The sequence below is a fragment of the Pristiophorus japonicus genome, unplaced genomic scaffold (assembly GCF_044704955.1).
Source record: "Pristiophorus japonicus isolate sPriJap1 unplaced genomic scaffold, sPriJap1.hap1 HAP1_SCAFFOLD_138, whole genome shotgun sequence".
NCBI lineage: Eukaryota > Metazoa > Chordata > Chondrichthyes > Pristiophoridae > Pristiophorus > Pristiophorus japonicus.
Window position 1 is genome coordinate 909,123 of NW_027251050.1, and position 72,089 is coordinate 981,211.

Sequence of the window (72,089 nt, forward strand, 5' to 3'; positions counted from 1 at the left end):
AAGGCAGGTAAGGTCTTGTGTTGGGATAATGGACTTCGGCTGGAACTTGGTGGTTTTTGAGGAGATCTATCCTCTGTCAAAATGGATCAACTTACAAATTGGAAAGTCAGTCACAACTTGGGCTGGGCAGTTCCAATTACACTTTCCAGAGGAACTTCAGGGTGTGGCTTATACTCCAAGGGGATCAATCATCAATAGGTTATGTGAAATTAGAGAAGCAGCTGCCTTTCAGTTAGTACAAATAGACACAGCCTTATTTTAATGAAGTGAATTTCAACTCCACAACTACCTTGGTGGGATTTGCACTCTGGTCCCTGGATCATTAATCCCGGCCTGGGAATCACTCGCCCAGCAGCATAATCATTGCACTATCCAGCCTGAGCAAGCCTGATGTTATGCTGGTGGATTGATTTGCTGTCCCAGCCTTTGCCCGCCTGAAGACTTTCACAGACCTCCTCACTGCTGATATTGCAAACTCGCTGAGGTAATGATATAATCAGGTCACATCACATCGCCTCAACTGTGCCAAAGAAAATGTTGTAGAGAAAGAGATGTTCTACTGCTGATGTCCACCTTTGGACAAGGAACGTACTCCTTGGTTCAACCTGAGCTGGTTCTCCTGTAATGCAAAGTATGGGCCATGGCCATGGGACTGGAATGACAAACTAGGAGATGCGGCCTTAACCCTGAAACCCACTGAGGCTGCAATGCTGCCGAGCATATCATGGATTATGCTGAAACACAATTAGTTAGTATGCCGGTAATGCAAGTAATCAGGAAGGCAAATGGAATGTTAGCCTTTATTGCAAGGGGGATGGAGTATAAAAGCAGAGAAGTCCTGCTACAACTTTACAGGGTATTGGTGATGTCATGCATGTAGACCATGTATACTAACTGTGTAGTCACATAAGGTGTGCCACCAGAGGGCATTACGGTGGGAGACCTGAGGGTCACCTGCATAGGTGTGCAGGGCGCAGTATACAAGGCTGCCCACCATGCTTGTGCCTCACTCTGGAGTTACAATAAATGGGACTAAGGTCACTGCAGCTCAAGTACAATACTAGACCTCGTGGAGTCATTCATAAGAGTATTACAGACACAACAACTGGCGATGAGATTACGAACTTTCACGCAAAAATGACTAACTTTGGTGCATTAGAAAAGTTTTCAGAGAGCGAAGATTGGGAAGCCTTTACGGAGCTTGACCAATATTTTGTAGCAAACCACCTGGTAGACGATGATCCGACCATGCTGGCAGATAATCGCAGAGCTATCCTGTTGACCAGTTGTGGGCCCGCGGTCTACGGCCTCGTCAGGGACTTGCTTGCACCAGAGAAAACAACAAGGAGCTGAAGGTGCTAATTTGGGACCAACTCAAACTGAAGGAGAGCATCCTCACGGCCAGACATCAATTTTATACACACCGCTGCCCGAGGACCAGGAAATCGCGAAGTACGCTGCCGACCTCAGGAGGCTGGCAGGACCGTTGAATTCAGCGCATCCCTCACCGATGCATTACGGGACGTCTTCGTAATTGGCATCAGTCATGAGGTCCTTCTTCACAAGCTACTATCCCCCGAAACCACCGTCACTCTGCAGAAGGCCTTCAGCATCAGCCAGGCGTTCATGAACTCAAGCTGCAGCTCCAAGCAGATAATGACTCGCTCTCAAGACACAAACCCAGCAAGTACTGTAAATAGAATGGCATCTTTCACAGGCAGAACTGTTGAACATGAATCTGCCCAGGGCAGAGTGTACAGGCCCCCGAGTCCTTTAACTCAGAGTCCGCCGAGGGGTGCAGATGTAAGTCGAGTAGCACCATGCTGGCGTCGTTGCGGAGGTAATCACAGGGCTCATCAGTGTCGGTTCAGAGACTATGTGCAAAGGCTGCAGCACAAAGGGCCACCTCCAGCGAATGTGCAAAAGAGCTGTGACTCACCACGTGGAAGAGGAGTCAGCAGATGGCTGTGAATCCAGCGCGGATTACGAGGAGATGGCTCGAGAGGCAGCTCAGTCCCAGGAGTATATACCTGCACCACAGATTGTCCTCCAGCGATAATGGAAGTCGAGATAAATGGCGTTCCAGTCTTCATGGAAGTGGACACAGGGGCGAGTCAGTCAGTAATGAGCCAGGAAGCCTTTGAGAGACTATGGAACGATCAAGCTGAACGACCCAAGCTGGTCCCGATTCAGGCAAAGCTGCACACCTACACCAAGGAACTGATATCAGTTGTTGGTAGTGCGGATGTAAGTGTATCCCATGATGACGCGGTGCACAATTTACCATTGTGGATTGTTTCAGGTGATGGACCAATGCTACTTGGAAGAAGATGGATGGGGAGGATTCATTGGAACTGGGAAGACTTCATCCGTCCAGCGATCGACGTCTCCCGTGCTCAGAGGCAGAGCAAGCCCCCACCTTCGGTTGGACCAGGCACCGGAGAGCAGATCCGCGCAGCCCCCGAGGCACAGACCACTCAGCACGACTGTGTGGCGATGATCTGGCCGAGACGACACAAACGCATCTTCCCGGTGTCAGTGGCAGGACTCCTGGGGAGGAAGATTGGATCCGAGGGCACCTTCCCAGCTTCAGTGGCAGAATCCCTGGGAAAGAAGATCGCGGCAGTCGACATCATGGACAGGGAAAAGATGGCGTCCAAACCACGAGGTGCAGCGCTAATGGAGCAACGACACATGGCTCCACGCAAGGAAGATGATTGCGGTAAAAATATTAAGGCCATTTTAAAGGAGGCCAGCAACCTGCCATTTGTGAATGAACTGCTTGAAATTGGTAACCAATGTAAAAGTCCAGCTGTAACGAGAAAAATGTCATTGAGTGATGTCGGGTGCAAATTGCAATCAGCCAATGTAGCGGGTGAACACCCAACGGTTGTATACAGGGCCAGCGGGCTACCTAATGCTATAGCCTGCGTCCCCGGGACCAGAACGATGTATCATAAAGTGTCCCCACGGCTGACAGAAGTAGACAAGCCACAGATTAAACGATCCCCGGAGAGCAGAGGCACCGGTCGCGATACCCTGCCTCAGATCGGTTTAACATTGTAGGCCCCCGATGGCATGAACCGTCATGGACCAGAAACAGTAAACTGCTTGCGGTCGGCTACCGTCGCCCAGCACCTAGGTGGAAACGGCATAGCCCACAAACCCACTCGCCACCACGGCAATGCCCAAGAGCAAAGGGTCACCCGCAACGGCTCCTCCGATCGGGACCTGGACCAGCCAGGATCCCAAACTAGAGAGTGCTCACAACGGTGCCCTCAAGGAAAGCGAGTCAGCAGTCCCCTGTGAACTGCTAGACAAGACGAGGCAGCCCCACCGTCGCCTAGACGAAACGCTCACTCGCTCAGACCGCTTCCCAGGGAGCAACAGCGACACTGTGCAAACAAAAAGGACTGGGAGGTCACAGACACATCAGCTGTCTTTGGGCCTGCAGACACAAGGAGTAACGGCAAGAGCCCTGAGCTCTGGCAACTCGAGCAAAATGAGCTCACCTCGCCCACAGACCCACTGGCATGGGGCACTGCGCTGCCACCAGACGACCCGGATCTCATCCGGCCGTGCTGGAACTAGACTCTCCTTGTGTACCCATACTGAGATACCTGTACTGATCATGTAAATGTACCACACAAAAAGAAACGCAACTGTAATCCACCCTACAAATGTACCAAAATGTAAATGTAAAACCCATGTGATGAACCTGAATGCAACTTGCATGTAACGGGCCATTAGCATGATCTCTGTGTGGGGCGGGGGGGAGAATGGAGTAGTCATGGACTCACAACAAGAAACCACTGGGACCTCCACTGGCAACAAATCTCACTACCAACCCACCCAAGCTAGAAGCGATCCTCCAATGGTCAACCAGGAAGAGCAAAGCCCAGGTCACCGTCAATGTACAAGTCAACTTGCACTAAAGACTTGGGGAGAAGTGATGTCATGTATGTAGACCATGTATACTAACTGTATAGTCACATAAGGTGTGCCACCAGAGGGCACTGCGATGGGAGACCTGAGGTTCACATGCATAGGTGTGCAGGGCCCAGTATAAAAGGCTGCTCACCATGCTTGTGCCTCACTCTGGAGTTACAATAAATGGGACTAAGGTCACAACAGCTCAAGTACAATACTAGATCTCGTGGAGTCACTCATAAGAGTATTACAGACACAACAGGTGAGACCACACCTGGAGTACTGCATACAGTTTTGGTCTCTGTATTTAAGGAAGGATTTATTTGCATTGGAAGCTGTTCAGAGAAAGTTCACTAGGCTGATTCTGGAGATGAGGGGGTTCACTCATGAAGATAGGTTGAGCAGGTTGGGCCAGTACACATTGGAGTTCAGAAGAATGAGAGGTGATCTTATTGAAACATATAAGATAATGAGGGGGCTTGACAAGGTGGATACAGAGAGGATATTTCTACTCATAGGGAAAATTAAAACGTAGTCCCAGAATAAGTGGCCACCCATTTAAAACTGAGATGAGGAGGAATTTCTTTTCTCCGAGGGTTGTAAATCTATGGAATTCTCTGCCCCAGAGAGCTGTGGAGGCTGGATCATTGAATATATTTAAGGCGGAGATAGACAGATTTTTGAACGATAAGGGAATAAAGGGTTATGGGGAGCGGGCAGGGAAGTGGAGCTGAGTCCATGATCTGATCAGCCGAATGAGTTGATTTGGGAGACTTGGATCTAAAGGTCGCTGGTTGTACCACGGGCATTGACAGGTTTGATGTTGTGAGGGGAGCCTTTCCGGTCCTGATGGAAGTGAAACCACATAGAAACATAAGAAACATAGAAAATAGCTGCAAGAGTAGGCCATTCGGCCCTTCGAGCCTGCACCACCATTCAATATGATCATGGCTGATCATGCAGCGTCAGTACCCCATTCCTGTTTCTCTCCATACCCCTTGATCCCTTTAGCCATAAGGGCCACATCTAACTCCCTTTTGAATATATCTAACAAACTGGCCTCAACAACTCTCTGTGGTAGAGAATTCCACAGGTTCACCACTCTCTGAGTGAAGAAGTTTCTCCTCATCTCGGTCCTAAATGGCTTATCCCTTATCCTTAGTCTGTGTCCCCTGGTTCTGGACTTCCCCAACATCGGGAACATTCTTCCTGCCTCTAACCTGTTCAATCCCTTCAGAATTTAATATGTTTCTATGAGATCCCCTCTCATTCTTCTAAATTCCAGTGAATACAGGCCCAGTCGATCCAATCTTTCTTCATATGTCAGTCCTGCCATCCCGGGAATCAGTCTGGTGAACCTTTGCTGCACTCCCTCAATAGCAAGAATGTCCTTCCTCAGATTAGGAGACCACAACTGCACACAATACTCAAGGTGAGGTCTCACCAAGGCCCTGTACAACTGCAGTAAGACCTCTCTGCTCCTATATTCAAATCCCCTAGCTCTGAAGGCCAACATGCCATTTGCTTTCTGTACTGCCTGCTGTACCTGCATGCCTACCTTCAATAACTGAAGTACCATGACACCCAGGTCTCGTTGCACCTCCCCTTTTCCTAATCTGTCACCATTCACATAATAATCTACCTTCCTGTTTTTGCCCCAAAGTGGATAACCTCACATTTATCCACATTATACTGCATCTGCCATGCATTTGCCCACTCACCTAACCTGTCCAAGTCACCCTGCAGCCTCCTAGGGTCCCCCTCACAGCTCACACTGCCACCCAGCTTAGTGTCATCTGCAAACTTGGAGATATTAAATTCAATTCCTTCATCTAAATCATTGATGTATATTGTAAATAGCTGGGGTCCCAGCACTGAACCCTGCGGCACCCCACTGGTCACTGCCTGCCATTCTGAAAAGGACCCCCACCTAGTCCCCCACTGCTTACAGTGAATGAATACTCTCAGAGCCTTGTCTTAATGTAACGTTCACTGACTGGAAATATCTGGTTGAGAATGTTTTTTTGTTGTATTAACGGAGCGGAGGTACTGCTCGAGTGAAAGGTTTGGATGGGTATAAAGGGGGAAGGGGCGGAGAGATGATGGGAGTGAAAGGGGCAGTGAGTCATTCTCAGTAAATAGAGAATAACGAAGAGAGCAGAATGGGCTGGAAACAAGGAGCAAGTGATGAACAGCCATGGTGATGTTAATAATGCAAAAGTTCAGAGTTCTATTCCATTTTGAGTCCGAGCGATTTATGCTAATTTTATGGTTGTGCCCAGACCACTCCAACCTCTGTCGTCGAGCTACAGTATGCGGACGACGCCTGCGTCTGTGCACACACAGAGGCTGAACTCCAGGACATAGTCGACGTATTTACCGAGGCGTATGAAAGCATGAGCCTTCTACTAAACATTAGTAAGACAAAGATCCTACACCAGCCTGTCCTCACCGCACAGCACTGCCCCCAAACATCAAGATCCACGGCGTGGCCCTGGACAACGTGGACCACTTCTCATATCTCGGGAGCCTCCTATCAACAAGAGCAGGCATTGACGACGAGATCCAACACCTCCTCCAGTGCGTTTGAGGAAGAGAGTGTTTAAAGATCAGTCCCTCAAAACTGTCATCAAGCTCATGGTCTAAGGGCCGTAGTAATACCCGACTTCCTGTATGGCTCAGAGACATGGACCATGTACAGTAGACACCTCAAGTCGCTGGAGAAATACCACCAGCGATGTCTCCGCAAGATCCTGCAAATCCCCTGGGAGGACAGACGCACAAACATCAGCGTCCTCATCCAGGCCAACATCCCCAGCATTGAAGCACTGACCACACTTGATCATCTCCGCTAGGCAGGCCACATAGTTCGCATGCCAGACACGAGACTCACAAAGCAAGCACTCTACTCAGAACTCGTCCACGGCAAATGAGCCAAAGGTGGGCAGAGGAAGCGTTACAAGGACACCCTCAAAGCCTCCCTGATAAAATGCAACATCTCCACTGACACCTGGGAGACCTTGGCCATATACCACCCTAAGTGGAGGAAGTGCATCTGAGAGGGTGCTGAGCTCCTCAAGTATCGTCACCGAGAGCATGCAGAAATCAAGCGCAGGCAGCGGATGGAGCGTGCGGCAAACCAGTCCCACCCACCCTTTTCCTCAACGACTATCTGTCCCACCTGTGATAGAATCTGTGGTTCTCTTATTGGACTGTTCAGCCACCTAAGAACTCATGCTTAGAGTGGAGGCAAGTCTTGCTCGATCCCGAGGGAATGCCTATGATGATACGATGATGTTCATACATCCGAGAATGTTATAACACAGGGGGCCATTTGGCCCATTATGCCGCACTGGCTCTTTTTAAAGCTATCCATATCGTTATATTTCTCGGCTCTTTCGAAAAGCTCTGTAAATGTTTCATTTTGAGTATTTAGCCAATTTCCTTTTAAAAGTTATTAGGTCAGAAATTACGGTAGGAGGCTTCCTGTGTGATCGGACACCTCCTCCTGAAATGTTTTTATCCAAAGTACCTGGTGGTTCCGGAGGAACGAACACTTGCGCTCCAAGGCTGAGATGCATAGCGCAGAGGCCCACGTATCCCGGGAGCACACGTGTATCCTGGGATCACATGGGCCTGGACCACCAATGAACATGGAGTATTCTCATTGATAGGAACGCTGAGTTCCATTTGGACCGAACTCCCAATGAGAATACTGCACAAAACACAGAAACACAACACATAAATACCTCACATGTTTAAAATTAATTGAAAATGTTTTAGAAAAAAATATATTTTTTTGAATTTTTTAATTATGTTTTAATAGGGTTGAAAATAAACTTACCTTAATGTACAGGGTTTTAAATATAAAGCGTAGTGATAACGTTTAATGGTTCTATCTTTTAAAACTCTTACACAGGTAAAAGCATTCCTTACACCTGCTTCTAGGGACATTCACTGGGCAGGAGTTGGCCAAATAGCCCAAGTCTCTACTCACGAAGGCCCTTCACCTGGGGAGGCTCGTGATCTGGTGAAATAAATTTTGATAGATCGCAAGTGCCGGGTGTAAGGGCATGCGCTTCATGCGCCTAAACCCCGAACTCACGGGGCATCTTTGGGCTCGTGCGCACATCGCACCCACCCGGAGAGTCCGCAAGTTATGGCCCAATATTGATTCTGCTTCTGCCGCCCATTCAGGATGGACGTTCCAGATCCCAAGTCGCTGTATGACACAATGGTCCCTTATGTCGCCTCTGGTTCTATTACCAATCAGCTTCAATCTGTGTGCTCTGGTTACTGACACTTATTTACCAAAGCAAAACCCTTCATGATTTTGATCACCTCTGTCAAATCTGCTCTGAACCTTCTCTGCTCGAAGGAGAACAACCCCAGCGTCTCCAGTTGTTCCACATAACTGAAGTTCCTCATCTACCTGCTACCATTTTAGTAAATCTCTTCTGTTCGTTTCTTCCCTCTCATATATAATTACAATGAAAGGAGAGGGAAATAAATACTGAGCAAACTGGATGTCAATGTTTGGAAGGTGCAAAGAACAGAAGATCTGAGTTTTATTATCGATCAGTGAGAGGAATCCCTCACTCGCTCGGGCTTTTGTGGGTCGGGTTACTGTTAAGCTTGGGGATTGAGAGGAAGCTGCGTCATGGTTTGTAGAACAAGATGAGACGCTGGAGCAGAGCCACCAGCTGCTGCTCTGCAGTAACAGATAGAAGAGGGCTTGCGATTGGACCAGCTCACTCAATTGGTAGAGTTTGAGACTTCGTTAGCCAACATTAGCGTCCTCGATCAGGCCAACATCCCCAGCATCGAAGCACTGACCACAATCAACCAGCTCCGTTGGGCAGGCCACATTGTTTGCATGCCCGACACAAGACTACCAAAGCAAGCGCTCTATTCGGAACTCCGACATGGCAAACGATGGGCAGAGGAAACGTTACAGGGACACCCTCAAAGCCTCCCTGATAAAGTGCAACATCCCCACTAACACCTGGGAGACCCTGGCCAAAGACCACCCTAAGTGGAGGAGGTGCATCCGGGAGGGCGCTGAATACCTCGAGTCTCGTCGCCAAGAGCGTGCAGAAACCAAATGCAGGCAGCGGAAGGAGCTTGTGGCAAACCAGTCCCACCCTCCCTTTCCTTCAACCACTGTCTGTCCCACATGTGACAGAGACTGTAATTCCCGTGTTGGACTGTTCAGTCACCTGAGAACTCACTTTTAGAGTGGAAGCAAGTCTTCCTCAATTTCGAGGATTGCCTATGATGATGAGAGTTTGAAACTCTTAATCTCAGGGTCGTGGATTCGAGCTCTATGTCGGGCGGTTGCTTTTGTAAAATATTTATTCTGATTTCACAGTCGATTCACAGCTCTGAATTCCCACAAAGTGTTCAAGGAGTGTTTGACATGAATGCAATTCATCAGCATCAGAAACTCTCTCCATGATTCGGGACTCTTATCTCTCCAGAATCTCATTCCTACACATTGAACTTCATCTCATTTCACTGGCAGCTCGGGGTCAGTGTGCTGTGTAAATGTTATACAAACACTCCAGTATATTTCACTCTGTTTCCAGCCCTGTGAGGTCTCCCCTTGTCTGTCAGCTTTCTGTGTTTATAGACACTAAATGGCCTCCTTCTGCGCTGTAAATTTCTGTGTTTCTATGAAAGGACGACTGATCCTTCAAGAACCAGCAGGATGTGCTCTAGTGGGGTACTGCAAGGTTCTGTACTGGGGCCCCAGCTGTTTACATTGTACATTAATGATTTAAATGAGGGGATTAAATGTAGTATCTCCAAATTTGCGGATGACACTAAGTTGGGTGGCAGTGTGAGCTGCGAGGAGGATGCTATGAGGCTGCAGAGTGACTTGGATAGGTTAGGTGAGTGGGCAAATGCATGGCAGATGAAGTATAATGTGGATAAATGTGAGGTTATCCACTTTGGTGGTAAAAACAGAGAGACAGACTATTATCTGAATGGTGACAGATTAGGAAAAGGGGAGGTGTAATGAGACCTGTGTGTCATGGTACATCAGTCATTAAAGGTTGGCATGCAGGTACAGCAGGCGGTTAAGAAAGCAAATGGCATGTTGGCCTTCATAGCAAGGGCATTTGAGTACAGGGGCAGGGAGGTGTTACTACAGTTGTACAGGGCCTTGGTGAGGCCACACGTGGAGTATTGTGTGAGTTTTGGTCTCCTAACTTGAGGAAGGACATTCTTGCTATTGAGGGAGTGCAGCAAAGGTTCACCAGAATGATTCCCAGGATGGCAGGACTGACATATCAAGAAAGACTGGATCAACTGGGCTTGTATTCACTGGAGTTCAGAAGAATGAGAGGGGATCTCATTGAAACGTTTAAAATTCTGATGGGTTTAGACAGGTTAGATGTAGGAAGAATGTTCCCAATGTTGGAGAAGTCCAGAACCAGGGGTCACAGTCTAAGGATAAGGAGTAAGCCATTTAGAACTGAGATGAGGAGAAACTTCTTCACCCAGAGAGTGGTGAACCTGTGGAATTCTCTACCACAGAAAGTTGTTGAGGCCAATTCACTAAATATATTCAAAAAGGAGTTAGATGTAGTCCTTACTACTAGGGGGATCAAGGGGTATGGCAAGAAAGCAGGAATGGGGTACTGAGGTTGCATGTTCAGCCATGAACTCATTGAATGGTGGTGCAGGCTCGAAGGGCCGAATGGCTACTCCTGCACCTATTTTCTGTGTTTCTATGTTTCTATGCTCTCCCTTTGCATTCCTGATATCTTTTTTAATTGCACCCCTCTCTGCATCTATCTTGTCGTGTCCCCTCATTATCTTACATGTTTCAATAAGATCACCTCTCCTTCTTCTGAACAGGCCCAACCTGTTCAACCTCTGCATCTCAGAAATCAAGTTAGTGAACCTTCTCTGAACTGTCTCCAATGCAAGTATATCCCTCCTGAAATACGGAGACCAAAACTGTACAAATGTAGCAATAATGCCATTTGCCTTCCTGATTAATTGCTGTACCTGCATATTATTTGTTTGTGTTTCATGCACAAGGACCCCCAAGTTCCTCTGTACTGCAGCACTTTGTAATTTTTCTCCATCTAAATAATAATTTCCTTTTCTATTTTTTCTGCCAAAAAGGATAACCTGACACGTTCCCACATTATATTCCATCTGCCAAATTTTTGCCCACTCACTGAGCCTGTCTATATCCCTTTTCAGATGTTTTGTGTCCTCCTCACAACTTGCTTTCCCACCCATCTGTGTAACATCAGCAAACTTGGTTACATTACACTCGGTCCCTTCATCCAAGTCATTAATATAGATTGTAAATATTTGAGTATCCAGCACCGATCCCTGCGGCACTCCACTAGTTACTGTTTGCCAATCGGAAAATGACCCATTTATCCCAACGCTCTGTTTTCTGTTAGTTAACCAGTCCTCTATCCATGCTAATATATTACCCCCAACCCCGTGACCTTTTATGTGGTATTTAGGGTTTTCCCTGATTTTACTTGCCAATATTCTTTCATGCTGTCTCTTTGCTTTCCTGATATCATTTTTATTTACAGCTCTGCACTTTTTATAATCCTTAGTTTAAATTGTACTTCCAATTCCTGATTCCAAATACTTAACATAAATTTCAACAGCAGTGGTCCCAGCACCGATCCGTGTGTAACGCCACTTCCCACCTTTTGCCAGTCGGAATAGCGAGATAGTGAGAAAGACACAGAAAATGGAACAACAAATAGAATTGGAGAAAACCCAAGCGAGAAAAGATTGTGTACATCCGACTATTTGTGCTTCAATCTCTCTGGCTTGGAAGAGTTTTAATATTTTCACTTTAAGCACGTTGAACAGGGCACGGAAAATCTATTTGAAGGTAAAAAATGTAAAAATGGATTAAAACTAAATAATGATTTTCACTAGTAAATCCCCCAAGCAGACTCGTCAGTTGCAGTCCAGCTGATATAGAGCAGGATCACTTTGCTCGGACATATCTGTTGTGTTCAGCAGCATCTGGTTTGGTTGCAAAGACCCCTGTAACAGTGTAACCATTAAGAGTCGCCACAATTAATGGCCGTGCAGGGTAACCAATATTACCGTTTGTGTAAAATCAAAACCAATAATATTAGTGTAGGTTCACTACCAGTAACGTTAGAGTAGACTGACCACCAGTAACATTAAATTAGTGTCACCACCAGAAAAAATAGAAAAGCAGATTATAATTTAAATGGAGAAAAATTGCAAAATGCTGCAGTACAGAGGGACCTGGGAGTCCTTGTGCATGAAACACAGAAAGTTAGTATGCAGGTACAGCAAGTAATCAGGAAGGCAAATAGAATGTTAGCCTTTATTGCAAGGGGGATAGAGTATAAAAGCAGAGAAGTCCTGCTACAGCTCTCCAGAGTATTGGTGAGACCACACCTACAGTTCTGTGCACAGTTTTGGTCTCCGTATTTCAGAAACGATATACTTGCATTGGAGGCTGTTCAGAGAAGGTTCATTAGGTTTATTCCGGAGATTAGGAGGTTTGACTTATGAAGATAGGTTGAGTAGCTTAGGCCCATTACTCATTGGCGTTCAGAAGAATGAGAAGTGATCTTATCGACACATATAAGATAATGATGGATGCAGAGAGTATATTTCCACATGAGGGAAACTAAAACTAGAGGACATAGTCTCAGAATAAGGGGCCACAGTTTAAAACTGAGATGAAGAGGAATTTCTTCTCTCAGAGGGTTGTAAATCTGTGGAATTCTCTGCCCCACAGAGCTATGGAGGCTGGGTCATTGAATATATTTCAGGTGGAGATAGACAGATTTTTGAGTGATAAGGGAGTGAAGGATTATGGGGAGCAGGCAGGGAAGTGAAGCTGAGACCATGATCTTAGTAAATGGAGAGCAGGCTCGAGGAGCCAAATGGCATAATCCTGCTCCTATTTCTTGTTTTCTTGTGTATTGTTAGCTGAGAATGACCACCAGTAATGTTAACGTAGAGTCACCTCTGTTACTGTTAAAGCAGAGTCATCACTAAAAATGTTAGAGTAGAGTCACAACCAGTAATGTTAGAGTAGTGTCACCACCGGTAATGTTAGAGTTGGGTCACCACCGGTAATGTTAGAGTAGTGTCACCACCAGTAATGTTAGAGTAGGGTCACCACCGGTAATGTTAGAGTAGTGTCACCACCAGTAATGTTAGAGTAGGGTCGCCATGGGTAATGTTAGAGTAGTGTCACCACCGGTAATGTTAGAGTAGTGTCACCACCGGTAATGTTAGAGTAGGGTCACCACCAGTAATGTTAGAGTAGGGTCACCACCGGTAATGTTAGAGTAGTGTCACCACCAGTAATGTTAGAGTAGGGTCGCCATGGGTAATGTTAGAGTAGGGTCGCCATGGGTAATGTTAGAGTAGGGTCGCCATGGGTAATGTTAGAGTAGGGTCGCCATGGGTAATGTTAGAGTAGGTTCATCACCAGTAATGTTAGAGTTGTGTCACCGCCAGTAATGTTAGAGTAGTGCCACCGCCAGTAATGTTAGAGTAGGGTCACCACCAGTAATGTTAGAGTAGGGTCACAACCAGTAATGTTCGAGTAGGGTCACCATCAATAATGTTAGAGTAGGGTCACCACCAGTAATGTTAGAGTAGGGTCACAACCACTATTGTGAGAGTAGTGTCGCCACCAGTAATGTTAGAGTAGGGTCACCACCAGTAATGTTAGAGTAGGGTCACCACCAGTAATGTTAGAGTAGGGTCACAACCACTATTGTGAGAGTAGTGTCGCCACCAGTAATGTTAGAGTAGGGTCACCACCAGTAATGTTCGAGTAGGGTCACCATCAATAATGTTAGAGTAGGGTCACCACCAGTAATGTTAGAGTAGGGTCACAACCAGTAATGTTAGAGAAGTGTCACCACCAGTAATGTTCGAGTTGGGTCACCACCAGTAATATTAGAGTAGGGTCATCACCAGTAATGTTAGAGTGGGGTCACCACAGGTAATATGAGAGTAGGGTCACCACCGGTAAAGTTAGAGTAGGGTCACCACCGGTAATGTGAGAGTAGGGTCACCACCGGTAATGTTAGATTTGTGTCACCACCGGTAATGTTAGAGTAGGGTCACCACCGGTAATGTTAGAGTAGGGTCACCACCAGTAATGTTAGATTAGGGTCACCACCGGTAATGTTAGAATAGTGCCACCACCAGTAATGTTAGAGTAGGATCACCACCGGTAATGTTCGAGTCGTGTCACCACCAGTAATGTTAGAGTAGGGTCACCACCGGTAATGTTACAGTAAGGGCACCACCAGTAATGTTAAAGTAGGGTCACCACCAGTAATGTTAGAGTAGGGTCACCACCGATAATGTTCGAGTGGGGTCACCACTGGTAATGTTAGAGTAGGGTCACCACTGGTAATGTTCGAGTAGGGTCACCACCGGTAAAGTTTGAGTAGGGTCACCACCGGTAAAGTTAGAGTAGGGTCACCACCGGTAATGTGAGAGAAGGGTCACCGCCGGTAATGTTGGAGTCGGATCACCACCGGTAATGTTAGAGTAGGGTCATCACCAATAATGTGAGAGAAGGGTCACCGCCGGTAATGTTGGAGTCGGATCACCACCGGTAAAGTTAGAGTAGGGTCACCACCGGTCATGTGAGAGTAGGGTCACCACCAGTAATGTTACAGTAGGGTCACCACCGATAATGTTCGAGCAGTGTCACCACCAGTAATGTTAGTCTAGGGTCACCACCAGTAATGTTAGAACATGATCACCACCAGTAATGTTCGAGCAGTGTCACCACCAGTAATATTAGAGTGGGGTTACCACCAGTAATGTTAGAGTTGGGTCATCACCGGTAATGTTAGAGTTGGGTCATCACCAGTAATGTTGGAGTTGGGTCATCACCAGTAATGTTAGAGTAAGGTCACCACCGGTAATGTGAGAGTAGGGTCACCACCGGTAATGTTAGAGTAGGGTCACCACCGGTAATGTTAGAGTATGGTCACCACCGGTAATGTTAGAGTAGTGTCACCAGCGGTAATGTTGGAATAGGGTCACTACCGGTAATGTTAGAGTCGTGTCACCATCGGTAATGTAAGAGTAGTGCCATCACCAGTAATGTGAGAGTAGGATCACCACCGGTAATGTTCGAGTCGTGTCACCACCGGTAATGTTAGAGTAAGGTCACCATCGGTATTGTTCGAGTAGGGTCACTACCGGTAATGTTACAGTCAGGTCACCACCAGTAATGTTAGAGTAGGGTCACCACCAGTAATGTTAGAGTAGTGTCACCACCAGTAATGTTAGAGTAGGGTCACCACCAGTAATGTTCGAGTCGGGTCACCACCAGTAATTTTAGAGTAGGGTCACCACAGGTAATGTTCGAGTCGGGTCACCACCAGTAATGTTAGAGTAGAGTCACCACCAGTAATGTTAGAGTAGGGTCACCACCGGTAATGTTCGAGTAGGGTCACCACCGGTAATGTTCGAGTCGGGTCACCACCAGTAATGTTAGAGTAGGGTCACCACCGGTAATGTTAGAGTAGGGTCACCACCAGTAATGTTAGAGTAGGGTCACCACCAGTAATGTTAGAGTAGGGTCACCACCGGTAATGTGAGAGTTGGGTCACCACCGGTAATGTTAGAGTAGGGTCACCACCAGTAATGTTAGAGTAGGGTCACCACCGGTAATGTGAGAGTTGGGTCACCACCAGTAATGTTTAGAATCTGGTCACCACCAGTAATGTTCGAGTAGTGTCACCACCAGTAATATTAGTGTAGGGTCACCACCAGTAATGTTAGAGTAGTGTCAGTGTCACCACCGGTAATGTGAGAGTAGGGTCACCACCGGTAATGTGAGAGTAGGGTCACCACCAGTAATGTTAGAGTAGAGTCACCACTGGTAATGTTCGAGTAGGGTCACCACTGGTAAAGTTAGAGTAGGGTCACCACCGGTAAAGTTAGAGTTGGGTCACCACCGGTAAAGTTAGAGTAGGGTCACCACCGGTAATGTTCGTGTAGGGTCATGACCGGTAATGTTAGTGTAGTGTCACCACCGGTAATGTTACAGTCGAGTCACCACCAGTAATGTTACAGTCGAGTCACCACCAGTAATGTTAGAGTAGAGTCACCAACAGCAATGTTCGAGTAGTGTCACCACCGGTAATGTTAGAGTCGGGTCAACACCAGTAATGTTACAGTAGTGTCACCACCAGTAATGTTAGAGTAGGGTCACCACCAGTAATGTTAGAGTAGGGTCACCACCGGTAATGTTAGAGTAGTGTCACCACCACTAATGTTAGAGTAGGGACACCACCGGTAATGTTAGAGTAGGGTCATCACCAGTAATGTATGGAATCTGGTCACCAGCAGTAATGTTAGAGTAGTGTCACCACCGGTAAAGTTAGAGTAGGGTCACCACCAGTAATGTTGGAGTAGGGTCACCACCAGTAATGTTAGAGGAGAGTCACCACCGGTAAAGTTAGAGTAGGGTCACCACCAGTAATGTTGGAGTAGTGTCACCACCAGTAATGTTAGAGTAGTGTCACCACCAGTAATCTTCGAGTAAGGTCATCACCAGTAATGATTAGAGTAGGGTCGCCACCAGTAATGTTAGAGTAGGGTCACCATCAGTCAAGTTAGAGTAGTGTCACCACCAGTAATGTTAGAGTAGTGTCACCACCAGTAATGTTAGAGTCAGGTCACCACCAGTAATGTTAGAGTATGGTCACCACCAGTAACGTTAGAGTAGAGTCACCACCAGTAATGTTAGAGTAGAGTCACGACCGGTAATGTTAAAGTAGTGTCACCACCAGTAATGTTAGAGGAGGGTCACCATCAGTCATGTTTGAGTAGGGTCACCGCCGGTAATGTTGGAGTCGGATCACCACCGGTAATGTTAGAGTAGGGTCATCACCAATAATGTGAGAGAAGGGTCACCGCCGGTAATGTTGGAGTCGGATCACCACCGGTAAAGTTAGAGTAGGGTCACCACCGGTAATGTTAGAGTATGGTCACCACCGGTAATGTGAGAGTAGGGTCACCACCGGTAATGTTAGAGTAGGGTCACCACCGGTAATGTTAGAGTATGGTCACCACCGGTAATGTTAGAGTAGGGTCACCATCGGTAATTTTAGAGTAGTGTCACCAGCGGTAATGTTGGAATAGGGTCACTACCGGTAATGTTAGAGTCGTGTCACCATCGGTAATGTGAGAGTAGTGCCACCACCAGTAATGTTAGAGTAGGATCACCACCGGTAATGTTCGAGTCGTGTCATCACCGGTAATGTTAGAGTAAGGTCACCATCGGTAATGTTCGAGTAGGGTCACCACCGGTAATGTTACAAGCAGGTCACCACCAGTAATGTTAGAGTAGGGTCACCACCGGTAATGTTCGAGTAGGGCCACCACAGGTAATGTTCGAGTCGGGTCACCACCAGTAATGTTGCAGTCAGGTCACTACCAGTAATGTTAGAGAAGGGTCACCACCAGTAATTTTAGAGTAGGGTCACCACCGGTAATGTTAGAGTAGGGTCACCACCGGTAATGTTCGAGTAGGGTCACCACCGGTAATGTTCGAGTCGGGTCACCACCAGTAATGTTAGAGTAGGGTCACCACCGGTAATGTTAGAGTAGGGTCACCACCAGTAATGTTAGAGTAGGGTCACCACCGGTAATGTTAGAGTAGGGTCACCACCGGTAATTTTAGAGTAGAGTCACCACCAGTAATGTTAGAGTAGGGTCACCACCGGTAATGTTCGAGTAGGGTCACCACCAGTAATGTTCGAGTCGGGTCACCACCAGTAATGTTAGAGTAGGGTCACCACCGGTAATGGTAGAGTAGGGTCACCACCAGTAATGTTAGAGTAGGGTCACCACCAGTAATGTTAGAGTAGGGTCACCACCGGTAATGTTAGAGTAGGGTCACCACCGGTAATGTGAGAGTTGGGTCACCACCTGTAATGTTTAGAAATTGGTCACCACCAGTAATGTTCGAGTAGTGTCACCACCAGTAATATTAGTGTAGGGTCACCACCAGTAATGTTAGAGTAGTGTCAGTGTCACCACCGGTAATGTGAGAGTAGGGTCACCACCGGTAATGTGAGAGTAGGGTCACCACCAGTAATGTTAGAGTAGGGTCACCACTGGTAATGTTCGAGTAGGGTCACCACCGGTAAAGTTAGAGTAGGGTCACCACCGGTAAAGTTAGAGTTGGGTCACCACCGGTAAAGTTAGAGTAGGGTCACCACCGGTAAAGTTAGAGTTGGGTCACCACCGGTAAAGTTAGAGTAGGGTCACCACCGGTAAAGTTAGAGTTGGGTCACCACCGGTAAAGTTAGAGTAGGGTCACCACCGGTAAAGTTAGAGTAGGGTCACCACCGGTAAAGTTAGAGTAGGGTCACCACCGGTAATGTTAGAGTGGGGTCACCACCAGTAATGTTAGAGTCGAGTCACCACCAGTAATGTTAGAGTAGAGTCACCACCAGTAATGTTCGAGTAGTGTCACCACCGGTAATGTTAGAGTCGGGTCAACACCAGTAATGTTACAGTAGTGTCACCACCAGTAATGTTAGAGTAGGGTCACCGCCAGTAATGTTAAAGTAGGGTCACGACCGGTAATGTTAGAGTAGGGTCACCACCGGTAATGTTGGAGTAGTGTCACCACCAGTAATGTTAGAGTAGTGTCACCACCAGTAATGTTGGAGTAGTGTCACCACCAGTAATGTTAGAGTAGTGTCACCACCAGTAATGTTAGAGTAGGGTCATCACCAGTAATGTATGGAATCTGGTCACCACCAGTAATGTTAGAGTAGAGTCACCACCGGTAAAGTTAGAGTCGGGTCACCACCAGTAATGTTAGAGTAGTGTCACCACCAGTAATGTTAGAGTAGAGTCACCACCAGTAATGATTAGAGTAGGGTCACCACCAGTAATGTTGGAGTAGTGTCACCACCAGTAATGTTAGAGTAGTGTCACCACCAGTAATGTTAGAGTAAGGTCATCACCAGTAATGATTAGAGTAGGGTCGCCACCAGTAATGTTAGAGTAGGGTCACCATCAGTCAAGTTAGAGTAGTGTCACCACCAGTAATGTTAGAGTAGTGTCACCACCAGTAATGTTAGTCTAGGGTCACCACCAGTAATGTTAGAGTAGTGTCACCACCAGTAATGTTAGAGTCAGGTCACCACCAGTAATGTTAGAGTATGGTCACCACCAGTAATGTTAGCGTAGAGTCACGACCGGTAATGTTAAAGTAGTGTCACCACCAGTAATGTTAGAGGAGGGTCACCGTCAGTCAAGTTCGAGTCGGGTCACCACCAGTAATGTTAGAGGAGGGTCACCACCGGTAATGTGAGAGAAGGGTCACCGCCGGTAATGTTGGAGTCGGATCACCACCGGTAATGTTAGAGTAGGGTCATCACCAATAATGTGAGAGAAGGGTCACCGCCGGTAATGTTGGAGTCGAATCACCACCGGTAAAGTTAGAGTAGGGTCACCACCGGTCATGTGAGAGTAGGGTCACCACCAGTAATGTTACAGTAGGGTCACCACCGATAATGTTCGAGCAGTGTCACCACCAGTAATGTTAGTCTCGGGTCACCACCAGTAATGTTAGAATATGATCACCACCAGTAATGTTCGAGCAGTGTCACCACCAGTAATATTAGAGTGGGGTCACCACCAGTAATGTTAGAGTTGGGTCATCACCAGTAATGTTAGAGTTGGGTCATCACCAGTAATGTGAGAGTAGCGTCACCACCGGTAATGTTAGAGTAGGGTCACCACCGGTAATGTTAGAGTAGTGTCACCAGCGGTAATGTTGGAATAGGGTCACTACCGGTAATGTTAGAGTCGTGTCACCATCGGTAATGTGAGAGTAGTGCCACCACCAGTAATGTTAGAGTAGGATCACCACCGGTAATGTTCAAGTCGTGTCACCACCGGTAATGTTAGAGTAAGGTCACCATCGGTAATGTTCGAGTAGGGTCACCACCGGTAATGTTACAGTCAGGTCACCACCAGTAATGTTAGAATAGGGTCACCACCGGTAATGTTCGAGTAGGGTCACCACAGGTAATGTTCGTGTCGGGTCACCACCGGTAATGTTACAGTCAGGTCACCACCAGTAATGTTAGAGTAGGGTCACCACCAGTAACGTTAGAGTAGTGTCACCACCAGTAATGTTAGAGTAGGGTCACCACCGGTAATGTTCGAGTAGGGTCACCACAGGTAATGTTCGAGTCGGGTCACCACCAGTAATGTTAGAGTAGAGTCACCACCAGTCATGTTTGAGTAGTGTCACCACAGGTAATGTTAGAGTCGGGTCAACACCAGTCATGTTAGAGTAGGGTCACCGCCGGTAATGTTAGAGTAGGGTCACCACCACTAATGTTCAAGTCGGGTCACCACCAGTAATGTTAGAGTAGGGTCACCACCGGTAATGTGAGAGTAGGGTCACCACCAGTAATGTGAGAGTAGGGTCACCACTGGTAATGTTCGAGTAGGGTCACCACCGGTAAACTTAGAGTAGGGTCACCACCGGTAATGTTAGAGTAGAGTCACCACCGGTAAAGTTAGAGTAGGGTCATCACTGGTAATGTTAGAGTCGAGTCACCACCGGTAATGTTAGAGTAGAGTCACCACCGGTAATGTTCATGTCGGGTCATGACCGGTAATGTTAGAGTGGGGTCACCACCAGTAATGTTAGAGTAGGGTCACAACCAGTATTGTTAGAGTAGTGTCACCACCAGTAATGTTAGAGTAGTGTCACCACAGGTAATGTTAGAGTAGTGTCACCACAGGTAATGTTCGAGTTGGGTCATCACCAGTCGTGTTAGAGTAGGGTCACCGCCGGTAATGTTAGAGTAGGGTCACCACCACTAATGTTCAAGTCGGGTCACCACCAGTAATGTTAGAGTAGGGTCACCACCAGTAATGTTAGAATAGGTTCACCACCGGTAATATTAGAATAGGTTCACCACCGGTAATGTTAGAATAGGGTCACCACCGGTAATGTTCGTGTCGGGTCACCACCAGTAATGTTAGAATAGGTTCACCACCGGTAATGTTATACTAGTGTCACCACCAGTAATGTTAGAGTAGTGTCACCACCGGTAATGTTCGAGTAGGTTCACCACCGGTAATGTTATACTAGTGTCACCACCAGTAATGTTAGAGTAGGGTCACCACCAGTAATGTTAGAGTAGTGTCACCACCAGTAATGTTAGAGTAGTGTCACCACCGGTAATGTTAGAATAGGGTCACCACCGGTAATGTTCGTGTCGGGTCACCACCAGTAATGTTAGAATAGGTTCACCACCGGTAATGTTATACTAGTGTCACCACCAGTAATGTTAGAGTAGGGTCACCACCAGTAATGTTTGAGTAGGGTCATCACCAGTAATGTTAGAGTAGTGTCACCACCAGTAATGTTAGAGTAGTGTCACCACCGGTAATGTTCGAGTAGGTTCACCACCGGTAATGTTATACTAGTGTCACCACCAGTAATGTTAGAGTAGGGTCACCACCAGTAATGTTCGAGTAGGGTCATCACCAGTAATGTTAGAGTAGTGTCACCACCAGTAATGTTAGAGTAGGATCACCACCAGTAATGTGAGAGTCGGGTCACCACCGGTAATGTTAGAGTAGGGTCCCCACCAGTAATGTTAGAGTAGTGTCACCACCAGTAATGTTAGAGTAGGGTCACCACCAGTAATGTTCGTATTGGGTCTTTTGACCGAAATACATTATTTCCCCATTGGCTTTCCAGGAACACTGGAGATTGAAAATCTTTCCTTGTTTGTTAAGTGACTGTAACTAATGCCAATTGTTATGCAAGCGCATTTTCTCACCGAGGTACCGATTGTTCTATAAAGCGAGGTCATGTACGGATCTCAGATGTGCTTGCGAGGGGACCTTAAAGCCGGATCCAATTTACACCTTCTTCTAAAAAATGGAACTGGAGCTGTGTACAACATCTGTATAAATTACACAATTGGTTCATGCTAAATTCGTCATGTGATGCGTTCTGTTTGTTCAAATTTAAAGCTTGACACAAGCCATTGTGTAAATATGAATCGTTTGGAATAACTCGCAGCAGAGACTCCATTTGCGTGAGCCCCGGCACGGTGGCCCATAAGGAAGCTTCTCACACTGAAATACAATGGCTGATTACCGGGAAATTTGCTACCCACTTATTGTAATCATCGGTGTCCCGGGTAAGTTTTTGCAAACCCTTTGCATGGAGCGATGTTCGATAGTATTATTGCTTTTGGGGGCTGCTGGCTGATGAGGCAGTTTATTGTAAAGTTTATTATAAAGTTGCCTCTTCAATTTCCGTGTGGTGTTCACTGTGCCCACCAGCTGCAGACTTCTCGGTACCTGGGACGTACATTTAAGCAGCAGCCTAATCGCGAATCCGATCGCTCCATAACCTACCATTACATTTGTTGCTTGTCAAGCACCAGACAGACAGGATGGCGGCTCCCTGGTGATCTAATTTATCATCACCACTGAACCCCCAGCAGTCTGCAAATTCGATCCGGGACTGGTGTTATATCACCAATGTATGCCTTTGCACTCCTCATATCCATCTCCAAAATGCACTGCGCTTATCTGAGTCAGTTCCAACAATCTGTGTCCAATAAATGCGCCACAATCAGACTTGCATTCTTCCAAATGCTGCTGGTGGTGAACAGGTGCAGTCGGAATAGAAATTTTAAACGAATGGTTTCCTTCATAATCATGTTACATTTTAACACATAACAATAGTCTATTTTGGCTTCAATGTGAAATCGCTTTGCCCCTATCCTGCATCCATTGTCGACAATTCAGACTGACACGGGCGGGCGGGTGAAGGGGCTTATGATGGTGTGCGGATCATTTCTGCCGTAATGTTGCGTCTCTGTTCATTATTATTTCCTCATGTTTTAAGTTTCTGATCTAATTCGAACCGATTTCTCCGACTTTATTCAGATCTGCCTCTGTTATGCTCTGCACGGTCGTAGTTCCCATTGTGGACAGATCCCCACGCCATTTTCGGTCATCTGCAACCTTTTCACTATCAAACAGTTTTCTATATTTTCCAAAGTATCTGTCGTCACTTAGTTGGTAGCACTCGCGCCTCTGACCGAGAAGGTTTAATCCAGGCCGGCACTCCAGTGCAGTACTGAGGGACTGCTGCACTGGCAGAGGGGCAGTTCTGACGGAGCATTGCACTGTCGGAGGGACTGTACTAAGGGACTGTACTGAGGAAGCGCCGCACTGTCGGAGGGGCAATATTGAGGGAATGCTGCACTGTCGGAGGGCAATACTGAGAGAATCGCACTGTCGGACGGGCAATACTGAGGGAATGCCACACTGTCGGAGGGGCAGTACTGAGGGAATGCTGCACTGTTGGAGAGACAGTACTGAGGTAGCTTTGCAATGTCGGAGGGGAAATTCTGAGGGAATGCCACACTGTTGGAGGAGCAGTACTGAGGGAGTGCTGCACTGTCGGAGGGGCAGTACTGAGAGAGTGCCGCACTGTCGGAGGGGCAGTACTAAGGGAGCGCTGCACTGTCAGAGGGGTAGCATTGAGGGAGCGCTGCACTGTTGGAGGGGCCATCATTCGGATACAAACAGTAAAGTGCGGCTCCGTGTCCTATCTCAGGTGGATGGAAAAGTTCCCTTGGCAAGGTTTCGCAAAAGAACAGGGGTGTCCTGGCCAATATTTGTCTCTCAACCAAGATCACTCAAACAAATTATCTGGTCATTATCCCACTGCTGTTTGAAAGATCTTGGCTGTTCTGTTTCCTACATTACAACTGTCAAGTTGTAAAATGTGGCCATTAAGCGCTTTGGGGTACCGTGAGGTCCGTCGAAGGCGCTTTTTAAAAGCAGTTATTTTTGTATTTTCTAACTTGTTTGTTATTTAAAAATCGCTCAGGTATTAAAGTGTAATTTTCTCCATGAGATGCAATAAACAAACCTGTTAGTTCCTCGCAAATTGCGGTTTGATTGTTATTTTGTGGTTTAACATAATGCTCCCGTTTCTGCCGCTCTTTATTGCAGTGAACCTGTTGGCGATCCCCATCCTGTGCAGAGGAAAGTGCGGCCTCTCCAAATGTGTCACTCGCTACCTGGTGGCCATGGCAGCAGCGGATCTAATGGTACTGTTTATTGAGGTCCTGTTGTACCAGATGAATGAGACCTATGGAATATTGCCGTTCCTGGAGTACGCTCCCCTGTGCCTTGTCCATTACGCGCTGTGTCATGTTGTGCTGGACTGCTCGGTGTGGCTCACGGTCGCGTTCACTTTCGATCGCTTTGTGGCCATTTGCTGCCCGAAGCTGAAGTTGAAATTTTGCACCCCGAAAATTTCAGCTGCAGTTATTGTCACAATATGTCTGCTTTTCTGTTTAAAGAACATCCATTTTTATTTCCTGTATATGGATTCATCAACTTCTTACGTGCGCGGGGATCTGATGTGTTGGGGGAAACTGGCCCTCCCCATGACGGGGGCCTTTGAGGAGTTTTACTGGTTGGACCGTGTGTTGAACCCTCTGCTGCCTTTCTGTCTCATTCTGCTCCTGAATGCTCTGACTGTCAGGCAGATTATAGCGGCCAGTCGAGTCCGCAGGGGGCTCAGGGGCCGGAGTAATGGTGAGAATCAAAGAGACCCCGAGATGGAGAGCCGGAGACAATCTATCATTCTACTCTTCACCCTGTCGGGCAGTTTTATTCTGTGTTGGATGACAACGACTGTGGTCTTCATCCTCAGCCGATATCTTTACACAGACCTGGAAACGGCTATCCGGCTTTTTCAGGCACAAGATGTTGGGACTGTGGTTCAGCTTTTCAGCTGCTGCACGAACACCTTCATTTATGGGGTGACCCAGACGAAATTCAGAGAGCAGTTGAAGCTTACGGTGGCGTACCCTGTTATTCTGCTTGCTCAATTAGTTAGGTAATCTGTACCGCACAGATCAATGTATAAGTTCATGTTCTAGTTTTACAACAGAGCAGAGATGTTCGCTGAACTAGACTGCACCTACTGGCGAGCATCACCCGCTGGATGTGAGAGCACTCCTCCTCTCCAATGCTCCAAATGTTTCCCTTCACTGCTTCAGGGTACTTGCCTGTATTATAATCTATTTATAGTTAGACATGAGTTCCAAATTACCCGAGTTTGGTTCATGCAGCAAAGAGTAATATCAACCTACTGCCCTTACATGCACGTATGATATGGTCATAAATCTTTCACTTGTAATACATGTTCGAGGACAAGGAAACACGGAAAAGTCATTAGTGCATTTCATTAAATCTTCTCAATTATATAAATAAACACATACCCTTAAATGCAGCGAATAAGAGATTTAGATGCCGTTAATAACATAGCCTTAGCAAGAATAGGCTCAACTTCCCAAGCACCTCTAGTGTTGTATACTTTATATGATTCTTCCGAAACCGCAAAATGTACCAATTCAAATCTTCGCCTCTTCACCAAGTTATATCTCCATCTGATTTCCAGATCCTCAGTTGTTTGTCTAATATGAGATTTTGGATCTTAATGTTTCTCTATCAGTTAACCCTTTCTGAACCGGATTTTTACACACCCTTCCGATACATTGCAAGTGATTGCCTTTGAGATCAATGGTTCCTCATAGTCTTCGTTGTTCTCAATGATTACCGTAATTACTTCATCCCCACCCTTTCTGACAGTTCTTTATTGAAACCAGTGACTCTCTTTGTTGTGATGTAACATCCCCTATTTGTCTATTTATTCCTCAAACCACCCCTTTAATTGCTTGGGCACAGTTTCATCGTGTTCCCACAATGTCTCAGTATCATTCCACCGACATCTCTTTCGATAATCGTCTACAATTTCTCTCAGCATTACATTATACAAATCTACATCACTTTATTGCATATATCAGAGGCAACGATACAGACGAAACATTTAACAGTGTACGAATAGTTTGGAATCGGAATTCACGATACAAAGCATTTCATGTATATGGGTCACGAGAAGTCCAGAGATCGGGACACTGAGGCCGCCTTTCTCGCCAATCTCCCAGTTCATAGTTATCTCTGAATCTACCTCAGCTTCGGTCCCCAGTCTGCACAATTACTCAGCAGCACAGCGACGAGCAGGGGCTGTTTGGCCCACTTGAGTTACGTATTTGCGTTCTGAGGCAGCTCACCTGTGCAATTGTTTCCAAGGTCACTTGGAGCAAGGCTAGCTTTTTCAGGGAGGAAGGATTGTAATGTGCACAGGGAGACAATTCCCAATGTGGTTCTTTCCGCTGAAGCAACCACCATTGAAACTTTCTGGAAAACCATGGTCACCTGTAATAAAAGGCAGAGAATACCCAGTGGCTCTTCTGGTGAGACAGGAATGTCACCATGGGAATGTCCAAAATAAATCTTGACGCTCAAAGAAATATATATTTTCAAGTGTTCTTCTTCTGTAATCTTGATGTGAATGTTGCAGGCGCTGGTCTCCCCGTCAGACTATGCACCCATTGGCTCCTGAGCCAACAGAACGGGGCCTTCTCTCCTGAATAGTGTCTAATGATGGAGACAGTAGGAACTTGACTCTTCAATGTGACATTAGATATCTTTGTTCAAAGATGTTTAATTAAAATCTCAACTAGTCATTACAAAGTTGATGATGTTTTAAGAGGGGAATAGATCCTTCGAAGCAACAATTCCTTCCTGGTGTTTACCTCCCGCAAATACTTCCATTCCCCTTACCCGCCCTGTCTGAACATCCCATCAGCCTATTATTATGCATCACTCTATCCATTTTAAGATTGAATATTGAACAAATTTCTGCCTCTGTTAAAATTCTACAGCCTCACAACTCTCCATGTAACGACATGTCTCACACACTCAGTTCTATTTAATCTGTTTTTCTATTGTAAGAAATCTTAAACCCCAAAGAAATTACGTTATAAAAGAAATAATTATTTTATAAAAGAAATACTTGTGCCAGCTCAGCAGACACGGAGAGCTAAGGTCACAGCAAAACAAGACAGAAAAACAGATCTTCGAGGCTTGGCTATGGCGATAAAGGATTTAGCACGGAGCCTTAAAGATAAACAAGCTGTCTCTTGAAAGGGCAACAAGACATTAAGACAGAGATAAGGAAGAAAATGACGCCGTAAGTACACTTTCCCCCAGAACTGGACTATAGGATGGGTAAAAGGTGATTGACCCAGGTATCCACAAGCCCATCGAAACAAAGTATAACAATGGGTGACCGAGAGGCAGAAACAGGCAGTCAGGGGCGGAGGCTTGCTCAGGGTGGATAAATACTGGCTGAATAGCCTAACACCTCCTACAGCTCGAGAAACAACCCAACAGGGGTGACCGACACTGCAGGCGGCAGGGATCCACCAATCCGAGATCCCCGCTCTGCCTCACCATGCGTCTGTCTGTCCATCCGTCCATCTGGTCGCTTCGCTCCGTGTGGTCCGCTCTCACTGTCACGGGTCGTATATCTACACCAATCTTAACCGTATGTAGTATCTGATTATGCTTTAAAACGTTAGTTCTTTAATAAAATACCTTACAAATCCCAAGATCCTTTTGGCATATGTATGTGACCTGGGATCCCAAACATACACTATGTCGATAGTTCTTGATCCCTGGGCTAATGGAAGCAGTCTGCTTATATCGATCCTGGTCCGCACCCTCTGACCTTATCTCACCTGGGCATGACTCGCCGGAAGATAACCGTCTGGTATCAGTACACAATCTAGTGAAAATCAGGGACGTGTAGATAAGATAATCAGTTTATAGCTTTCTCTTGGATTTGGTGGTTTCCTTGCTGGTACTGACAATGCTTGAGAGCTTGGCGATAGCCCGCAACGTCAGGGCCCTGCAGGGATACGAGATTGTAATCAAATACTTCCACACTTTATAAGAAGGAAGTCCTGACATTTATAAGTTGTGGAAGACAAAGGAGGATTCCGGGAATTGTCGGATCCTAGGCAAATACGGGCTTGAGGCAGGGCTAGAGAGGTGCTGACAACTCTCACCGTGATTTTACCAAACGCATTAACGGGACAGTATAACTCTTTAATGATACCATATACAGAGCTGCAGAAGATACAGTCATTCTACTGATTCTTGCTTGGTGCTGGTTACCGTTTTAATCACTGCCACCAATCCGGGTCAATGTCATAGAATCAAAGAAAGTTACAGCACAGAAAGAGGCCATTTCAGCCCATCGTTTCCGTGCCGGCCGACCAAGAGACTACCCAGCCTAATCCCACTTTCCAGCTCTCGGTCTGTAACCCTGTAGGTTACGGCACTTTAAGTGCAAATCGAAGTATTTTTTAATGTGGTGAAGGTTTCTGCCTCTACCACCCTTTCAGGCAGTGAGTTCCAGACCCCCACCGCCCTCTGGGTGAAGACATTTCCCCTCATATCTCCTCTAAACCTCCCCCCCGCTCCCACAATTACTTTAAATCTATGCCCCCTGGTTGTTGACCCCGTGCTGACTGTCCCTGATTAATCCGTGTATTTACAGATGAATAGTTATCCTGTCCCTTAGGATTATTTCCAATAATTTTCCCACCACCGAGGTTAGGCTGTAATCACTCAGTCTATCTATTTCTCCCTTTTTAAACAAAAATATAACATTAGCAGTCCTCCAGTCCTCTGGCACCACACCTGTAGCCAGAGAGGATTAGACAATGATGGGCAGAGCCTCTGCTATTACCTCTGTTGCTTTTCCTAACAGCCTGGGATACATTACACCCGGGCCTGGGGATTTATCCACTTTCAAAGCTGCTAAGCCCCTTAATTCTTCCTCTCTCATAATTGTTTATCTCATCTAATATTTCACAGTCCTCCTCCCTCATTGCAAAGTCTGCATTGTCCCTCTCTTTTGTGAAAAAAGATGCTAAGTATTCATTAAGAATCATACCTGCATCTTCTGCCTCCACACATGGATTTCCGTTATGGTCTCTAATAGGACCCACTCTTTCTCTCGTTATCATCTTGCTCTGAACATATTTATAAAACATCTTTTGGTTTTCCCTGATTTTACTTGCCAACATTCTTTCATGCTCTCTCTTTGCTTCCTGATGTCTTTTTTTAATTGCACTTTATATACTCGTCTCGAGCTTCTGCAATATTAAGTTCTTGATATCTGTCACAAGCTTCCCTTTTTTGCTTTATCTTACATTATACATCCCTTGACATCCAGGGGGCTCTAGATTTGTTAGCACCACCCTTTTTTTAAGAGAACCTACTTGCTCTGTACCCTCAGCATCTCCTCCTAGAATGCCTCCCACTGCTCTGACACTGATTTACCATCAAGTAACCATTTCTAGTCCACTTTGGCCAAAACCTATCTCAGCTTAATAAAATTGGCTTTACCCCAATTGATAACTTTTATTCCTGGTCCACGTTTGTCCTTTTCCATAACTACCCTAAATCTTGCTGAACTATGGTCACCAGCACCAATATGCTCTCCCACTGATACCCCTTCCATCTGCCCCTCTTCATTCCCCCAAAACTAAGTCCAGAACAGCCCCCTCCCTTGTTGGGCTGGTTACATACTGGCTAAAGAAGTTCTCCTGAATGCATTTTAGGAATTCCGCACTCTCTGTACCATTCACACTACTTTTTTCCAGGTAATATTAGGGTAGTTGAAATCCCCTACTATTACAACTCTATAGTTTTTGTACGCCGTAGCAATTTGCCCACATATGTCAAATCGTTTGGAATCAAGGATCTCATGAAGAAATTCTTACGCAATACAAGATCAGTAACAGTCAGTAAATTATAGTTAAAATATTTAATTTGTAGCTTTCTGTTGGTGATGGTTGTCTCCTTTTTATACTCAGCAATGAGAAGAATATTTGTGATAGCTTGGTCACTATACGAAACATCAGGACCATGCAGGATGAGAGTCAAATCAAACACCTCCACCCTCTTTTTTAGGTAGATAGCCCAAAATGACCAGAATGAGTGAATATTGGATACCTCGTGCTGTATGATCTTGTGATGTCACTGTGCCTACAGAAGTGGTGTGATGCACGAGGAGGCAGCAGCATACGATATACATGATGCAGGTGCACTGAACAACAGATGCATGTCATGGTCAGTAACGCCTACATCACCATTACATGAAATCGTTAATGTGGCTCGAGTGATTGAGAACATGTGTAAAACCAATGGGCAGAGCTCTGCGAAATAGAATAGGTTGAGTAGATATAAGATGAGACATTGTTAATGATGGCCTTAAATACTCTAACGTCAACAGAGTGGCATTGTAAGGAAAGAGCTAATCAGACTGTCCTGAGGCCTGTGAATGTTATATTGTATGGGTTTCTTTTTTATATTTTAATAATGTTAAGCAGGGAAGTACAAGTCAATGTAAAGTAGCAATGGGCTGATGGGCCAGGGTTGACACTGCAGCAATTGTCATTTCAGGATGACGTAATAAGACATTTAATTTAAGAGATGCCATCCCACAGTGATTCTTATATGACAGTGAACATTGATCGTTGATAATGTGTGGGTCTGTGTTAGACCTGAGAAACAAAACAGCTGGACGACATCTTCAGTTTTAATTGGCATTAATGATACAGAGACAAAGCATGGCATATAATTCAAGGTTTCATTTGGTGTAATTGCAATTATATGGATCAAGAGTGAAACTATCGACAAGTTCATGAACCAAGTTTATGAAGCTTGTTATCCCAATAGAGGATAAACAGCTCGATCAATAAGGAAAATTATCGTTATTGATATAGAATAAGTACATTAAATTCCCCTTATACAAAGTTGAATAATAACCTTTACATCAATATCTAATAAACTAATGGATTTACACATAGAGGGAGCGAGAAAAACATATAAAAACAAACTGTTTGTAAGGTGTATTTGAAATTTTAAAAAAAACCTATGACACTCATCTCAGAACTATTACACTTTTGAATTCCCAAGTCACATCCGGTATGGCTGTAATTTGAACATTTTAAGTGCATGTTTAAGTACTATTACATGTACTGCGTCTTCAGTGCACCTGTGACATCTCACTTCAATGGGCAAGAACCTTATTGAAAACCTTACGCTAAAGATAGCCTTATTATTTCAAATGTGAATTGTCTTCATTTATAATTGTGATTAAGTGCCCTTTTACCCTAATCACCCACATTTGAACATACCGGCTCATCTTGAGGTTCAAAATGCCAAGTCCCACTTGGTTTCCTTTCCCCGTGGGCCCCAGGCTCTACCAATCCGGCTGGCATCCAGCTTCTGTGGGACGTGGTGGGGATTTGCGGGGCTGCTCTGTGTAACAGACACATTCTGAGTCAATTGGATTCAGGCGCAACAGTATTTAAAGCACGAGTCAGGCAGCAGGGCTTGGGTTTTAATTCCATCAGTTAGTGATGTATCTGTACACAGCCCCAATTGTGAGAATGCGATGTGTAATTACCCAAATCATCTAATATTAAGGTGTAAAGTTGTCCATTACATCACCGTGTCAAATGCAGTCCCATATGGCTGTGATTCTCCTGTATCTAATTCAGTAACTGTTGTATTTCTTGTAAAGTCCTTACTCTACAGCATGAAACCACACGAGGCACATTCAAGGGACAAGGCCACTCCGCGTCCTTAACTCTTTATTACAGCATTCCAGAAGTGATGACCCTGTGTAAGACCTCCCTTTATATACCTGAGTGATCAGGTAAAGAGTGTCTCCCACAAGTTCACCCCCTGTGGTCAAGGTATGCATCTGTGTTGAGTGTATACAGTAATACAGTGGTGTTACATTGTAGTTACAAATATGACATCACCTTCCCCCCGCAAAGTCTTATTGGGATCATAGGTTTAGTCTTTCAGGTGGTCTGCGCTCCCTTGTGGAGCGCCGCAGTTGGGGCTTTGGTTGTTGGACGTTGATGTGAGTGTCTGTCACCTGTGGTGATTTCGGCCTGTCCGGGCTGACCGCAGGGACAGTGCATTCTTCTGATTGCTCTTGTTGCACGTTCACTGGTGGTATGGTGAGCTCCATCTCATGGTCTTTTTCAGGTTCCTCCGTGTCATTGCTGAACCTTCTTTTTACTTTGTCCAGATGCTTACGGCATATCTGGCCATTGTTGAGTTTTACCACAATGACCCTATTCCTTTCTTTGTCAATTACGGTACCCTCGAGCCATTTGGGCCCCATGGCATGACTGAGGACGAATACAGGATCATTTCTTTCTATACATCTCCCCTTCGAATTACGGTCATGGTACTCGTTCTATGCCTTATGTTTGCCCTCAACCATGTCAGTCAGGATTGGGTGGATGAGGGACAACCGAGTTTTGAGTGTCCGTTTCATGAGTAGCTCTGCGGGCGGGACCCCCGTGGGCGAGTGCGGGCAGGACCTATAAGCCAGCAGGAGATGCGATAGGTGGCATTGTAAGGAGGGTCCTTGAATCCTGAGCATCCCTTGCTTCACGATTTGGAGGCCGGCTTGAGCGGCGCAGTCCTGACGTGGTTGATGCTATTGCCTAACATAAACTCCTGGAATTCATAGCTCATGAAACACGGGCCATTATCACTAACCAAGATGTCCGGCAAGCCATGGGTTTCGAAGATCGCACGTAGGCTTTCCACGGTGGTGGATGACGTGCATGAATTCAGAATGATGCACTCGATCCATTTCGAGTACGCATCTACTACAATAAGGAACATCTTCCCCATGAACGGGCCCGCGTAGTCAACGTGAATGCGTGACCATGGCTTGGTGGGCCAGGGCCACGGGCTGAGCAGGGCCTCCCTGGGGGCATTGCCCAGCTGGGCACATGTCGTGCACCTGCGAACACAGTGTTCCAGGTCTGAGTCAATTCCGGGCCATCAAATGTGTGACCGGGCAATGGCCTTCATCATCACAATACCTGGGTGCTCTCTGGAGTTCCCTGATGAACGCCTCCCTGCCCTTCTGAGGCATGACTACCCAGCTGCCCCATAGTAGGCAGTCGGCTTGGATGGAAAGCTCATCCATCCACCTGTGGAACGGTCTGACCTCCTCAGGGCATACTCCGTGTGCGGGCGCCCAATCCCCAGTCAGGACACATTTCTTAATCAGGGTTAGGAGGGGATCCCTGTTTGTCCAGATTTTGATCTGGCGGGCTGTGATGGCGGAGCCTGCACTGTCGAAGGAATCGACAGCCATGACCATCTCAGTGCTTTGCTCAGCTGCCCCCTCAGTGGTGGCCAGGGGAGCCTGCTGAGCGCGTCAGCGCAATTTTCAGTGCCGGGCCGGTGCCGGATGGAGTAGTCATAGGCCGCTAGCGTGAGAGCCCATCGCTGTATGCGAGCTGATGCATTGGCATTGACAGCCTTGCTGTCTGACAACAGGGATGTGAGTGACTTATGGTTCGTCTCTAACTCAAACTTCCTACCAAAGAGGTACTGATGCATTTTCTTTACACCATAGACATATGCGAGCGCTTCCTACTCAACCATCCCATAGCCCGTTCTGCTTGAGAGAGTGGCCTGGAGGCATAAGCCACAGGTTGTAGCTGACCCTCAGCATTACCCTACTGCAACACGCACCCAACCCCATAGGACAAGCATCACATGTCAGAACTAAACTTTTGCAAGGGTCGTACAGAGTCAACAGCTTGTTTGAACACAGTAGGTTTCGCGCCCGATTAAAAGCCCGTTCCTGACAGTACCCCCAAAACCAATCGCAACCTTTATGCAGGAGCACGTGTATTGGCTCTAACAACATGCTCAAGTTCAGCAGAAAGTTCCCAAAATAGTTCAACAGTCCCAGGAATGAACGCAGCTCCGATGTGTTGCAGGGCCTGGGTGCTCGTCGAATTGCCTCTGTTTTGGATTCGGTGGGCCGAATCCCATCTGCAGCAACCCTCCTGCCCAGAAACTCAACCTTGGGAGCTAATAACATGCATTTAGACTTCTTCAGTCGCAGGCTTACCCGGTTCAGTCGGCGCAGCACCTCCTCCAGGTTGTGGAGATGTTCCTCGGTGTCTCGACCCGTGATGAGTATGTCGTCCTGGAATACGATTGTTCCAGGGATGGATTTAAGCAGGCTTTCCATGTCGCATTGAAAAATTGCGGCCGCTGATCGAATGCCAAATGGGCACCTGTTATACGCAAACAGTCCCTTGTGCGTAGTGATGGTGGTCAGTAGTTTAGATTCGTCGGCCAGTTCCTGGGTCATATAGGCTGAAGTGAGGCCCAACTTGGTGAACAGCTTGCTGCCTGCCAGTGTGGCGAAGAGGTCCTCCACTTTTGGGAGCGGGTATTAGTCTTGTAAGGACACCAAATTGATGGTGGCCTTGTTGTCGCCACGGATCCTGACAGAGCCATCCACTTTAAGAACGGGGACGATGGGGCTCGCCCAATCGCTGAAATCAACAGGCGAGATGATGCCCTCTTGCAATAGCCGGTCCAATTCGCTCTCGATTTTCTCCTGCATCACATACGGCACCTCTCTGGCTTTGTGGTGCACTGGCCTGGCGTCCAGGGTGATGAGTATCACTACTTTAATGCCTTTGAAAGTCCCGACGCCCGGTTGGAAAAGTGACTCGAATTGTTGTTGGACTTGTGAGCATGAACTTCGCTCCAATGAGGACATTGCGTGAACATCCCCGCATTTCCAGTTCATCTCGGCTAACCAGCTCCTCCCCAACAGTGCGGGACCATTGCCCGGGCCAATCCAGAGCGGCAGCCGGTTCACTAAGCCATCGTGCGTGACAGCCAACATTGCACTGCCTAGCACCGGAATGATTTCTTTGGTGTAAGTCCTTAATTGTGTCTCGATACGTTCTAATATGGGTCTACTGGCTTTGAGTGGCCATAGCTTCTCGAATTGTTGAACGCCCATGAGTGACTTTGAGTGGCCCCAGTGTCCAGCTCCATGCGTACTGGGATACTGTTTAATAAAAGCCTCATCATCATTGGTGGCGTTTTGGTGTATGAACTGTTCACTGCATGGACCCGCTGAACCTCGGCGTCCATCGATTTGCCCCAAAAGTCATCCTGCCTCACAGAACCCTCTTCTGGTCCATCTGCCTCATATATTAGTCTGGTTGCAGGCTTTCTGCACATACGAGCTAAATGGCCACTGAGGTTGCAGTTTCTGCAGACAAACTGTTGGCTGAGTGTTTCCCCCCACACCTCCAGCACGAGTTAAAGTTTCCATTGTTGGGGATAAAAGGGCTGTGGCCAGAAATTCCGCGCTGACTGTCCCTCTGACTGCTCTTAAGTACCCTATTAGTCGGTGTCAATGGCCCCATCCCGGGCCGCATTGTCTACTGTGATGGTGTGAACTTCTGTTCAGCCTGCCATTGTTTCTGTTGAGGTCCTACTCTGGGGTCTATTACTGCCTGATGAATGTCGGACTGTCTTTGCCTACCCGCAGGGCTCTGAGTAGCATTGAGGATGTTGACTCCTTGATCCATCGCTGCATTAGAGGCAGAATTGCGCGCGTAAATCATTTTCATCTCTTCCTCCCACGCCATGAAAGTCTGAGCCAACAACGCCGCCGCTTCCAAGATCAAGTCCTTGGTCTCAATTAACTTGTGAAAAATTCCCGCATGACCGATACCCTCGATAAAGAAGTCCCTTAGCATTTCCCCCCTGCAGGCGTCTGTGAACTTACAGAGGCTGGCCAAGCACCTGAGGTCCGCTACAAAGTCCGGTATGCTCTGTCCTTCACGACGTCGGTGGGTGTAGAATCTATGTCGAGCCATGTGTATGCTGCTCGCTGGCTTGAGGTGCTCTCCAATCAACTTGCTAAGCTCTTCAAAGGTTTTGTCTGACAGCTTTTCGGGTGCCAGTAAGTCCTTCATGAGCGCGTAAGTTTTTGGCCCGCAGCTGGTCAAAAGATGAGCCCAACGCTTGTAGGCCGCTGCATCCCCAGCCAGTCTTTCATGATAAAGCTCTGCTGAAGCCTCTCAACAAAATCGTCCCAGTCTTCCCCAACACAGTACCGTTCATCTGTGCTACCGGTGGTCATTCTCGTGGGTCGTTGTTGTGGAAAAATATTTCCGAGACTGTATAATATATAAAGAGAGGTTTATTAAATCGGAGACAAAGCTTTGGGAGAAGTGTTAGAGACCCCTGTCTCTGAACCAACTTCTCAATTTGGTATCTCCAGTGAGGTTCTTTTATCTTACAAATTACGTCACTTTACATCACATGCTTTAGCACTAGTCCTTAAGTCTAATCATCGCATTCATACAATTACTATCCAAGGCTGAGCTCTGGATATAAACCAGCCTGCATTGTGACAGGGCATTATAAACAAGTGCAGGCCTTTTGGCACCGGTATAGACAAACATACCCGCACTTATCTCTCCAGTCGTTCATTATCTCACTTTCCTATCTCCATAACTCAAGGCCAGCATACCTTGAAGTCTAACTGTGTTTTTTATATAAAGCATAATGCATCAGTATTGTCCCTTACAAAATTCATTAAAGGGGAAAATAAAAACAAATGTTTGGTCCCATATACTAGTCAAGTATATGTCCAAAAATCCGCTCCAACAATATTCCCCCTTTTGGTCCTGGAGGATGTTCACGAAATCCAGATGACCACAATGATAGTAGCATGGTGTCATATATTCGTCCTTTGGGGTATGTTACTTCCCTGATGTTCTGTATGTCTACCTTGCCTGTAGCTCTAGGCTACCCTTCAAAGATAGTGGTCAGTGTCAACTTTATCTGTTTCTTTATCCTTGGTGTCTTCAGGTATTTCCATCAGGTGTGCTTCTTCTTCGGCGATTACACTGGCTACTGGCATCAGTCGAGCCATCATAACTTTACAGCAGATATTAAAACACCCGATAATCAGACAGCAAGTAATTATTATTACAACCATGCATAAGATAGGACCCCCAGGGTTCCCCTAACAGCCAATCAAACCAGCCAGATCCTCCTGCTGTCGTGGATAACTTCTTTACCTCCCTTCTTATGTGATCAGTGAGGTTGGTTATGTTTTCTGAATTATCGGGAATGTAAGTGCAACATTCAGCTCCAATTAAGGCACATGTGCCCCCACTTTGTGCTAGTATCTAGGGCCATTCGGTTCTGGAGTACCATTGTGCATATGGCTACCATTTCAGCCGTTATGCCCTCTATTGCTTCAGCAGTGTTGTTAACTATCTGTTCCAGTACCCTCTCTAGGTTACGTAATTCATCCATGGTGCGTCCTATCCCGAATGGGAGCATCATGACCCCAAATAGCCTCTCTACCGGGGTAAGATCTCGTCTTAGTCGACCTGGTATCTGTCCTTCTGCTAAAGTACGTACCCGTCTGACAAAAGGGGACCACATATCCCAAATAACAGGACCCCCTCCAGTCCTGTAGCAACCAGGGGTAGGCCTTATGCCCGCACACAAAATAAGTGCCATTGTATGCTGTTCGATTCGATCCCAATCTCTCTCTCAGCCCCCCGTCGCCACCTAATCTTAGGGTCCCAGTCCTGACTACTTGTCTGATTCTTCAAACCCTCGATTTTAAAGAACCCCTGGTTTGTTGTTTCGCTACCTGTTATGTTCCACCTGGTGAGGTTAAAGCATTGCATACAATTGCTATATCCTGCTACAAAACCTGTTTCCTCACCAGTCAGGTTTCTAGTGAAACAAATGTCAGTGGTGGGCCTTCCAACTCCTGAGGTGTTGGTCAAAACCAGGAACGGGGGTCGTACCAACCTATTGTATTCCGGCTGGTACCATCCGTCAATGCATCCAAAAGGTAACCCCGATCTCCACGTTTCTTTATCCCCACTCTTGTTCCAAGTATCATTTACTTTCCCTGTACTGTTTTGTCGCATTACCCACTCTGCTACTTCCGAAATGTTAAGGGAGATTGGCCTCAAAGGGATGCCTCCTTTGCGATGTATGGGGATGTGCGAACATACCCAGCGACTAGAAAAGTTCTCATTTTGCGCATAAACATAAGACATGTACAAAAAGGTATTCACATGTAACTCTCATTTCGGTCTAGCTAGCAGGCCGGACCTAACACAAACTATGATAATCGCACCGATCGCAATATATAGTTTCATCTTATTACTCTATAATTAACAAATAGTCAAAGGCAAATTGGCCGTATGGCTTGCTTGAAGAATATCTCGCTGTCAATCTGTAAATAGACAAACAACAACAACTAATATGTGTGCTAAACGGCTGGTTCAAAAACCTTAAGCTGGGTCCGATGCTTCCATTGTCCGTCCCCTTTAACATCGATGCAGGCACAAGTGTCCCTGCTGATTATAACCTCATACGGTCCTATCCATTTTTGGGGCAAACCCCGGTTTTCCCGGGAGGACCCTTACCATAACGCGACTTCCCGCCAATGGGACTTCAGGGAGCTTTGTAAGCTCTGCTTCCGCGTCTCTTTTTTCCTGATTGTCCCTAACTAATTTACGCAACCCTTTTAATTGAGTACTTAGTTCCAAAACATACCGTTTTTTAATGGGCCTACATCAGCCCCCCCTGTTATGATGTTCTCTGGTAATTGCATCGCCCTTCCTGTCATTAGTTCATAAGGGGTTAATCCGGTTGTCCGGTTTGTCGTCGCTCTTAACTTCATCAATATAATGGGTAATACTTCTGTCCACGTTTTTCCTGACGTTTGCATGGCCTTTGCCAGGGCGTTCTTAAGGGTACGGTTCATGCGCTCTACCATTCCAGAACTCTGCGGGTGGTAGGGGATGTGGAATTTTTTGTTTTATGCCCATCAGTTGGCATATTGTTTTTACAATTTTTCCGGTGAAGTGGGTGCCTTGGTCGGAATATCCTTGCCACTGTTGAGGCAGTGCAATCACGTGTGGGGAAAGCTTCCACCCACCGGGTAAATTGATCTATAATCACTCGACAATATTTTTTTTTCATGGGATGGGGGCAAAGGACCTGTGAAATCAATTTGTATGTGTTCCCATGGCCCCTGTGGACGGGGCTGGTGTCCCATTTTAATTTTAATGGACCTGCCTGGATTATATTGTGCGCACGTAACGCATCGATGGCAATATTTGGCGATATCTCTCCCCATCCCTTTCCACCACCAACCTCTTCCAAGACTCCCGGTCATGGCCTTTCGTCCTGAATGAGACAGGCCATGATGCAACTCCAATAAGGTATTCTGTATGCATTCAGGCACCATTACCTTGTCGTTTCGTCTCCAAACGTTATCCTTCCCTTGCGTTGCGCCCTGCTTTGTCCACATACCTATTTCCTCCTCAGAAGTGTCCTGGTGTAGTTTCTCAATACTTATCTGTTGGTCTCGGGCCCCAGCGGCACTGACTGAGGCTTCCTCACACTCTTCCTGTTCTAATGCCTTCTGAGCAGCTACGTCTGCAGCTTGATTCCCTGGTGACTCAGCCAATCTGGACTGGTTCGGTCCGGCTCCCTCCTGTGGGCTTTAATTTTAATAACCGCTACCTGTTGTGGTTTATTACTGGCTGCTAAAAGAGCTTCTATTCTCAGCTGATGCTTTATGGGATGTCCGCTAGTTGTGATAAAACCCCTTCTCCCCCATGCTGTCATATAATCGTGTCCTACCCCGAATGCATATCTACTGTCCGTATAGATATTAACAATCTTATTTTCCGATAATTCCAGTGCCCGGGTGAGGGCTACCAGTTCTGCCACTTGAGCTGACGACCCCCCATTAATTCGCCCTGATTCGACTGTCTCTAGATCCTGGTTAACTACGGCCCATCCGGTACGAGGTAGTCCCTCTACGTATTTTCGTGAGCCGTCCACAAACAAGGTTTGTTCTGCGGTATGTCCATATCCTCACATACCTCTTCGCAAAAGTGGGGTTCCCCCTCACCCATCATACCTTCTGCGGGGTTGTTTCCTACATCCCTAATTATGGTTACCGCTTTGTTGGGTGGTAACAGGACTGCTTCCCACTTTGCCCGTCTCATATTAGATACGGTTCTCAGTTTTCCTGTGTTTAACATTTCTACCAATGTGTGTTTAGTGTGGAGAATGATGTTTCCAGTCATCACCACAGGCTCGCTTATTTTTACCGCCCAAGCTGCGCAATCTAGCGCGGCTATACATCTGGATAACCCAGTCACCACCGAGCTTTCAGTGGTAGAGTAATAGGCTATAGGTCTCCTTTTATCCCCGTGATCTTGGGTGACCACGGCCATATAGAACCCACCTTCATTGTTACAGTGGATATGGAAATCCTTACCCATGTCAGGCAGTCCCAATCCAGGTGTGGAAACTAGTTCTGACTTGAGTTTACTATACGCCTGTTCTTGTTCAGGGCCCCACTCTATGAGGTCTAGGGCCGGTTTCCCCCCTTTCACTAATCTTTGTATTGGCTCAGCAATTTTTGCAAAATCAGGGATAAAGTTCCGGCTGTAATTAAAGAGGCCCAGTACCTTCCTCACCCCCCTTACCGTTACTGGTCTAGGCATGTCCTTGACAGCCTTTTTCCTATCCGAGGGCATTTCTTTCAGCCCCTTTGAGAGGCAGTACCCTAGGTACAGGACCTGGGATTTCCCTACCTAGGCCTTTTTGGGTTAACCTTAAGGCCCGCCATTTCCAGAGCCCTTAATACTAAGTATAGGGTTGCCTGATGTCCTTCCTTGGTTTCTGAGGCTATTAATATGTCGTCGACATATTGTAAAATACTATTTCTTGCCGGTACCTCTATTTGTTTTAGTATATCACTCATGACTCGATGGACTATGGCAGGACTATTATGGAATCCTTGTGGTAATCGGGTCCAAGTATATTGTTTATCCTCCACCGTGAAGGCAAATTTTTTTTGTGATTCTGGGTCGAGGGGAAGAGCCCAAAAACCATTGGCTATGTCTAGGACTGTAAAGATCTTATGTTCAGGGGATAATCCATTAAGGATTGTGGAGGGGCTGGCCAGTATCGGGTGTAATTTGGGCGTGACCTTGTTAAGGGCAGTGTGGTCGATAGTGAGTCTATAACTCCCATCTGGTTTCCCTACCGGCCATGTTGGGGAGTTAGTGGTGCTAACTGTTTCTTTTAAGATACCCTTTTCCACTATCCATTTTACTATTTCTACAACCGCTGTTCTAGCTTCAGGTCTTATAGGGTATTGTCGATGTGGTTTATGAGGTGGTCCAGGGACTTTAATAGGATCCAGCTTCGCCTTTCCAGTATCCAATTTTGTCTGTGCCCAGACCCCGGGCACAGAGGCACATATGCCTCCATACCCTCCAGTCCCGATAAGCCAGTCAGTTTTTGTGGCTGTAGCTACACCTATACTTTCCAAATGGTGGGCTATCTGTCCTAAATCTCCCTTACTGCCATCCGCCTTTGGCCATGTCAGTTTCCCCTTGCCGCAATCAATCAGGGCCTTAAATTCCCTCATTACATCATTCCCCAATATTGTTCCCTCACAATTCTTGCATACGTAAAATCTCATGGGTATATATAAGTTATCAATTTCCACCAATTGGGTGGTGCTCAGGTAGGCCAGTGTGGGCCGTCCATCTATTCCGTTTATCAGAGCCTTCTTGTCGGTGACAGGAAGGGGCATATTGGTAATGGATATTGAGGCTCCCGTATCCACTAGCATCTCACACTGTCGGCCCACTACTAGTGCAGACACATATATCCTTCCCTCCTTTTTACTTTGTACAGGGGCTGCCGGACATCACCGGGTGGCTTTGTACGCCTGCCACTGCTGGTATTCCTGTTCTGACAGGGTCCTTGCCTTATTAGGATAGCCATTTTTACCATAGCATGTCGCTTCCAGGTGCCCTTTCTTACCACAATACGTACATTGCTTTTCACTGCCTTTCCCTTTGCATTCCCTGGCAAAATGGCCCGGTTTTCCACAATTATGGCAAGTCCCCCTTTTCTGCCCTCCTCCTGTTCCTGTGGCAGAGACCTTTTCCTGCTTTATCTTTTTCTTTTCTAAACTGCTAAAGCTTACTGTTTTAGCCTTTTTCAAAAATCCCTTTTACACCTTCACAGATAGCTCACCACTTGCCCAGGAGTTTGACCTGATCCCTGAAGGTATTTCTAAATTTAAAACTCTTTTTTTTTTACTGAGCTAGAAGCTTTTGTGTCAAGGTTTTACACAAAGGAAAATGGGAGCATTTTAAAAGGCATTCTTTATCTCATTCCTGGACTAAATTTATGTCTTTCAACCCAATTGCATGTTTTCTTTCGACAAGTAAGTGAGCATGTCAAATAAATTCTTTTTTTTTACTACCGGGACCATGCATTTTTTTATCTTTTACTCAACAAACCTATCCTTTGTGCATTTCCTAGCTCCGTAACTTATCATCCGAATATATCCACACCTTCGTTTCTAACTTAAAATGTAATACCATAAGGTTCACAGTTTCTTAAACTTCCCACGTACAGGACAACACTACGAAGGATTAAAAAAAAATTTCACTCTGTTTGGAAAAAGTGGGTGGAGCTAAAACAGGCAGGCAACTCCACACCTTCCCAAACAGGCTTTCATTCATACCACAGTCAAAATCACTCAAGTACTCTCTTCATTCAAAATAGACACTCACAAAAGTCTCTCTTCATTCAACAAAGCTTATGTCTGGATCCATATGTCACTTAAGATAGTCACTATCAGCTTTTTTATGGCATTACATAATTACGCAAGTTACAATTAATGATAGGAATTAATTAATGACCCAGGCAGCCCGCGTTTTACATTCCCTTCCTTACCTTCAATGTTCGCCAGTCTCGGACGTTTCCCTTTGTTTCTGTAATACTCACGGCCACGACTACTCTGTGGAGACCCTTTGTCTTCGCAACAAAGCTAGCGTGTTTCCTTACCACCGGAGTTTTTGGCTCTAGGTTGGATCGATCAGTTCCCTTCCGCACCGACCTTATTTACTAAAGGGACAACTCAAACTGGTTAGTCAGCCTCTTCCCGCTATCTACTTACTCGTATCTTATACACTATCCCGTCGTGCCCGTACACCTCTCTTTTCAGTCTCTAACACCAGATTCTAGATACTGTCTTAAGTGATCACGTCTGATCAGACAGCATCCTGTTCGTGACGCCATTTTGTTGTGGAAAAATATTTCCGAGACTGTATAATATATAAAAGGAGGTTTATTAAATCAGAGACAAAGCTTTGGGAGAAGTGTTAGAGACCCCTGTCTCTGAACCAACTTCTCAATTTGGTATCTCCAGTGAGGTTCTTTTATCTTACAAATTATGTCACTTTACAGCACATGCTTTAGCACTAGTCCTTAAGTCTAATCATCGCATTCATACAATTACTATCCAAGGCTGAGCTCTGGATATAAACCAGCCTGCATTGTGACAGGGCATTATAAACAAGTGCAGGCCTTTTGGCACCGGTATAGACAAACATACCCGCACTTATCTCTCCAGTCATTCATTATCTCACTTTCCTATCTCCATAACTCAAGTCCAGCATACCTTGAAGTCTAACTGTGTTTTTTATATAAAGCATAATGCATCAGTATTGTCCCTTACAAAATTCATTAAAGGGGAAAATAAAAACAAAGGTTTGGTCCCGTGTACTAGTCAAGTATATGTCCAAAAATCTGCTCCAACAGTCGTGAATTCCCGTTTCTCGTTACCAATGTAAAGTCCTTACTCTGCAGCATGAAACCACATGAGGCACATTCCAGGGACAAGGCCACTCAGTGACCTTAACTCTTTATTACAGCACTCCAGAGGTGATGACCCTGCGTGAGACCTCCCTTTATATACCTGAGTGATCAGGTAAGGAGTGTCTCCCATAAGTTCACCCCCTGTGGTCAAGGTATGCATCTGTGTTGAGTGTATACAGTAATACAGTGGTGTTACATTGTAGTTACAAACATGACATTTCTGAAATCTAGATTAAAATAATTAACCTTGACACAGTCTGTTAGGATTCAAACACAAGAGTTGATTTTACTTGCAAGGGAGGGTCGAGCCTGTAGTTAACCTTCTGCTGAGCTGCCTGCACTCACTCTCTCTGAGCAATGTTCAAACAGTTACTCAGCCTGTCACAGCCGGCCATTTCAATTCAAACCCATACATCGGTTGGAATGGTCAAAACCCTTGTCGCTCAGGTCTGTCCCCAGTACTTTCCCACAAACCTCACTGTGTCTGGAGAGTGCATTTGAACATTGTAATGTTATCTTATCTCTCTTGCGCCTAGCTCCGAGTTATACCAGAAGAGCCCTCTCTCAGACTGCCTCATCTTAATCAGTACCTCATGGTGCTTTGTTATGTGACATTTGCTTTTCTAAGCAGCTTGCAGCGGTCAGTCATACCAGCACCCTCATCCATCCTGCTATTACAGGTGTGTGGTGACTATTCTGTAACTGCAAGCTTGAGACAACTCACAGCTGTACTGCTGCTTCAGCAGAACCTTTGTCTATGTGTCCAATTTGTGATTGGTGATTTAATCGTAGAAGCACATGTAACCCTTTATCCATGTCTGATTATATGTCCAGTATGACCTATTGTCCCACGTCAGTTTCCTTAAGATTTTCTATTCCTAGTTAAACAGATACTATATTCCCCTGGCATCGACTCCTTTATACATGCTTACTATGGTGCATGAGCCTCAATTTCACATGAAACCTTTACACCTAAATTCCCCTGTTCTCTTTTTAAAAATTAATATGCTCTCCTAAATTCTACTGTCCTCTGTTCCTAATTAAACAGTTACTGTGTCCCATTAAAGTCACCTTTATTCTATTTCTAATTAAATAGTTGCTGCATTCCTCAAACATCCCCTGTCCTCTATTGCTAATTAAACATTTACTGTATTTCCCTACAATTCTCTTTATTCTAGTTATAACAAAACAATTGTTCTACTCCCCTAAATTCATCAGTCCTGTATTTCTAATTAACCAGTTGTTGTATTACTCTAAATTCCCCTGTCGTGTATGTGTAATTAAATACAATATAACCCGTGCATGCCCTTATGTTCCCCATATCCCGCTGGATCCTCTCCAAACTAATTTTGTCCACGTGATCTATCTCGTGCTCTCTCAATAACAATAACTTGTATTTATATAGTGCCTTTAACGTAGGGAAATTTCCCAAGGCGCTTCACAGAAATGTTATAAGGTAAAAAAATTTTACCCAATTCCCATTAAATCCCACAAAATGGCTGACCACACAACTGCTGTTCCTAGCCCCCATGCTAGCTGATACTATGACTGGCTTCCTCTGTTGTGGTACTACCCCCTCCCTTTCAAATCTGCCATCCTCACCCACCTCCCAACAAATCGAACATGATCCCTCGTTTTGCAAACTATCGCCCCCATCTCCTACTTTCTAATCCTCTCCAAAGTCCTTGAACTTATTGTTGCCTTCCAAATCTTGCCGACCTTGCCCACAACACCAGCTTTAAATCTCTCAATTAGGTTTCTGCCCTTACCATAGCACTGAAACGGTCATTCTGGAATCCGATGTGACTGTGTCCATGGTGCTGTAACCCTCCTCATTCATCCCCTTTTTGACAGGGTTGACCACACCATCCTCCTCCAATGCCTCTCCTCCATTTGCCAGCTCAATGGGACTGCCCTAAACTGGCTCCACTCTTACCTATGCAGTCAGAGCCAGAGAAGATTCTGCAGTGGCTTAGGTTCGCGCTCTCACACCATTACCTCGGGAGTCCCCGAATGTTGTACCCTTTCATCATTCTATTTCTCATCTATATGCTGCCACTGGGCGACATCATCCGGAAACACACCATCAGATTCCACATGTATGCTGATGACATTGGGGGCCAGCATTGCGAGAGCGGGCGGCGCAGGAGGATAAAGGCAGCCGCGAGTCGGACCGGCGGCAGATCGTTGGGGGCAGCTGGTGCAGAGGCCGAATGTAAAACAAAGAAGTAGAAAGAAATCAAAGGGTGACGTCACAGCCAAGCGGGTAAGTAATTGGCTGGTGGATTGGTGAGTATTTAATCTTTTCTTTACTTTTTATTTCCTTATCAGTAGGTAACCTTTGACATTGTTGCCAAATTAAGTTAATTTAAGGGTTAAGTCATGGCAGGAAAGCCCAGACCCATGTCATGCTCCTCCTGTGCCATGTGGGAAGCCAGGGACGCTCCCAGTGTCCCTGACTGCTCTGTGTGCAGGAAATACATCCAGCTGCAGCTCCTGAGGGCAGAAAATGTTAGTCAGAGTTGTGTACAGACCATCAAACAGTGGTAGTGAGGTTGGGGATGGCATCAAACAGGATATTAGGATGCGTGCAATAAAGGTACAGCAGTTATCATGGGTGACTTTAATCTACATATAGATTGGGCTAACCAAACTGGTAGCAATACGATGGAGGAGGATTTTGTGGAGTGTATAAGGGTTGGTTTTCTAGACCAATATGTTGAGGAACCAACTAGAGAGCAGGCCATCCTAGACTGGGTCTTGTGTAATGAGAGAGGATTAATTGGCAAACTTGTTGTGCAAGGCCCCTTGGAGAAGAGTAACCATGATATGGTAGAATTCTTCACAGAGACTAGGGTCCTGAACTTAAAGAAAGGTAACTTCGATGGTATGAGACATGCATTGGCTAGGATAGACTGGCAAATGATACTTAAAGAGTTGACGGTGGATAGGCAATGGCAGATATTTATAGATCACATGGATGAACTTCAACAATTGTACACCCCTGTCTGGAGTAAAAATAAAAAAGAGAAAGGTGGCTCAACCGTGGCTAACAAGGGAAATTAGGGATCATGTTAAATCCAAGGAAGAGGCATATAAATTGGTCAGAAAAAGCAGCAAACCTGAGGACTGGGAGAAATTTAGAATTCAGCAGAGAAGGACAAAGGGTTAAATTAGGAGGGGGAAAATAGAGTATGAGAGTAAGCTTGCAGGGAACATAAAAACTGACTGAAAAAGCTTCGATAGGTACGTGAAAAGAAAACGATTAGTGAAGACAAATGTAGGTTCCTTGCAGTCAGAATCAGATGAATTTATAGTGGGGAATAAAGAAATGGCAGACCAATTGAACAAATACTTTGGTTCTGTCTTCACTGAGGAAGACACAAATAACTTTCCGGAAATACTAGGGGACCGAGGGTCTAGCGAAAAGAAGGAACTGAAGGAAATCCTTATTCGTCAGGAAATTGTGTTGGGGAAATTGATGGGATCGAAGGCCGATAAATCCCCAGGTCCTGATAGTCTGCATCCCAGAGTACTTAAGGAAGTGGCCCTAGAAATAATACATGCATTGGTGATCATTTTCCAACATTCTATTGACTCTGGATCAGTTCCTATGGATTGGAGGGTTGCTAATGTAACGCCACTTTTTAAAAAAGGAGGGCGAGAGAAAACAGGGAATTATAGACTGGTTAGCCTGACATTGGTAGTGGGGAAAATATTGGAATCAATTATTAAATACATAATAGCAGCGCATTTGGAAAGCAGTGACAGGATCGGTCCAAGTCAGCATGGATTTATGAAAGGGAAATCATGCTTGACAAATCTTCTAGAATTTTTTGAGGATCTAACGAGTACAGTGGACAAGGGAGAACCAGTGAATGTGGTGTATTTGGACTTTCAAAAGGCTTTTGACAATGCCCACACAAGAGATTCGTATGCAAAATTAAAGCACATGGTATTGGGGGTAATGTACTGACGTGGATAGAGAACTGGTTGGCAGACAGGAAGTAAAGAGTAGGAATTAACGAGTCATTTTCAGAATGACAGGCAGTGACTAGTGGGGTGCCGCAGGGCTTAGTGCTGGGACCCAGCTATTTACAATATACATTAATGATTTGGACGAAGGACTTAAATGTAATATCTCCAAGTTTGCAGATGACACTAAGCTGGGTGGCAGTGTGAGCTGTGAGGAGGATGCTAAGAGTCTGCAGGGTGATTTGGATTAGGTGAGTGGGCAAATACATGGCAGATGCAGTATAATGTAGATAAATGTGAGGTTATCCACTTTGGTGGCAAAAACAGGGAGGCAGAATATTATCTGAATGGTGATAGATTAGGAAAAGGGGAAGTGCAACGAGACCTGGGTGCCATGGTACATCAGTCATTGAAAGTTGGCATGCAGGTAGAGCAGGCGGTGAAGAAGAAAAATGGCATGTTGGCCTTCATAGCGAGAGGATTTGAGTATAAGAGGAGGGAGGTTTTACTGCAGTTGTACAGGGCCTTGGTGAGGCCACACCTTGAATATTGTGTACAGTTTTGGTTCCCTAATCTGAGGAAGGACATTCTTGCTATTGCGGGAGTGCAGCGAAGGTTCACCAGCCTGATTTCCGGGATGGCAGGACTGACAGATGAAGAAAGACTGGATCGACTAGGCTTACATTCACTGGCATTTAGAAGAATGAGAGGGGATCTCACAGAAACATATAACATTCTGACAGGATTGGACAGTTTAGATGCAGGAAGAATGTTCCCGTTGTTGAGGAAGTCCAGAACCAGGGGTCAGAGTCTAAGGATAAGGGGTAAGCCGTTTAGGACCGAGATGAGGAGAAACATCTTCACTCAGAGAATTGTGAACCTGTGGAATTCTGTACCACAGAAAGTTGTTGAGGCCAGTTCGTTTGATATATTCAAAAGGGAATTAGATGCGGCCCTTATGGCTAAAGGGATCAAGGGGTATGGAGGGAAAGCAGGAATGGGGTACTGAAGTTGAATGATCAGCCATGATCATATTGAATGCTGGTGCAGGCTCGAAGGGCCAAATGGCCTACTCCTGCACCAATTTTCTATGTTTCTATGACACACAACTCTCCCTCACCACAACCCCTCCAGTGCCTCTGTGTTGTCAAACCACTTGTCTGACATCCAGTCGTGGATGAGCCAAAGCTTCCTTCAACTAAATGTGAAGATATATTTCCCTTCCAATGCTCGGCGGTTCCTGCAATACCTGTTTTATTATTATTTTAAGTTGGCTGTGAATGCTGATGCCTCAAGGATACCTTATGGAAATACACTCAGAAAATCAGCTGGAATTGCTTGTCAATTATTCAAACATTTCAGATAACTGTACAAAGCGACCAAACAGATTAAATTACAGAGACAGGCTGTCAGAAATAAGGAAGTACAAGGCCCAGTAGATCTACGGAGAGCAACACGTCAGAGGCACTGTGTACATAAGCGGACAGATAGGTCACTGGACAATGAAATGTAATAAAATGAGTTCAGAAATGGGGCTGGATGAGATTTGGGGGCAGAGGTGCAGCAGAGCAAGCTTCCCTCTAGATTAACAGCGACATCTTGCAGGACTCCAGGCCTCTAGTGGGGCCCGGCACATCCTGAACAGCTCATTTTAAAAACTGGGGGAGAAGAAGCTGTGATCAGCTCACGTAACTAGTGCAGAGCACGGGCTGGGCTCCGCGTTACACAGGGTTTGTGTTCGGGCAATCCTGTTACACAATCAATCTCAACAATGAGAAAGAAAGAGAAAGGAACAAACTGGAAGAGAGACAGACAGGGGCAGAGAGAGAGAGAGGAAACAGGGACAGAGGGGAGTAAGAGAGAGGTAGAGTGAGAAAAAGAGAGAAAGAGCAACAGAACAGGAGAGCTGAGCAGAGTGAGAGGAAACAGAGACAGCAAAGTAAGTGAGACAAACAGATAGGGAGAGACATGAGCAAAAGGAGGGAGTGGTAGAGAGAGAAAGAATCAGAGATAGAGGCAATACAGGCGGCGAGAGGGGAATTGAGTGTGAAGTAGAAAGAGGGACCGAGAGGTAGAGAAGAGAAAAGCAGAAAGAGTGAGAGACAGCGAGTCAAAGAGAAATGAGAGAGGTAGAGAGAGAAGAGAGAGACGGAGCAGAAGAAAACGAGGCGGGGAGAGATAGGGCCATTGAGGCTGAGAGATGTGAGGCAGAGAGAGATGAAGATAAAATGAGGCAGATGGCGAAAGATAGAAAAAACAAGATAGAGGAAGCACGGGTTAGATAGAGATTCAGTTGCGGAGGGTTTGCAGGAAGGCGGGGGGGGGGTGGGGGAAGAGAGAGGGGGGAGAAAGAGAAGGCGGAAGAGGGGGGAAAGAGGGGAAGAAGGGTAGAGGCGCTGCAAAGGGGGGAGAAGAGAAGGAGGAAGAGAGGAGAGGAGGGGGCGGGGTGGAGAGTAGGGAGGGCAGGGAGAGAGGAGAGATGAGAGAGATGTGGTGGGGGGGCTCTGCCTGAATCGAGGGAATTTTGGAAGATACAGAGTAAAGCTCCGTCTACACTGTCCCATCAAACACTCCCAGGGCAGGTGCAGCACGGGGTTAGATACAGAGTAAAGCTCCCTCTACACTGTCCCATCAAACATTCCCAGGGCAGGTGCAGCACAGGGTTAGATACAGAGTAAAGCTCCCTCTACACTGTCCCATCAAACACTCCCAGGGCAGGTACAGCATAGGGTTAGATACAGAGTAAAGCTCCCTCCACACTGTCCCATCAAACACTCCCAGGACAGGTACAGCACGGGTTCAATCAGTAGGCTATTTACGGCCCTCATGCATTAAAACAAGTATTTAAGTACTTGGATATTAAAAGTGGTAAAACATTAAAACCCATTAAACTACTTCAGTGGTTGATTTCAGTTTGAAATAACATCGATCAACCTAAAATGTTTCTTTTTCTACCAGTTTACCAGGCATACAGCATGCGTTGCCAAAACAAAACAACGCCCCACGTGGGACGCTGCATGTGTGACATTATGGCCCCAAAATTCCCGGTCCTGGGAAGGACAGTTACTGCCCGATTGCAGCGGCCATTCATCAAAATCCGAATGGCTGCCGCTTTGGGCTGAACTGGCCGTCCCGACGTAGATTGGGCCCGGGAGGTTTTACCGCCGACTCTTGAGGCAGTGTAGGGCTTGCGGCTGTAGTGACGCGCTAAACGTGCGCAGCGCTGCCGCTCCGCCGCCGACCCATTTTCAGCGTGAAGAAGCCGGCCCTTCAGCTGTCAGTTCCCCCGCCAGCTTTTAGGTCCGGTGCAGAGCGACAGAGATCTCGAAGCTGTGGCAGCAGAGAGAGACAAGAGGGTAAGATTCAAACCTGAGGATGGGTCGGAAACTCCCTGCAGTCCTCGAAGTCATAGCAGCTGAGTCGCTCTCAGAGAAATCCGGTAAGAGATCATCTGGGGGAGATCAGCGAGCTCTGGGCAGGATTAGATCCGGGAGCTAGCTCCGTATTGCTCAGCAATAAGTCCAGTAGCCTCTTCAATGGACCGGAGGAGTTCAGCACAGAATCCACACTCAAGGGGAGGGAGAGAGGAGGAGGGAGGGGGGGAGGGGGAGGGGGAGAGGGGTAGAGGGAGAGGGGGGGAGGGAGAGAGGGAGAGGGAGGGGGGGAGGGGGAGGGGGAGAGGGGTAGAGGGAGAGGGGGGAGAGGGAGAGAGAGAGGGGGGGAGAGGGAAAGAGAGAGGGAAGGGAGCAAAAGAGAAAAGAGAAAGAGATAGAAGTGAAGAAAGGAAATGAGAGACAGAATGAGAACATTTGATTGGGAGAGAGAGAAAGAGGAATAGGAATAGAGAAAAAGAAAAGGGGGAAAAAAGCTAGAGAGAGAGAAATAGAGAACCCAAGATTCACAGAGAAACCTGAAATCTCAATCCAGGGGCTCAGACTGGAAATGTCTCACCAGCTCAGCATTCCGCACGGTAACAAATGGGAATCCGTTCCACCTCCGTCACCTCCAGGCCAGATCCAAGACCGTCCCATCCTCTGTCATCGAACTACAGTATGTGGACGATGCTTGCATCAACACACACGCGGAGGCCGAACTCCAAGCCATCATCAACACCTTCACCGAGGCATATGAAAGCATGGGCCTTACACTAAACATTCATAAGACAAAGGTCCTCCACCAACCTGACCCTGCACACAGCGCTGCCCCCCCCGGTGCATCCCTGGACAACGTGGACCACTTTCCATACCTCGGGAGCCTACTATCAGCAAAGACAGACATCTATGACAAGGTCCAACACCGCCTCCAGTGCGCCAGCGCAGCCTTCGGTACCTGAGGAAGAGAGTGTTTGAAGACCAGGACCTTAAATCTGGCACCAAGCATCGTCTACAGGGCTGTAGTGATACCCGCCCTCCTGTATGGCTCAGAGACATGGACTATTTCCAGCAGACACCTCAAAGCACTGGAGAAGTACACCAACGCTGCCTCCGCAAGATCCTGCAAATCCCCTGGGAGAAAAGACACACCAATGTTAGCGTTCTCAATCAGACCAACATCCCCAGTATCGAAGCATTGACCACGCTCAACCAGCTCCGCTGGGCGGGCCACATCGTCCACGTGCCTGACATAAGAACATAAGAACATAAGAATTAGGAACAGGAGTAGGCCATCTAGCCCCTCGAGCCTGCTCCGCCATTCAACAAGATCACGGCTGATCTGGCCATGGACTCAGCTCCACTTACCCTCCCGCTCCCCATAACCCTTAATTCCCTTATTGGTTAAAAATCTATCTATCTGTGATTTGAATACATTCAATGAGCTAGCCTCAACTGCTTCCTTGGCACAAGACTCCCGAAGCAAATGCTCTACTTGGAGCTCCGACACGGTACGCGAGCCCCAGGTGGACAGAGGAAACACTTCAAGGACACCCTCAAAGTGCAACATCCCCACCGGCACCTGGGAATTCCTGGCCCAAGACCGCCCTAAGTGGAGGATGAACACCTTGAGTCTCATCGCCGAGAGAATGCAGAAAACAAGCGCAGGCAGCGGAAGTTCAGCAAACCAGACTCCCCACCCACCCTTTCCTCCAACCACTGTCTGTCCCACCTGTGACAGAGACTGTAATTCCCGTATTGGACTGTTCAGTCACCTGAGAACTCACTTTTGGAGTGGAAGCAAGTCTTCCTCAACTGCGAGGGACCACCTATGATGATCTTACGCGAGCCTAACCTGCGACTTCGCCTCAGTGTCCCCTGTGGCTGCCTCATGGGTCTGGGAAGGCTGCTGTGTTCCCTGTGTGGAAGCTGCAGATGTCCTTCTATGAAACCCTCGAGCAGCTTTGGGCCTGGATGGTGTTGTACGGCTTTCTTGCTCTTTTCACTTTGTTGCTTTAAACGTTGAATTACACACACACACACATACTCAGTTGTAGTAAATACAGGATCAGGTCTTTTACTCATACTATACAAACCAAGTATGAAAGTTACCGAGACACTTCACAAAGGCAGCTCTTCCAATTTCCATGGCTGCTTGTGACACACACCTTCCGAGATTCCAGTGTCTCGTTACCTAATGTGTGTGTATGTCAAACTCTCATCTTTATATCAAAGAAGCCTTTGAACTCTTATTTCTTTGCATAGTACATTTAGACAATTAACATGCAGACAATGTAGAATCAAATGGCATTGTCCTGAAATCATGGCCAATTGCTTTCTGAACTACTATACACAAATCAGATCGTTTAACATACAGATGGCGTCATCAAATTATTATTGGTAAAGTAACAAGGTACATTCTAATACAGACAATGTCATGAATTACTATACATAACTCACATTATTATTTGCATAGTAACAAGTTACACTCAAACACTCAACATATAGACAATGACCAGCTACCCATTATCCTGAAGTCAAGCCTCACTGCCATAAATCGACTCCCACCCTGAAGTACTGTAAACACACAGGTGATCAGATGGACACATTTGAATAGCTAAATGGCTCGATATCGTCGAGCGACCTGTTTCGATCCAAACATCCTGTTGTTAATCCAAACTTCAATCTTCAACTTTTAACCCTTTTGATTTCTCCAGACTGCGCAAAAGCAAAGAGTTTCAGAAACGCGGCTTGTGCTCCCACAGAAGGGCCAGCTGGAGATTGGTCAGCACCCTCCTGGCTTGGCTCAGGCGAGGCCATGTGTGGAAACACTGGCGGAGTGACAGGTCTGGGGCCAGGAATGCTGTGAGCCGGAGGGAGTGCATCATCCATATCCTGGCCCAAGGAGCCTGAATAACTCACCGGGGGCGGCACTATACCACTGCCACCAATCTGGGGGAGCTCAGGTCGGTGCTGTGGCACCACACTGGAAGGTACCCCATGGACCGCGGTGGACCCAGCCGCGAAAGCAACGCTGAGGTCTCGGGGGGGCATCCAGCTGAGACAGCATGCGAACAGCCACAGCCTGAAAGCCACCAGATATGACAGCACTTAGACGCTCTGTCGACTCTTGCAGAGCCGTGACCATCCTCTCCGAAGCAGCACCGATACGTTCGTTCCCTCGCGCATGTGCTACAATGACAGCTACCACATCGCCCTGAGGGTGAATTTCCCATGGGAATAACGCCCCAATTAAGACTGCAAACTTTCAGGTTTCAAGGGCCAATAAGACTGGAACATTTTTTTGTGGTCAAAAAGCTGAATTTGGATCCAATGGCTGCTGCAAACTTTGCAGCGCTAATCAGGAAAAAACAGTCTGAACACCACCAGCTTCCTGGCTGCACTGAATTTCGGCCCCGAAGTGTCTATGTGTGAAGTGCGAGCAATCTTCAAAAAGAGCAATTTAAAAAAGGCCTGCAGTTAGGTTTTTCTTTTCCCTTTCAAAAATGACGCTGCTGTAATAGATAAGTGGATAGTGAGTGTTAGATTTTTAGCAAGAATGGAATGCAAAATATTTTTTCCCAAAGGTGAACTGGAAGGCTGCATGCCTGGTTTGTCAGGAGAGCATCGCGATCTACAAGGAGGACAATTTGAACCACCATTTCTCAATGAAACATCCTAATTATGGCAGCAACTTAGCAACTGAGGAAAAGGCAAGAAAGGCTGAGAAAATCGCAACTAAACTAAATAGTCAGCAAAACTTTTTTGTTGCGACAAACTGGGAGCCACTACACAGTGTTTAAAATCGCTAAACCAAATAAGCCGTTTGCTGAAGGGGAGTTATTCAAAGAATGCTTGGTTGATGTTGCTGACATGCTGTGCCCCGAATACAGGTTGAACCTCCCTTATCCAGAACTCTCTTATCCAGAACCACCCCTCATCCAGAACCATTCCTGGCCACCAGGAGGCGCATGCGCAGAACTCCGACATGATCAAATTGAAGTCCTTCCTCGCTGCTGACTTCCGCAATCGCTGGCCTGACCCCGTGATCTACCGCAACCTCCCCCCCACCCCCCCATCATCTCTCTGCCACACTCCCAGCCCCAAGCCAGCCAGCCCCGATATCCCCTTGCTCAGTACCTGTACCATCGAATTTAACGTGACCACTCCTCGTCTGGAAAAATCCCTTGTCCAGTACAGGCCAGGTCATGAGGGTTCGGGATAAGGGAAGTTAAACCTCTACCCCCAAAAAATTCAGGACATTGGTTTGACACAAAGAACAATTACTCTCCTGAAGAAGTGATTGATGAAAAGTTGGCTTCTCATTTGAACAATAAAGCAGTGGTTCACGCTGTGTTTGTGATCTGACAGAAGCAATACCTCTGTGTGGTCAAATCAGCAAACAATTCAATGATGTAATTTTCTAATAGTGCATTGATCAATAGTATTATTTTAAGACAGTGTTAATTTTAAAACAAAGTTGTGTTGGCCTTATTTGAACATGAATTGTTCGTTTCTTGAGCGTTTATGGCCTGCCATACAATTTCCATACCCATGTGGCCCTCAGGTTGAAATGTTTGCCCACCCCTGTCCTAAGTCATAAACGTCGATTGTAAATAGCTGAGGTTCAAGCATTGATCATTGTGGCACCCCACTAGTTACAGCCTGCAGCCAGAAAAAGTCCTGTTAAGTCTTACTCTCTGTTTTCTGTCCGTTAATCAATCCCCAATCCATGCGAATACATTACCCCCAATCCCATGAGTCCTAATTTTATATAGTCTCTTGTGTAGCATCTTATCGAATGCTTTTTGAAAATTCAAATACACCACAGCCACCGGTTCTCCCTCATCCATCCTACTAGATACATCTTCAAAAAACTCTAACAGCTTTGTCAAGCATGATTGCCATTTCAGGAATCTGTAATGACTCTCCCCACATCGAACGTCTCCAGCTGCCCCACAGTCCAGGAATCCTGTACGTTTGGTCTATAATTGTTTCAGGATCCAGTACAAAAGTGTCTGTCTCCATTTTCCAACATGAGCTGCTTTGAGGTAGGAGACTGAGTCACTGGCTCCGTCTAGCAGCAAGAGAAAACCGGAAGTGTTTGGGGCATGAGAGCAGAAACAGGCTGGGAGCAAATGATATCGTGCTCACAATTAAAGCAACAATGCTTACTTTCAACCCGGGGAGAAATATGGGGGAACAAATTGGGCTCATTTAAAGCAACCGGGGAGTTCGTGAGTCGAGGAGGCGGGAGTCGGAGCGGCAGTGGCCTATAAAGGCCCAGCAGTTCGGGGAGTTCGTGAGTCGAGGAAGCGGGAGTCGGAGCGGCAGTGGCTTATAAAGGCCCAGCAGTTCGGGGAGTTCCTGAGTCGAGGAAGCGGGAGTCGGAGCGGCAGTGGCCTATAAAGGCCCAGCAGTTCGGGGAGTTCATGAGTCGAGGAAGCGGGAGTCGGAGCGGCAGTGGCCTATAAAGGCCCAGCAGTTCGGGGAGTTCGGGAGTCGAGGAAGCGGGAGTCGGAGCGGCAGTGGCCTATAAAGGCCCAGCAGTTCGGGGAGTTCGTGAGTCGAGGAAGCGGGAGTCGGAGCGGCAGTGGCTTATAAAGGCCCAGCAGTTCGGGGAGTTCGTGAGTCGAGGAAGCGTGAGTCGGAGCGGCAGTGGCCTATAAAGGCCCAGCAGTTCGGGGAGTTCGTGAGTCGAGGAAGCGTGAGTCGGAGCGGCAGTGGCCTATAAAGGCCCAGCAGTTCGGGGAGTTCCTGAGTCGAGGAAGCGGGAGTCGGAGCGGCAGTGGCTTATAAAGGCCTCAGTGAGTAACAGGGAGGGGGAGCATATGGTGTAGGCTTTCGTGGAAGGGTGAGCGGTTTAGGGTGGAGAGAGAAGCAGAGAGAGTGAAAAGAAAAAGACTTGCATTTCTATAGTGCCTTTCACGACCACTGGGTGTCTCAAAGCGCTTTACAGCCAATGTACTTTTGGAGTGTAGTCACTGTTGTAATGTGGGAAACGTGGCATCCAATTTGCGCACAGCAAGCTCCCACACACAGCAATGTGATAATGCCAGATAATCTGTTTTAGTGATGTCGATTGAGGGATAAATATTGGCCAGGACACTGGGGAGAACTCCCCTGCTCTTCTTCGACATCGTGCTGTGGGATCTTTTAGGTCCACCTGAGAGAACAGACGGGACCTTGGTTTAACGTCTCATCTGAAAGACGGCACCTCCAACAGTGCAGCGTTCCCTGAGTGTCAGCCGAGATTTCTGTGCTCAAGTCTCTGGAGTGGGACTTGAACCCACAACCTGCTGACTCACGGAGCCACAGTGCCTCCCGATTGCTACCTCGTGACCCCAGTTTTTAAGTGTAGGTCAGTAGATGCCTGCTCAGGACATTGTCAGGGTTCATGCTCACACCTTTTAACATCAACCTGTTCGTGGTCAAACCGAGTTTAGACGTGTCACGTGCCCACTCTACTGAAGGGGAAACCATACAGGCACCGCCCCGAGAGACGTGTTCCAGGGCGAGTCACCCCCTTCATCAAATAAAGGGGAACGAATGGAGAAAGCAAATAAAACCCACGGATTTGTTTCTGGTAATGCAAGATTTAAGCTCACGAGGATTGAGTTTTCAGATTCTGGAGCATTGTTTCTATATCGGTTTCAGAAGTCAGTGAACAATTTGCAGCAAGGGGCAGGATTGGGCAAATGGAATATAATGTGGAGAAATGTGAAGTTATCCACTTTGGTAGGAAAAATGGTAAACCAGATGTTTTTTTAAATTATGAGAGATTGAGAAATGCTGTTATTCAGGAGAAAGCTGGGTGTCCTTGGACATGATTCACTGAAAGTTAGCATGCAGGTACAGCATGCAATTAGGAAAGCAAATGAGATAAGAAATAATAAGGGGAAGAAGTCACTGGTGGGCTTAGTCATTAGGCCCCCTAACAGTAGCTACACTGTTGGACACAGTTTAAATAAATAAATAATGGAGGCTTGTAAGAAAGGTACGGCAATAATCATGGGCGATTTTAATCTTCATATTGATTGGACAAATCAAATTGGCCAAGGTAGCCTTGAGGAAGAGTTCATTGAATGTATGTGAGATGGTTTCCTTGAACGGTACATTGTGGAACCAACTAGCGAACAGGCTATCGTGGATCTGGTACTGTGTAATGAGACAAGATTAATAAATGATCTCATAGTGAAGGATCCTCTAGGAAAGAGTGACCATAGCATGGTTGAATTTCAAATTCATTTGGAGGGTGAGAAAGTTTGCTGATGATACAAAGGTGGGTGGGAAAGCAAGTTATGAGGAGGATGCAAAAAATCTGCAAAGGGATACAGACAGGCTCAGTGAGTGGGCAAAAATGTGGCCGATGGAATATGTGGGAAAGTGTGAGGTTATCCACTTTGGCATGAAAAATAAAAAGGAAAATTTTAATTTAAATGGAGAGAAACTACAAAGTGCTGCAGTACAGAGGGACCGGGGGGTCTTTGTGCATGAAACACAAAAAGTTAGTATGCAGGTACAGCAAGTGATCAGGAAGACAAATGGAATGTTGGCCTTTATTGCAAGGGGGATGGAGTATAAAAGCAGAGAAGTGCTGCTACAGGGTATTGGTGATGCCGTACCTAGAGCACTGCGTACAGTTTTGTTCTCTTTATTTAAGAAAGGATGTACTTGCATTGGAGGCAATTCAGAGAAGGTTCATAGAAACAGAGAAACATAGAAAATAGGTGCAGGAGCAGGCCATTCGGCCCTCCGAGCCTGCACCACCATTTAATATGATCATGGCTGATCATGCAACTTCAGTACCCCACTCCTGCCTTCTCGCCATACCCACTGATCCCTTTAGCTGTAAAGGCCACATCTAATTCCCTCTTGAATATATCCAACGAATTGGACTCAACAATTTTCCATGGTACAGAATTCCACAGGTTCACCAGTCTCTGGGTGAAAAAGTTTCTCCTCATCTCGGTCCTGTAAGGCTTACCCCTTATCCTTAGACTGTGACCCCTGTTTCTGGACTTCCCCAATGTCGGGAACATTCCTCCTGCATCTAACCTGTCCAGTCCCGTCATAATTTTATATATTTCTATGAGATCCCCTCTCATTCTTCTCAATTCCAGTGAGTATAAGCGTAGCCAATCCAATCTTTCTTCATATGTCAATCCTGCCATCCCGGGAATTAGTCTGGTGAACCTTCGCTGCGCTACCTCTACAGCAAGCACATCCTTCCTCAGATTAGGAGACCAAAACTGCACACAATACTCAAGGTGTGGTCTCACCAAGGCCCTGTACAACTGCAGTAAGACCTCCCTGCTCTTATACACAAATCCTCTCGCTATGAAGGCCAGCATGCCATTTGCTTTCTTTACTGCCTGCTGTACCTACATGCCTTCAGTGACTGATGTACCATGACATCCAGATCTCGTTGCACCTCCCCTTTTACTCATCTGTCACCATTCAGAGAATAATCTGCCTTCCTGTTTTTGCCACCAAATTGGATAACCTCACATTTATCCACATTATACTACATCTGCCATGCATTTGCCCATTCATCTGACCATTCCAAGTCACCCTGCAGCCTCTTGGCATCCTCCTCACAGCTCACACTGCCACCCAGCTTAGTGTCATCTGCAAACTTGGAGATATTACATTCAATTCCTTCATCTAAATCAATAAATAGCTGGGGTCCCAGCACTGAACCTTGCGGCATCCCACTCATCACTGCCTGCCATTCTGAAAAGGACCCGTTTATTCCGACTCTCTGCTTCCTGTCTGCCAACCAGTTATCCACGTCAATACATTACCCCTAACACCATGTGCTTTAATTTTGCACACTAACCTCTTGTGTGGGACCTTGTCAAAAGCCTTTTGAAAGTCCAAATACACCACATCCACTGGTTCTCCCTTATCCACTCTACTCGTTACATCTTAAAAAAACTCTAGAAGATTTGTCAAGCATGATTTCCCTTTCATAAATGCATGCTGACTTGGACCGATCCTGTCACTGCTATCCAAATGTGCTGCTATTGAATCTTTAATAATTGATTCCAATATTTTACCCACCACCGATGTCAGGCTAACCGGTCGATAATTCTCTATTTTCTCTCTCTCCCTCCTTTTTTAAAAAGTGGGGTTACATTAGCTACCCTCCAATCCATAGGTACTGATCCAGAGTCCATGGAATTTTGGAAAGTGACCACCAATGCATCAACTATTTCTAAGGCCACTTCCTTAAGTACTCTGGGATGCAGACTATCAGGCCCTGGGGATTTATCGGCCTTCAGTCCCATCAGTTTGCCTAACACCATTTCCTGACTCATAAGGATTTCCCTTCATTCCTCATTCCCGCTAGAACTTCGGTCCCCTAGAATTTTCAGAAGGTTATATGTGTCTTCCTTCGAAGACAGAACCAAAGTATTTGTTCAATTGGTCTGCCATTTCCTTGTTCCCTATTATAAATTCACCTGATTCTGACTGCAAGGGACCTACATTAGTCTTCACTAACCTTTTTCTCTTCACATATCTATAGAAGCTTTTGCAGTCAGTTTTTATGTTCCCTGCAAGCTTACTCTCATACTCTATTTTCCCCCTCCTAATTAAATCCTTAGTCCTCCTCTGCTGAATTCTAAATTTCTCACAGTCCTCAGGTTTTTTGCTTTTTCTGGCCAATGTATATGCCTCTTCCTTGGATTTAACACGATCCCTAATTTTCCTTGTTAGCCACGGTTCAGCCACCTTTCCTGTTTTATTTTTACGCCAGACAGGGATGTACAGTAGTTGAAATTCATCCATGTGATCTTTAAATGTCTGCCATTGCCTATCCACTGTCAACCCTTTAAGTATCATTCTCCAGTCTATCCTAGCCAAATCACATCTCACAGCATCGAAGTTTCCTTTCTTTAAGTTCAGGACCCTAGTCTCTGAATTAACTGTGTTGCTCTCCATCTTAATGAAGAATTTTACCATATTATGGTCACTCTTCCCCAAGGGGCCACGCACGACCAGATTGCTAATCAATCCTCTCTCGTTACACAAGACCCAGTCTAGGATGGCCTGCTCTCTAGTTGGTTCCTCGATATATTGGTCTAGAAAATCATCCCTTATACACTCCAGGAAATCCTCCTCCACAGTATTGCTACCAGTTTGGTTAGTCTAATCAATATGTAGGTTAAAGTCACCCATGATAACTGCTGTACCCTTATTGCACGCGTCCCTAATTTCCTGTTTGATGCCATCCCCAACCTCCCTACTACTGTTTGGTGGTCTGTACACAACTCCCACTAACATTTTCTGCCCTTTGGTATTTCACAGCTCTACCCATATAGATTCCACATCATCCAAGCTAATGTCCTTCCTTACTATTGCGTTAACCTCCTCTTTATCCATTAACACTACCCCACCTCCTTTTCCTTCCTATCTATACTTCCTGAATATTGGATGTTGAGTTCCCAGCCTTGGTTACCCTGGAGCCATGTTTCCGTAATCCCAATTACATCATATCCGTTAACAGCTATCTACGCAGTTAATTCGTCCACCTTATTACGAATGCTCCTCGCATTGAGACTCAGAGCCTTCAGGCTTGTTTTTTTTAACACTCTTTTTGTCCTTTTAGAATTATGTTGTATTGTGACCCTTGTTGATTTTTGACATTGATTTCTCTGCCCTCCACTCTCTCCTTCCTATCTTTTGCTTCTGCCTCCCTGCATAGGTTCTCATCCCCCTGCCATATTAGTTTAACCCCTCCCCAACAGCACTAGCAAACAACCTGCCTAGGACATAATTTCTGGTCCTGCCCAGGAGCAGACTGTCCGGTTTGTACTGGTCCCACCTCCCCCAGAACCGTTTCCTATGCCCCAGGAATTTGAATCCCTCCTCCATGGACTATTCCTCAAGTCACTAGCTTGATTCTAGAGATGATGGGGTTGACTTATGAAGAAAGGTTGAGCAGGTTGGACCTATACTCATTGGAATTTAGAAGAATGAGAGGTGATCTTATTGAAACATATAAGATACTGAGTTTGCTCAAAGTAGATGCAGAGAGGATGTTTCCACTCGTGGGGGAATATAGAGCCAGGGGGCATAGTTTTAGAACTGAATAGTTTTAGGGCTACCCATTTAGAACTGAAATGAGGAGTAATTTATTCTCTGAGGGTTGTAAATCTGTGGAATTCTCTGCCCCAGAGAACTGTGGAGGCTGGGTCATTGAATATATTTAAGGCGGAGATAGACAGATTTTTGAGCGATAAGGGAGTGAAGGATTATGGGGAGTGGGTTGGGAAGTGGAGCTGAGCCCATGATCAGATCAGCCGCGATCTTATTAAATGGCGCAGCAGACTCGAAGGGCCAAATGGCCGACTTCTGCTCCAAATTCTTATGTTCTTATGTTCAAATGGTACTTTGGCCTTTATTAAAAAAGGATTGGAGCATAAGTGTAAAGATGTCTTACTGCAATTATATAGGGCCCTGTTGAGACCTCACCCGGAGTATTGTGTGTAGTTTGGGTCTCCTTACCTAAGGAAGGATATACTTGCCATAGAGGGAGTGCAATGAAGGTTCACCAGACTGATTTGTGAGATGGGAGAGATTGTCCTAGGAAGAGAGAATGAGGAGACTAGGCCGATATTCTCTAGAATTTAGAAGAATGAGAGGTGATCTCATTAAATTATATAAAATTCTTAGAGGTCTTGACAGGATAGATGCAGGGAGGATGTTTCTCCTGGCTGTGAAATCTAGAACCAGGGGTCACAGTCTCAGAGTAAGGGGTTGGCCCTTTCGGACTGAGATGAGGAGAAATGTCTTCAATCAGAGGGTGGTGAATCTTTGGAATTCTCTACCCCAGAGAGCTGGGGAGGCTCAGTCATTGAGTGTATTCAACACTGATATCAGTCAGTTTGGGGACTCGAAGGGAATCGAGGGATACGGGGATCGAGCGGGAAAGTGAAGTTGAGGGAGAAGATCAGCCATGATTTTATTGAGGGGCTGAATGGACGACACCTGCTCCTACTTCTTATGTTCTTATGAATGTCTACGGATAGGAGAACCATGTGCGATGTAAAATGGTCTGGGTTTCGCTACAAGACCGTTTTGTGTTCCTGCCAAAGACCAATGTGACCTAAGTTAGATCAAAGTCATTCTGGGGTTTCAATTGACCAGGGACCTGGAGCTGGACATTGGTCGGCTGTTAGATGCCCTGCGCAATGTTCAGGTCCATGGAGGCTGAAAATTTATTATGAAGTGGTGCAGCCACATGGGCACGCATTGAGTAAATCTACTACCTCTTCACACTTTCTTCTTCCAGTGGTTGCTGGGACTGAACAGAGCAATTATCAAGGTTAGTGTCGGTGATGGCTTCTGAAATCATCAAGTGAAACATCTCATTTGCTACATTGCTAAATGATTGAATTATTTCTTATGTAAATGTAGCTGGTTGTTGTAACCGGCTGTGGTGGAGGCAATGCAGCTGTAATTGCACATGAACCTTGGGAAACTTGCTTGTGAAAGTTCACCCATATCCCTTCTCCGATAGGGCTTTCACAAAACCACAAACACCACTGCAGGTGGCCCAGAACAATGCTCGATTTAATGTTAACACTGCTTGTTTCAACCTACTCTGTATTTAGTTTTGTCTACACCCCCGTGTGCCAGCTGTGAATGTTGTAGGTCCCACTCCAGGGACTTGAGCAGAAAAATCTAGGCTGACACTGCAGAGCAGTGCTGAGGGAGTGCTGCACTGTCAGAGGGGCCGTCTGACAGAGAGATCAATAACCAGGGGGCAAAGATTTAAAGTAATTGGTAGAAGGCTTAGAGGGGGGTTGATGAGAAAATTTTTCACCCAGAGGGTGGTGGGGGTCTGGAACTCACTGCCTGGAAGGGTGGTAGAGGCAGAAACCACGTTTAAAAAGTATTGGGATGTGCACTTGAAGTGCCATAACCCACCGGGCTATGGACCGAGAGCTAGAACGTGGGATTGGGTTGGATAACTCTTTGTCGGCCGGCACAGAGATGATGGCCGAATGGCCTCCTTCCGTGCTGTAAATTTCTATGATTCTCTAAGAGTAGGAGAGTAAATTGAGAACTTATAGCCCTATTAGTCTAATGCACATTGTGGGGAAGTTACTAGAATGTGATATTAGGAAGAGAGCGATTGAGTATTTGGAGAAATAGGACCAGATCAGAGAGAGCCAGCATGGGTTTATAAAGGTACGTCAAGTCGTTCGAAAATGGTTGAATATTTTGTGGAGGTAACAAACATTGGTAGATAAGCCAGTGCTTATGGATGTTTTTCACATGGACTTACAGAGGGCATTAAACAAGGTTAGAGGAAGATAACAGTGACGGTAAGGCATGGATTGGAGTCAACCTCAGATAGGGAATTAGCTCGGAGGTAGGAGACAGAGAGTAGAGGTAATATTCACTCAAATTTTCGGAATGTGACTAATGATGCCCCCAGGTTTTCACTGTATTTATAAATAGGTTGGATAAAGGGATAGAGAACCGTATAAAGAAGAATAAAAGTCTTGCATTCATATAGCGCCTTACATGACCTCAGCTCGTCTAGCGGTGCTCCACCACCAATTAAGTACATTTTTAAACGTGTAGTCACTATTGTAATGTCGGAAACTCAGCTCCAATTTGTGTACAGCAAACAGCAAAGTGATAATCACCAGATAACCTGTTTTAGCGGGTTAATGTCCCTTTATGAAAGATGGTACCGCCAACAGTACAGCACTCCCTCGGTACTGCATTGGAGCACCAGCCTTGATTCTGTGCACAAGTCTCTGGAGTTGGACTTGAACACACGATCTTATTGACTCAAAGGCTACAAACTGAGCCACAGACAAGCTCTAAGTTTGCTGACAACAATAAATTAGGTAGCACATTAAATAGGGAAGCCTGGAGCAGAACGTTTCAAAGGGACATTAATACATTTAGTAAGTGGGCAAAACAGTGGCAGATGCACTTTAATGCAGGAAAATGTGAATGGCGGAAAATAGTCCATTTAGACCCAAGAAGGATCGATCAGAGTATTTTCTAATTGGCGATAAGTTCGGAGCTGCGGATGAGCAGAGAGTTTTAGGGGTGCAAGTACAGAAATCACTAAGAGCTAATGGACAGCTACACAAAATCAGTTATAGGGTGAATGGTATGTTTGTTGTGTATGCACGCCTGTTTACTGAGTGATGTCTGTAACACTGTTATGCCACACTGAATGTACCCTTGCCTGTACACCAGAGGGTGCTGCTGCTGGAGATCTAAGGGTTGCCTGCACACTGCAGGTAACCCAGTATAAAAAGGAACTCACAGCTTGTTGTCTTCACTCAGGAGCTGCAAATAAAGGACTACAGGTCTACACAGTTAAAGTATCATACCCTGCCTCGTGGAGTCATTACTAAAGGTGCCTACATACGCTACACTGTTGGTCTTTATCTCAAGAAGGCAGGGAAACAAAGATTTGCAAGTTATATTACAGCTGTAGAGAACTCTGGTTAGACATCATCTGGAGCATGTTGTTCAGTCCTAGGCTCTGCACCTCAGGAAGGATCTATTAGCCTTCATAGAACGGTTACAGCACGGAAGGAGGCCATTCGGCCCGTCGAGCCCGTGCCGGCTCTCTGCAAGAGCACCTCAGCTAGTCCTGCTCCCCCGCCCTTTTCCCGCAGCCCTGCAATTAATTTTCTTTCAGGTACTTATCCAACTCCCTTTTGAAAGCAGTGATTGAGTCTGTCCCCACCACCCTTTCAGGCCGTGCATTCCAGATCCTAACCACTCGCTGTGTAAGGAAGTATTTTCTTATGTCGCCTTTGGTTCTTTTGCCAATCACCTTAAATCTGTGTCCTCTGGTTCTCGGCCCATCTACCAATGGCAACAGGCCCCATCTGCCCTCTCAGGTAGGCATAAAAGATCTCATGGCACTATTTCGAAGAAGAGCAGGGGAGTTATCCCCAGTGTCCTGGGGCCAATATTTATCCCTCAATCAACATAACAAAAAAACAGAGTATCTTGTCATAATCACATTGCTGTTTGTGGGAGCTTGCTGTGCACAAATTGGCTGCCGCGATTCCCACATTACAACATTGACTGCACCCCAAAAGTTCTCATCCTCTGTACAATGTAACTATTTGTACTGCACTTTTTTTGACAGACAAGCGTCATTCCCCCCACGTGGTGCCGAGAGGCAGGACCTGAGGCTCCGACTCTCTTCGCCCGTTCAGGCCCTGGCCCTGGTCCTTTCCCCTCTCCCCCTCCCCGACACTCCCCCCATCCCACACCCGCCCTCGACTCTCTCCCCACTCTGACCCTGACCCCTCTCGGGGGTCGAGAGCGGCAGGCCTGGGGCTGAGAGTGAGCGAGAGAGAGAGACTGGGGGGGAAAGGGAAAGGCTGGGGGAAAGAGAGAGGTGTTGGGGAAAGAGAGAGAGACTGGGGGGAAAGAGAGAGAGAGAGAGAAAGAGACTGGGGGTGGGGAGAGAGAGAGAGAGACTGGGGGGAGAGAGAGGGGCTGGGGGGGGGGAGAGGAGAGGGAGGGGCTGGGGGAAAGAGAGAGAGAGAGAGAGAGAGACTGGGTGGAGAGAGAGAGAGAGAGACTGGGTGGAGAGAGAGAGAGAGAGAGAGAGAGTGACTGGGTGGAGAGAGAGAGAGAGAGAGAGAGAGTGACTGGGTGGAGAGAGAGAGAGAGAGAGAGAGAGACAGGGTGGAGAGTGGGAGAGAGAAAGAGAGATTGGGTAGAGAGAGAGAGAGAGAGACTGGGTGGAGAGTGAGAGAGAGAGAGACTGGGTGGAGAGTGAGAGAGAGAGGCTGGGTGGAGAGAGAGAGACTGGGTGGAGAGAGAGAGACTGGGTGGAGAGAGAGAGAGACTGGGTGGAGAGAGAGAGACTGGGTGGAGAGAGAAAGAGAGAGAGAGAGAGAGACTGGGTGGAGAGAGAGAGAGAGAGAGAGAGACTGGGTGGAGAGAGAGAGAGACTGGGTGGAGAGAGAGAGAGAGACTGGTTGGAGAGAGAGAGAGAGACTGGGTGGAGAGAGAGAGAGAGAGACTGGGTGGAGAGAGAGAGAGAGACTGGGTGGAGAGAGAGAGAGAGAGACTGGGTGGAGAGAGAGAGAGAGAGACTGGGTGGAGAGAGAGAGACTGGGTGGAGAGAGAGAGAGAGAGAGAGACTGGGTGGAGAGAGAGAGACTGGGTGGAGAGAGAAAGAGAGAGAGAGAGAGAGACTGGGTGGAGAGAGAGAGAGAGAGAGAGACTGGGTGGAGAGAGAGAGAGAGAGAGACTGAGTGGAGAGAGAGAGAGAGACAGAGAGAGACAGACTGATGAGAGAGTGACTGACTGGGGGACGGGGGGGGCACGTGTGGGGAGGGGGTGGGGGATTGGAAGGGAGAGAGGAAACTTAAGGCAGACGGATCATGTTCTCCCAACCCACGACATCGTTGGGGTGGATGGTATCCAGAAATCATGACACTGTCACTATTCACTTCATACCCAATAAACCTGTTAACAATCCGTACACAATGCCTGCCCCGTCTATCGGGTCAGCGAGGGGCGGTAGGTGCGGGGTGGTTGCTGGAGGATGCACTTGGACTGGGGTAAGGCACTTTGGCTGGCCCTTGATGTCCTCTGGGGAACTCTGTCCTCTGTCACTTCAGGAAGTCAAAGTGGATCGAGTTACAATTTGCAAAGTCAGGGAGACCTTGGGATGGGCGGTTCCAGTTACACATTCCTGTGAAACTTCAGGGTATATACAACACCTTGTAACCAGCATTCTACCGCCACCAGAGGGCGCATCTGTTGGAGTCCCAAGGGATTCCCAGCATCCCTTAGGAACACTGCATGTAAGCCAGCCTTCCATGCTGTGCCAGCACTCGAGTCAGAATAAAGAGACTAAGGTCACACTGACTCAAGTCGACAATACTCAGTCACATTGCTTTATTTAAGACGTAAAAACTGGCAATGAGTAATAGATAATGAACCATCATGCAAAAATACAGAGAACTGTTGGTATCCTGGAGAAATTCTCAGAAGGTGACGATTGGGAAGCATTCATGGAGCGACTCGACCAAAACTTCGTGGCCAATGAGCTGGAAGGGAATGAGAACGCTGCCAAACGAAGGGCGATCCTCCTCACCGTCTGCGAAGCAACAACCTACGGCCTCATGAAGAATCTTCTTGCTCCGGTGAAACCAACAACCAAATCATGTGAAGAACTGTGTACGCTGGTCCGGGAGCACCTAAATCCGAAGAAGAGTGTTCTGATGCCAAGGTATAGATTTTATACATGTCAACGGTCTGAAGGCCAGGAAGTGGCGAGCTACGTCGTCGAACTAAGGCGCCTTACAGGACATTGCGAATTCGATGGATTCCTGGAGCAAATGCTAAGAGACTTTTTTGTGCTTCGCATTGGCCATGAGGTTATCCCTCGCAAACTATTGACTGTTGAAACACTGAACCTGAGCAAAGCCATAACGATAGCCCAGGCATTTTTTTCCACCAGCGATAACACCAAACAAATTTTTCAGCATAAAGATACATCGGCAAGTACTGTACACAAAGAAACATCATTTCCAGGCAGGAATGCATATGGCAGACGTATACGCCTGCAGCTGCTCAACTTCAGATGACTCAGAGTCCGTCATAAAGTGTGAATGCGAGGCAATTAACACCTTGTTGGCGCTGCGGAGGTGATCATCGAGGCCATCAATGTCGCTTCAAACACTATGGGTGCAAAGGCTGTGGAACAGTGGGACATCTCCAGGGAATGTGCAGACGAGCTGCAAACCCTGCAAACCACCACGTTGCAGAGAAAGACTGATCCATGGCGGATCAAACTGAACTAGAGACTCGAACCAAGGAGGCAGAAGTGTACGGGGTACACACCTTCACCACGAAATGTCCACCGATTATGTTCAAAGTTGAACAGAACAGAATTCCAGTATCCATGGTGTAAAGTCCTGTCCCCTCACTACAGATTCACACGAGGCATGGAGTGAAGTCAAGGTCACTCTGGACCTGCACCTTTATTTCACAGCTCTGGAATGCTGCACTTGCCTGAGACCTGACCTTATATACCTGTCTCTTGCAAGTGCACCCCTGGTGGTAAGGTATGCTGGTGATTACAGGTCATATCATATTACAGTCTTGTTAATATGCACATAGATTGGACTAGCCAAACTGGAAGCAATACGGTGGAGGAGGATTTCCTGAAGTGCATAAGGGATGGTTTTCTAGACCAATATGTCGAGGAACCAAATAGGGGGGGGAGGCCATCTTAGACTGGGTGTTGTGTAATGAGAGAGGATTAATTAGCAATCTCATTGTGCGAGGCCCCTTGGGGAAGAGTGACCATAATATGGTGGAATTCTGCATTAGGATGGAGAATGAAACAGTTAATTCAGAGACCATGGTCCAGAACTTAAAGAAGGGTAACTTTGAAAGGATGAGGCGTGAATTGGCTAGGATAGATTGGCGAATGATACTTAAGGGGTTGACTGTGGATGGGCAATGGCAGACATTTAGAGACCGCATGGATGAACTACAACAATTGTACATTCCTGTCTGGCGTAAAAATAAAAAAGGGAAGGTGGCTAAACCGTGGCTATCAAGGGAAATCAGGGATAGTATTAAAGCCAAGGAAGTGGCATACAAATTGGCCAGAAATAGCAGCGAACCCGGGGACTGGGAGAAATTTAGAACTCAGCAGAGGAGGACAAAGGGTTTGATTAGGGCAGGGAAAATGGAGTACGAGAAGAAGCTTGCAGGTAACATTAAGGCGGATTGCAAAAGTTTCTATAGATATGTAAAGAGAAAAAGGTTAGTAAAGACAAACGTAGGTCCCCTGCAGTTAGAATCAGGAGAAGTCATAACGGGGAAAAAGAAATGGCAGACAAATTGAACAAGTACTTTGGTTCGGTATTCACTAAGGAGGACACAAACAACCTTCCGGATATAAAAGGGGTCAGAGGGTCTAGTAAGGAGGAGGAACTGAGGGAAATCTTTATTAGTCGGGAAATTGTGTTGGGGAAATTGATGGGATTGAAGGCCGATAAATCCCCAAGGCCTGATGGACTGCATCCCAGAGTACTTAAGGAGGTGGCCTTGGAAATGGCGGATGCATTGACAGTCATTTTCCAACATTCCATTGACTCTGGATCAGTTCCTATGGAGTGGAGGGTAGCCAATGTAACCCCACTTTTTAAAAAAGGAGGGAGAGAGAAAACAGGGAATTATAGACCGGTCAGCCTGACCTCAGTAGTGGGTAAAATGATGGAATCAATTATTAAGGATGTCATAGCAGCGCATTTGGAAAAAGGTGACATGATAGGTCCAAGTCAGCATGGATTTGTGAAAGGGAAATCATGCTTGACAAATCTTCTGGAATTTTTTGAGGATGTTTCCAGTAAAGTGGACAAGGGAGAACCAGTTGATGTGGTATATTTGGACTTTCAGAAGACTTTCGACAAGGTCCCACAGAAGAGATTAATGTGCGAAGTTAAAGCACATGGGATTGGGGGTAGTGTGCTGACGTGGATTGAGAACTGGTTGTCAGACAGGAAGCAAAGAGTAGGAGTAAATGGGTACTTTTCAGAATGGCAGGCAGTGACTAGTGGGGTACCTGTGCTGGGGCCCCAGCTGTTTACATTGTTTAGATGAGGGGATTAAATGTAGTATCTCCAAATTTGCGGATGACACTAAGTTGGGTGGCAGTGTAAGCTGCGAGGAGGCTGCAGAGTGACTTGGATGGGTTAGGTGAGTGGGCAAATGCATGGCAGATGAAGTATAATGTGGATAAATGTGAGGTTATCCACTTTGGTGGTAAAAACAGAGAGACAGACTATTATCTGAATGGTGACAGATTAGGAAAAGGGGAGGTGCAAGAGACCTGGGTGTCATGGTACATCAGTCATTGAAGGTTGGCATGCAGGTACAGCAGGCGGTTAAGAAAGCAAATGGCATGTTGGCCTTCATAGCGAGGGGATTTGAGTACAGGGGCAGGGAGGTGTTGCTACAGTTGTACAGGGCTTTGGTGAGGCCACACCTGAGTATTGTGTACAGTTTTGGTCTCCTAACCTGAGGAAGGACATTCTTGCTATTGAGGGAGTGCAGCGAAGGTTCACCAGACTGATTCCCGGGATGGTGGGACTGACCTATCAAGAAAGACTGGATCAACTGGGCTTGTATTCACTGGAGTTCAGAAGAATGAGAGGGGACCTCATAGAAACGTTTAAAATTCTGACGGATTTAGACAGGAAGTCCAGAACCAGGGGTCACAGTCTAAGGATAAGGGGTAAGCCATTTAGGACCGAGATGAGGAGAAACTTCTTCACCCAGAGAGTGGTGAACCTGTGGAATTCTCTACCACAGAAAGTAGTTGAGGCCAATTCACTAAATATATTCAAAAGGGAGTTAGATGAAGTCCTTACTACTAGGGGGATCAAGGCGTATGGCGAGAAAGCAGGAATGGGGTACTGAAGTTGCATGTTCAGCCATGAACTCATTGAGTGGCGGTGCAGGCTAGAAGGGCTGAATGGCCTCCTCCTGCACCTATTTTCTATGTTTCTATGTTTCTATTTTCTATAGCATGTTAGGATACAGTTATATATAATAATGTAAGATACATGACATCACCCTCCCCCAAGGTCTTATTGTCTTTATAGGTTCAGTCTCTCAGATGGTCTACGCTCTCGCATGGAGCGTCTGAGTTGTGGTTCAGTTGTTTGCCTTGGTGTCTGTTTTTCTTTGGGTGTGGTTGCTGGTATCTCGCCTGGGCTGTTTGTTTCAATTGCCCTTTCCTCAGGTTGTTCCCTCTGTCTGTCCACCAGGTGTGGTGCGAGTTCCATATTGTAGTCTGCCTCTGGTTCCGCAGTGTTGTTGGTAAATCTGCTTTTGACTTGGTCTGCATGCCTCCGGCAGGTTTTGTATTGTCCATTTGTACTACCAGTAGCCTGTTTCCTTCCTTGCCCATTACTGTCCCTGCAAGCCATTTGCGACCCCTGCCATAGTTTAGTACAAACACTTTGTCCCCTATCTCATTCCATCTCCCCCTCGAATTTCTGTCATGGTACTCAGTCAGTTTACGGCGCTTTGCTTCAACGATTTCGTGCATGTCTGGGAGGATTAATGAGAACCTTGTTTTTAAAGTCCTTTTCATCAACAGTTGCGCGGGGGGGATCCCAGTCAATGAGTGCGGACGAGATCTGTATGCCAACAGCAGTCACGACAGGCGACCCTGCAGCGTGGGAT

The 72,089-nt window shown here is 46.4% G+C and overlaps 1 protein-coding gene across 1 annotated transcript; it reads left to right on the plus strand.

The window, feature by feature from the left end:
* The first annotated feature begins 2,649 nt into the window (after nt 1–2,649).
* LOC139242583 (probable G-protein coupled receptor 139) lies at nt 2,650–30,127 on the plus strand. The gene is made up of 3 exons (XM_070870430.1): nt 2,650–2,791; nt 23,983–24,877; nt 29,953–30,127. Exons 1-3 carry the CDS (start codon nt 2,650–2,652, stop codon nt 30,125–30,127), a joined length of 1,212 nt encoding a protein of 403 aa, XP_070726531.1.
* Nucleotides 30,128–72,089: the final 41,962 nt, after the last annotated feature.

Bases quoted from the DNA above. Each gene is read 5' to 3' on its own strand.
- LOC139242583 (XM_070870430.1), top strand. From the start codon at position 2,650: ATGGCGTCCAAACCACGAGGTGCAGCGCTAATGGAGCAACGACACATG. The intron at 2,792-23,982 runs GTAACCAATGTA...TCTTTATTGCAG, and splicing joins GAATGAACTGCTTGAAATTG to TGAACCTGTTGGCGATCCCC. The intron at 24,878-29,952 runs GTAATCTGTACC...CTGTGCCTACAG, and splicing joins CTGCTTGCTCAATTAGTTAG to AAGTGGTGTGATGCACGAGG.